Here is a 72089-nt window from a genome sequence, read left to right on the forward strand (position 1 = left end):
CAGACACAGCTAAGGACAATAATAAAAAGACTCTACGACCAACACTACATCACAGCAAAACAACGGGACTTTCTCTACGGTACAGACACCCCACGACCTAGACTATTCTACTTACTGCTAAAAGTACACAAGGAACCGGAGACATGGACAATTGCCTTTGAAGTTCCTCCTGGCAGACCGATTGTCTCAGACTGCAATAGTGAATACTATAACATTTCACAATACATAGATCACCATATCAACCCTCTCTCCACAAGGCACCCCAGCTTTCTCAGGGACACCTACCACTTCATGGAGAGGATTGGACCCATAGTTGCTCCCTCCCACACACACATATTCACAATAGACATTGATAGCCTATACACCAACATAAATACAGCAACAGGAATACAAGCAATTAGAAATATCTTTAAGAGATACCCAGACAACACTAGACCGGACAAAGAAATATTACAACTATTAGAAATCAGCCTGACTAGCAATGACTTTTTATTCAATGACCACTATTACCTGCAGGTGGAGGGAACAGCTATGGGCAAAAAATTTGCACCTGCTTACGCCAATATATACATGGCTGAATGGGAGAGAGAGGCACTGGCCAAGTGTCCATATCAACCCACTTTTTATTACCGCTTTTTAGACGACATAATAGGGGCCTGGCCCCACGACATCCAGTTATTCACAGATTTTATAAACATTCTCAACGGTCATCATCCATCCATTAAGGTTAAATACACAATTCATCCGCAAGAAGTCAACTTCTTAGACACAACAGTTTTTTTCAGTAATAACAATCAATCACAGAAAACACTACACACTAGAGTTTACTTCAACCCAACAGACACACATGCTTTACTTCATAAACACAGTTACCATCCTAAACATACATTTAAGGGAATAATAAAATCACAAATCATACGGTTCTACAGGATATCATCTTGCAAGCAAGACCTGGATTTTGCAATAAATACACTACTCAATGCACTTAGAAGAGGATATTCAAAACGATTTTTAAGAACCATTAAAAACAACACATTGGCCGCCCTCCCTCCCATTCATCCAACACTCACAGACCACAGCAAATCATCCACCTCTCTTAACCTTAACCTCAATCCTACTCCTAACCTTAACCCCTCCCCAAACCTCACGCCTAACCTTAACCTCTCCCTTAACCCCACACCTAACCTTAACCTTTCCCCAAACCCCACGCCTAATCCTAACCTCCCCAAACCTCACACCTAACCTTAACCTTTCCCCTAACCCCACACCTAACCCTAACCTTTCCCCTAACCCCACACCTAACCCTAACCTTTCCCCAAACCCCACACCTAACCCTAACCTTTCCCCAAACCCCACGCCTAATCTTAGCCTCTTCCCAAACCTCACGCCTAACCTTAACCTTTCCCTTAACCCCATGCCTAACCTTAACCTCAACCTTTCCCCAAACCCCACACCTAACCCTAATGTGTACCATTACCCTAACCAGGGTTCTCATCCTATCTCCCTCCCTTACCCTAATCCTGACTCCCCTATGGAAAGTGATCTGCACCAATCACTAAACCGAAACACTTCCTCTGTCTCTCCTCCCTTGTCATCAATACTCAATCAACAGACAATTATCATCCCCCTAGTAACCACATTTTCACATAGAATTAGACCCCTACATCAATCAATCAAACACAACTTCTCTACAGTTCAGCACACTTACATACCACTCAAACCATACAGAATCATTTCAGCATTTAGAAAAAACAAAAACTTAAAGGACCTCCTCACCAAAGCAAGATTCAGTAGTAAGCCACCACAAGACCTCAAACCTCATTTCCATTTTCGACAGATAAAGTTCATTACAAATATACACAGCCACACATCAGCACCAGTACAATAATCTTATTCATTGAACACACATAACACCATTTATATCATTACATGTACACTTTGCAATAAACAATACATTGGAGAAACCAAACACACCATAGAAACCAGACTCAAACAACACCTGTATAACATTAAAAGGGCACACCTACAAACGGAACTCATAACCCACTTCCAGGAGCACCCCATCACTCACCTTAAAATATCAGGGTTACAGTCACATATAGGCTGGACCTATGGGCAGCGAAGGAGGGTAGAACGGGAGTGGATCCAGCACCTACAGACAATAACGCCAAATGGCCTGAACGAGAGGTTTTAGAAAATGGGTTTTAACAGACAGGAAAATGGATGGAGAAGAACATGGTTTTATTCATATTTTATTTTTACTCTCTATATATTTATGGTTTGTTTGGTTTTAGTTTGGCACTTCCTCTTTTAGGTTTTTCCTTTCCTTTAACAAAACAATAAAACCATTTAAATGCACAATATGGCGTTTATGTTCATATTTTAACAACACTATGGTTGAATGAATCTCTCACCACATTGACTTCTGCACTGCCACCCAGAAAAAGAGGCAACTTGGAGCCTACCTCAGTTTAATTTATGATCCTAGGAGGACATCTACGGGCCTTTTTAAGTACTACACCTATTATATTAGATCATCAGAAATGGGAGGGATAAACAGGAGATAGGCCTGTGCACCGTAAAACTAACTAGTTGAAACGAAACACAATTACATTCAAAACCTAACCCTAACCCCCGTAACCCTAACCCCCCCCTAACCCTAACCCCCCCCCCCCCCCCCCCAACCCTAACCCCCCCCTAACCCTAACCCCTAACCCCCCCCCCTAACCCTAACCCCCCCCAACCCTAACCCCAACCTCAACCCTAAACCCTAACCCTAACCCTATACCTAAACCTAACCTCTCTAAAAAAAACTATTCCTTACCCTAACCTTAAACCTAACCTTAACCATTCTAAAAACCATACCTAAACCTACAGACAGACAGTCTTTTTAACCCAACCAATGGGTTAATCTACAAGTGGGCAACCATGGGGCCTACTACTTTGGCCGGCCGCGCCCGGACCCACCCGGACCGCGCGTATATGATGTGGAGTGCACACCCCTCCCTTCCCCCCCTTCTGCTTCCACGTGTCAGATGGAAGTGGATCAACCGACTCAAAACTAGACAAACTAACCCTAACACTAACCCTAACCCCTACCCCTAACCCTAACCCCTAACCCCCTAACCCTAACCCCTAACCCTAAGCCCTAACCCTTCCCTAACCCTTCCTAACCCCTAACCCTTCCTTTTAGTTTGGGAGGGAATGAGTCCCATCTGGTCCGTCAAGTCTACACCAATACAAAGGACTTATGTAAACATCAGGAGGGAAATCAACTTTTCATAAACCCTTAAAACATTGAAAAGAACTTCAAAAACAACTGTATTCTTTTGCGTGGGTTGTATTAGCAACATCAATGGATTACACACACATAATATAACACAATGAGTTCTGGTTCCTCCAGAAATGTCCTGTACCTCGGGCCTAAAAAGAGTCCAGCCCGGTAAAGGAGTTCAGTGAACTCAAGTGACTTTTGTCACGCAATGTTTGTCCGTTCATTCCGTGTAGCGTAAACCCAGTATTAAATCATACAATCAATATAACAATTTTACCACAGAACTTTAAAGCGTATCAGCTCTTACTAAGTCCTCAACTACATCTAACTACATAAATCATCACCGTATACATCATATCAAAACAAATGAAATACCGTATACAAAAAAAGGTGGTAGTCAGACAATCCGCCAATAGATCTCCAGCGGAGAAAGGCCACGAAGAATGGAGAGGTGTAGTCCACGGACGCAAAGAGTGGATCCGATCCTGGGTAAACTCTCTCAGGCTACAAAACACACGTTTAACAGCAACAAAACAACCGGAATAGAGAAGCTTCGGGAACACATCCTCAGTCACGTCTCCATCACAAAACCCCCTTTTGCGCAGCTGATGCTGGCTATTTAATTGGGAATTAAAGGGAAAGCACCCTATTGGAGGGAGAAGCACTGAGACGGTTCAGAATAATTCAGGGCCGTCACAACACCTCTGCACCATACACAAACAAACTAAAAACCCAGGTAAGACCCCCACCCATAGGAGACCCACCCACACTACAAGCCTCAACCAGGAATGCCTGTCAACTGTACATCACAGGTACATACATGGGACAACCAAAAAGGAACCACCTAAAAACCACCCATCTGGATCAAAAACCTCTCTCACACGAGTAAACATCAATATTCAACTCCGGACTCCCCCCCCCCCCCCCCCCAGGTAAAGTATCCCTCACAGGACAGGTTGCATCAACTCCGGAGGACACACATCACTGGAAACAGCATAAAATAGTTTTCTCGGATCCGTACATCCCATAATCCAAGTGGAACTGAACACGGCAAAACGGCCAAATCTATCGCATATCCGGGAACCCAAGTGGACAGGAACGCGATCAAAGCTACAAACTCCGCTAATAAGCGCCAACTAACAAAGATATAAACAGCACCATTCTCGACCCGAGGAAAAAGGAACACCCCCCTAGTAACCCTACCTGCAACTATCCCTCAATAAAGAAACAACGTTCAAGCCCTCTAACACCACAAAAAGACCAAAGAACCACGGCTACTACTCTTCCCTGCACATCGCACCTTATTACATATGAGTAAACGTGACTCCACAAAAATCGAGGAAAAAAATAACTCAACCACATTCAAAGACCTATAACCAGACCTATGGGTCACCTAGAACCCCAACGAAAAATTCTACAGGAACCCACAGATGTCCACTCTATCTTCTACCCACAGAACCTCACCTTCGGGTATTTCCAACCCCAAACCCCCTACCAGAGCAGACCGCTCCCAACGCTAACAAACAAGTCAATGGTGACACAAAGGTCAAACACACACTTTTTACAGGAGGATCTATCATACTTCTACAAATCACAGGAACTCCACGTATGGCTCCTCTTGACCCCTAGGCCTTCTAGTCTTACTTAAAATTCACCTGGTACCTCTCGGACACCCACAACCCAAACAGCACCCCAAAAGCAAAGTGTCTACTTATCCTATACAATTCCCCATTGGAATCAACGACGGAGGCCTTTCCATCACATAACAGACTACTAGACGCCTTTCCCCAAAATCCAAGCGATCTCATTGGACAAGCCACGGTCGTTTCTCTCACATGAACACCGCATGCACACCTCATGCACCAATCGGATTCTACACCTGGCAAAACCACACACCCCTCATTTCCTATAAAACAGGAGCATCCCTCAGCCTCAGTACCATTCTGTCTGAACATCTTTTGAAGACACTTCACCTGGAGAAGACACAAGCTGGACCTCTACAAAAGAACTGCACCCAAGATGACTACTCCAACTGAAAGACCAGACCCCAGCTCCATGCTACACCATGGATACACCTCACCTGGACCAAGCCGCCAGCTGGTACTCCACACTCCCCACGAATATCCCTCTACTCCTTTTGAACAAAAGGCCCCTAAAATAGCTTCATGCTACACCCCGAATCTGGACCACTCCGAGCCGTTTTTAAATCCTTGCGATTTCTCCCCTAAAATCTAGGTACCCCTACATTAAGGAACCCATCCTCCAGAGAATCAACGCCCTTTTGGCATTTTTACTTCAACAGACCTTCATAGACCTCCAGACCATCGAGCCTCAATTACATATACACCTACACACACACCCTATTTTCTCTGGTCCAAAATATGGCCTTTTCACCGTACTACGACCAAGTGCACCTATTTTTGCACCTTTCTTTTCTCCTCCCTGCCACCTGATGAAGCCGAGTAAGGCAGAAACGCGTCGTGGCTGGGCTGCCCCTAGATCCGTTGTGATGCTGTAAGGAAGGTAGATTCCACACGGACTTCGGGGGTATCTCCTTTTGGCTACCTATTTTCATTTGTACTTTTCTCTTACCCTTATTTTGAGTTTTACATAGGGACACACTACAACGGATGATCTACGAGACAACAAGGACCCCGGGCACTCTGATGGCAACTCAGACCCCCTACTCCACCTACAAACCGGGCCCAAAAATTTCGACGGGGCATAGATAATCACTTAGACCCTCTACACCTTTTAAGAAGAGACGCTCAGAGGGGCCAGCCGGAAAAAGTTTCGACTGGCAACCTAGTCTCATTGTAGGAACGTCGACTTCGCCTAACATAACGTCTTTTTTTCAAGCTTCAACGAATGGCACAACAGGCTCCCACCACTACAACCCCGACCACACAGGACAACCCGGCCTCACAAACCCAAGACCAACCGGAACCGAGAACAAAGAAACCCTTCTAAAAAAGCGGCCAAACCCCCACCATACCAGAGGACCCAGAGACCCGGTCATACCCTCATAAGGTTGACATAGGGAAGGGCTCCTTTTGGGCAACACAAACCCTCCTAATCTTCCCCCACATCATACCCTGACCAGTGTGATTGAGGGAACGTAACAGAGGCAGAGTGTTAAGGTGGCCTCTGATTTTTTATCTCCATCCCATACCCAGACCTGGGTGGTATGGAATGATAATCAGCAGGAACAGGTTATAACTCCACAACCATCTATCTCCACATCTTCCCAGTCAACACCATCATTCATGGGATTGCTGGACAGAACCATTGGATGACATCCCCAGCAGGCAACCAAACCCACAGCCAATCCAACATGATGGGAATCCAGGACCTTCTAGACACCTAGCCCCTCGAGAAGGACATGCCTCAAACCTACCAAACAGGTCACCTCTTCAAACAGAATACCACCACCGCTCACCACACCATAGGATGGAGAGATAGGACGTGGACACCCCAGAAGACGGTCCCCCACATAGGACCAGAGGGCACCAGTACCGGACCACCTTTATGAGCACTTAGACTCTGCAGGAAACTCAAAGAACACCAACTTCCTTCACCCCAACAGAAGTTATCCATTCTTGGACCCTGACTCCGTGCTTTGTCCCCATCCAGAAACTCCACGGACCGGATTAACCCACCCACTCCATCAAAACAGCAAACCCAGCCAAAAGGCGAAGCTCCCACCAATCCAGTGGAGAGATAGGACGTGGACACCCCAGAGGACGGTCCCCCACACAGGACCAGAGGGCCCCAAAACCAAACCACCTTTACAAACACTAAAGACGCTGCAGGAAATTCCAAAAACACCTTAAACTTCCTACAACCCAACAGAAGCTATCGATTTGTGGACCCTGACCCCATGCTCTGTCCCCCTCCAGAAACCCCACGGACTGGATCAACCCACCTGCTCCATCCAGCAGCAAAACCCAGCGAAAGGCGAAGCCCTCACCGATCCAGTACCGCAGGGTTAATACCCCCACAGGTGGTACAATACCACAGCAAAATATAAGAAACCGTTTGGAAAACCAGACCCCCACCACTACCACTCTGAAAAACACGGGACAACCTGGTCTCACCAACCCAAGATCCACAAAAACCAATGTTAAAAGAACTCTCCCAAGATAGAGGCCTAACCCCACCACACCCGATGGCCCACTTCCACCATACAACTCACCAAGCCACCGGATGGCGACCCACATCCAGAAGAGTCTACAGTCTAAACAACTACTCCCTCTTCACACACCGATCCTGGCCTCCCTAATGAATAAAAAACCTCAAGGATTCCTTGGTATACAACCACCTCTAAAGACCACAACAAAGGAACCAAAGAATCTCACCGGGACCCACGGACCAAGGATGGACCTCCCAAACCCCTCGAGGACCAACACCACTTCCCACGGGAACCAATGTCAAAAGAACTCTCCCTAGAAGCGGATCAACCCCACCATACCTGATGGCCTACCCCCACCATACAACTCACCCAGATTCCGAGTGGCTACTCGCATCCCCCCCAAAAATGATGTCTCAAATCCCAAAATCTACTCTCTCTTCAAAGGGAACACAAAAAAAAAAAAACTCAAGGATTCCTTGGTCAGCAGCCACCTCCAAAATAAAACCACAACGTAGACATCAAAGAATCCCACCGAGACTCATGGGCCAAGGACGGACCTCCCTAAAACCCCTCCAGGACCAACACCACTACCACGGGCTGGACCACCACTGAGGCTTCCAGTACAGCTGAGGAACATCTGGACATACACTGCACCCGCACCTTACACACCCCACCTCCCATATAAAAAAATAGGGGGTAATTTAGACCACAAAAATAGACCTCTAATAGCACTATAGAGTTACCGTGACCACGGACTCTCAAAAAAAATACTTACCTTTAGTTACTTTTACTTACACATTCTTAAAAAAAAAAAAAAATTATATCTATAAGATTTTTTCTTTTTTCTTTTTTTTGTTTCTGGAAGTAAGTTACCATGACCATGGACCCTTGACGGAAAGAAACAATAAAATAGAACACAAATAGACCAAATTTAAACAAAAAAAACCTTCACCAACCTACCATCATTCTAAAATATTTTTTGGAAACACCCACCAGCACCCCCAACGGACGAGAACCTTTTTTCTCCAACTACTCTGGGGACCCCGACCTTGGCGACTCCCCCGCAGCGATTGGACCCTAAGTAAAAAGGCCCTTCCAAACACCAAGCAAGAAGACAGGAGGATATGGATAGACCGGACTCCTTCGGGACCTCTCGGGGTTCTGTTGGCAGACCAATCGGCTCAACCCTCCCAGCCCCATTACACACGGAGACTCACGTAACGCGCTGAACGACTATCTACCCCAGTTTAGAATTGGATTGGCAGTATGTTCAGTAGCGCGTGTTTTATCCGAGCGGGTTGGGGCAGTTAAGTCCTCGAAAAGTGGGTCTTTGGGTCGGGCGCTGCGGCTGGAGGACTCGCGTCGGCCGTGTAACCCCTGGGGTGCCCAGATAATGTCTGGCGGAGAATTGGATCCCACGGAATAATTCCCCTGGGGGGATCCCTTACCCCGCCGTACTTAGCCTGGACAACCAAACCATTTTTTTTTACCTGGACTACGAACAAATTCACTGTCTAGGGATAATATACCTCTGGAAACGTTACGATCCTGGAAGGGAGTAACTCCACTGGTCACTATTACCCAAAACCACTGAATCACCTACGACTGAGATGGTGGGGGTGGACACATGACAATGAACTTCTACTACTGCCGGACGTTTTATACGTAAGCCAGAGAAGGTTTGTCTGTTCCTAAACCCTCCATACACCCACTGAAACACAGGACGGAACTCCAAGGGTGGATGCATGACGGCCATAGAGAGGGCTCGCCTTCTGGGTTTTTGTCTGCTCAAACCACTGGTAGTTTAAAACCTGTTAAGGATATGGCAGACATACGCCCCCTTTGGAGAGATTGGGTACCCCTAGTAAACTGAAAAAAAAATCTTTCAAAAATTGCAAATGGATAGAAAACACTCTAAAGATTCTAAAACCGTTGGAATTATGTCTGTAAGTATAGCAGAACTCACAGGGCAGGCATTCTTCCAAACTAGTTTTTGTGGCCATGAAAGTTGGAGCAACTTTGACGTCATGGCCCCCACCCTTCCCAACCAGTTATGATTCTGGGGACACTTTCTATCTCTTCCGCTAGATGTCCTCTTTCAGTAGAGCTTTGAATCATTCAAATCCCGCGAGAATTGACCCTATGGGAGTGAAATTAGTGCGTGCCACGAGAGAATAGGCTGTGCGTATGGGCGTGAATTGGTCCCAGCCATTCCTTTGTTCCAGCACTCAAGAGAAGGGCAGACGATGGCCGATTGAATTGAAGTTTGTTTTGCGTGTCTAAAACATCATAAAGCTTGCTTCTGCACTTAGTTTGACCTGTTTAGTCGACATATAATATGTAATTTTGAAGTTTTGATGCGCAACTTTTCCGGACCAGAGGACGTTTTGGGTGCATTTCAGCTGATGTTATTAGCAGTAGCTAATACAAAGACGCAAGACTTGAAACCAAACGATGTATTGGGTAAGTATGAAGCTTTCCAGAACATTCTGAACGAAGACCATCGAAGGTAAGGGAATATTTATGCTTAAATCTGTGTTTCTGTTGACTCCAACATTACGTAGAAATGTAGCTTGGAACTGAGCGCCGTCTCAGCATATAGAATAGTGTGCGATTTCTGTAACGTTAAAAATAAATCTAACAAAGCGGTTGCATAAAGAAGAAGTGTATCTTTCTAATTATATGTAGAACATGTATATTTAGTCAAAGTTTATGATGTCTATTTACGTTATCTTGCCGCGCTACATAGATTTCCTGCGGGCATTTTTGAGTAATTTCTGAACGTGAACTCACTGTAAATGGACATTTATGGATATAAATGGCATATTATTGAAAAAAAATATATGTACTGTGTAACATGTCATATTACTGTCATCTGATGAAGATTTTCAAAAGGTTAGTGAGCGATTTATTTTTTAATCCTGCGTTTGTTGATTGCATGTTTTGGCTACTCAAATGAGCTGTGTCTGGTGGTGGTTTTACATATATATGTGCTATGTTTTCGCCGTAAAACATTTTAGAAATCTGACTTGCTGGCTAGATGAACAAGGTGTTTATCTTTCATTTGAGCTATTGGACTTGTTAATGTGTGGAGGTTAAATATTTTTAAGAATATTTTTGCGTTCCATGCGCCACCGTTTCAGCTGAACGTGGGAGGGTTGATTCCCAATTGGGAACCAGTATCGTAGACAGGTTAAAGACTGACCACTTGACAGGGACACATGGCAACCGACTGAGGTCCGGACCTGAACAAGGTACGCAACTCGATGGTTTTGCCTGATCCTACGCCGAGTATACCCATACAGACCAGCTGGATTTGACTAGACATGGGTTAATTTGGAATTAGGATCCTGGAAGGGAATAACTCCTAATTACACACATGATTGAAAACATCCAGGACCAAAGACTGACGAACACGGTAGTAAATACATAGACAACGTGGAGCTAAAAAAGAAGGATCCGACAGAGAGTAAACTCCTAGGTTGCACTATGCTTTCCACTTCCGTTGACATAGCGGACCTAGACATCATGACCATACCACTCGACATGGACACATGGCAACCAACCGAGGACCGGACCTGCATAAGGTACGCATCTCAAGGGTTTTGCCTGATCCTAAGTTGAGTTGACAGACCTACCTAAACCTAACCTTAACCATTCTGAAAAACTATACCTAACCCTAAACCTAACCCTAACCTTAACCACTCTAAAAAACCCTTACCTAAACCTAACATTAACCTCTCTAAAAAAAAACTATTCCTTACCCTAACCTTAAACCTAACCTTAACCACTCTAAAAACTATACCTAAACCTAAAACCTACTGACAGACAGTCTTTTAACCCAACCAACGGGTTAATCTACAAGTGGGCAACCATGGGGCCTACTACTTTGGCCGGCCGCGCCTGGACCCCTCCGGACCACGCGTATATGATGTGGAGTGCACACCCCTCCTTCCCCCCCTTCGGCTTCCACGTGTCAGAGATGGAAGTGGATCAACCGACTCAAAACTAGACAAACTAACCCTAACCCCAACCCCAACCCTAACCCCTAACCCTAACCCCAACCCTAACCCTAACCCCTAACCCTAACCCCTAACCCCTAACCCTAACCCCTAACCCTAACCCTAACCCCTAACCCTAACCCCTAACCCTAAACCTTAACCCCTAACCCTAACCCCTAACCCTCACGCCTAACCTTAACCCCTCCCCAAACCTCACGCCTAACCTTAACCTTTCCCTTAACCCCACACCTAACCTTAACATTTCCCCAAACCCCATGCCTAATCTTAACCTTTCCCTTAACCCCACACCTAACCTTAACATTTCCCCAAACCCCATGCCTAATCTTAACCTTTCCCCAAACCCCACGCCTAATCTTAACCTTTTCTCAAACCTCACGCCTAACCCTAATGTGTACCATTACCCTAACCAGGGTTCTCATCCTATCCTGACTCCCCTATGGAAAGTGATCTGTACCAATCACTAAACCGAAACACTTCCTCTGTCTCTTCTCCCTTGCCATCAATGCTCAATCAACAGACAATTATCATCCCCCTAGTAACCACATTTTCACATAGAATTAGACCCCTACATCGATCAATCAAACACAACTTCTCTACAGTTCAGCACACTTACATACCACTCAAACCATACAGAATCATTTCAGCATTTAGAAAGAACAAAAATTTAAAGGACCTCCTCACCAAAGCAAGATTCAGTAGTAAGCCACCACAAGACCTCAAACCTCATAATTTCCATTTTCGACAGATAAAGTTCATTACAAATATACACAGCCACACATCAGCACCAGTACAATAATCCTATTCATTGAACACACATAACACCATTTATATGATTACATGTACACTTTGCAATAAACAATACATTGGAGAAACCAAACACACCATAGAAACCAGACTCAAACAACACCTGTATAACATTAAAAGGGCACACCTACAAACGGAACTCATAACCCACTTCCAGGAGCACCCCATCACTCACCTTACCATATCAGGGTTACAGTCACATATAGGCTGGACCTGTGGGCAGCGAAAGAGGGTAGAACGGGAGTGGATCCAGCACCTACAGACAATAACGCCAAATGGCCTGAACGAGAGGTTTTAGAAAATGGGTTTTAACAGACAGGAAAATGGATGGAGAAGAACATGGTTTTATTCATAATTTATTTTTTCTCTTTATATTTATGGTTTGTTTGGTTTTAGTTTGGCACTTCCTCTTTTAGGTTTTTCCTTTCCTTTAACAAAACAATAAAACCATTTAAATGCACAATATGGCGTTTATGTTCATATTTAACAACTCTATGGTTGAATGAATCTCTCACCACATCGACTTCTGCACTGCCACCCAGAAAAAGAGGTAACTTGGAGCTTACCTCAGTTTAATTTATGATCCTAGGAGGACATCTACGGGCCTTTTTAAGTACTACACCTAATATATCAGATCATCAGAAATGGGAGGGATAAACAGGAGATAGGCCTGTGCACCGTAAAACGAACTAGTTGAAACGAAACACAATTATATTCAAAACCTAACCCTAACCCCCGTAACCCTAACCCTAACCCTAACCCCCGTAACCCTAACCCTAACCCCCCCCTAACCCTAACCCTAACCCTAAACCTAACCCTAACCCTAACCCCCCCCCTAACCCTAACCCCCCCCCCAACCCTAACCCTAACCCCTAACCCCTAACCCTAACCCTAAACCCTAACCCTAACCCTATACCTAACCCTAAACCTAACCTTAACCACTCTAAAAAACCCTAACCTAACCCTAACCCTAACCCTTTTCCCTAACTGATTTGAAGAATACTGCAGAGCAAGTCTCATTATTCTCTACAAACTCACAATGTGCACGCCGCAGGAAAGCACGGCCCTTCGCTCATGTACCTCAATAAGCTGAGCCTTGAGGATGGTAGCACACAATGTCCATTGAAGTAGCGAGGTTGCCAGCCTCGTACTCGAGATCGAGAAAATGTTGAAGCTGCAGAGATACCGTGATGAGATCCTGAGTCCCACTTTCCTGCCATTCATCCGCCGCCATACATCCGCCGCCATCACCTCATGTTTCAGCATGATAATGCACTGCCCTGTATCGCGAGGAGCTGTACACAATTCCTGGAAGCTGAACGTGTCCCAGTTCTTCCATTGCCTACGTACTCACCATACATGTCACACATTGAGCATGTTTGGGTTGCTCTGAATCGATGTGCGTGACAGCAGGTTCTAGTTCCCGCCAATACTCAGAAACTTTGCACATCCATTGCAGAGGAGTGGGACAACATTCCACAGGCCACAATCAACAGCCGGATTAACTCTATGCGAAGATGATGTGTCACTGCATGAGGCAAATGGTGGCCACACCAGATACGGGCTGGTTTTCTGATCCACGTCCCTACTCTTTATTTAAGGTATCTGTGACCAGCAGATGCATATCTATATTCTTAGTCATGTGAAATCCATAGATTAGGGCCTAATGAATTGTATTTCAATTGACTGATTTCCTTATGTGAACTGTAACTCAATAAAATGTTTGAAATTGTTGCATGTTGTGTTTATTTTTGTTCAGTATATTTTAATGTGCAAAGATCTTGCATGATATACGATCTGCGTTTTTGTATTTGAGGGACATGTTTCTCTAAACTCCAAACTTATTCTGGGGGGGATTGATATTCTGATAACTGCCAGATTGTCGTTAAGCAGTTGAGTAAACTGTTACTATAAAACCTTCATTGCACATTTTTGACGTATTTTGGCAGGGTCTTGGGAGGATTTGACAACAACACTTGATCCAATACATCTTATGGGTGCATCGGTTCATCCAGATCTTTTTTATCCAGGTCACATATCTTGCTTTTGCTCAATTACGCAGGCAAATGTTAGCAATGTGAAGACATCCTGGTTGACTAATAATGTCAAAATCGGTATCAGAAGAACCTGGGTTTCGGAAATACGCGGCGGTGCCAAATGCTAAAATAGAACTGGGTTCCATTTGAGATGATTGACACGCAGCAAGTCCCATCTCTTCCATCTCCTCATTGGGTTTTCATTAGCCTATAAACCCATGTGGATGCTTGAAAGATGAATGAGGAGAGATTAATCAAGGATGCATGTCAAGTAAAATAACAACCCAATGTCATTCTCCCAGGACAAACTGGCTAGAAACAGCTAGCTAGCTATGGGGTTGTTTTTGGTACCTGGTTTTTATTTTGGGTACCTGTTTGGTGTTGTTGGGGGTTGTTTGGGGTGATTAGTAGGACCCTTCTGACTGAAAGTTAATGCTCTGGCATTGACATGAGCAAAGGGCAGCTCCACTGACATTTCTCCAGCCTCATCCCTCAGCTGTTAACCCAAAAACATGGCTGCTGTAACGAGAGTGGATTCGGGAGATAACCACTTCCGTGGTGCCCCAGGTTATTAATGGTTGAATTGAGGCATGGTTTAATTCAATCACGTGATCAATTAAATGTTAGGTAATCAATTTGATAAAATAGCATGTCATATCATTTAATAATAGTAAGACACGACAACAGTCCAAAAAAAGTATATGTTGGCCAACATGTTTTTAATCAATGCTCACAATTTCACCATGAAAATCATATTTTATGCAACACAGTAAAATGTTAAGAGACTTTGATCTTGTTTATTCAGAAGCTTCTTTGCCCTGTAAGAAGGAAGAAAGAAAATAATGGATCAGTATGAAATAATGAACATGCAAAATTAATGAACATCAAAATAATATAATCAATCAAGCATTTAAGGCTCAGTAATAAGCTTGGATTTTTTATTTTGAATTTCAAAGTTACATTTTAGTTTGAATTATACTGAAGCATAGGTGGAGTTGATGTGGCCATATGTGAACATGAGTCGGGTGTAGGTTTAGCAGCAGCTCTTTACCTTTCCACCGTCACGGGTCTTGGCTCTGAGCTTGTTGACTTGAGTCTCAGCAATGTCAGCACGCTCCTCAGCCTCTTCCAGCTCATGCTGCACCTTCCTGAACTTAGACATGTGCTGGTTGGCTGCTTCCTCCTGAGAGGGAGAGCATAACATTAGTATATTGTTTGAAGATTCAGGAAGCAAATTCATATTTTTTAAAAATACGTTTTTTAAATGTGTTTTTTATCTTCAGATAGCAATGTGCTGTAAATAGGGAGCTAGATGATACAGCAGAGAAAGTGTGAACGGGGATCAAACCACTGCCTGCAGGGTGAACGGGGATCAAACCACTGCCTGTAGGGTGAACGGGGATCAAACCACTGCCTGAAGGGTGAACGGGGATCAAACCACTGCCTGCAGGGTGAACAGGGATCAAACCACTGCTTGCAGGGTGAACGGGGATCAAACCACTGCCTGCAGGGTGAACGGGGATCAAACCACTGCCTGCAGGGTGAACGGGGATCAAACCACTGCCTGCAGGGTGAACGGGGATCAAACCACTGCCTGCAGGGTGAACGGGGATCAAACCACTGCCTGCAGGGTGAACGGGGATCAAACCACTGCCTGCAAGGACATATCTGATCCAGGGGCACTGGCACTACCAGTAGACCAGCCACCAGGACAGCAAATGAATACTAACCCTATACTATGCACTGAGAAATGTGCATAATATCTTCAGCAATTACTTGCCATATCAATTGAGTCAATATTGACTAATGTGCAGAAGCACTTTAAGGTTGGAGTCCGTTAATACCACAACAACAAAGATGTTATTACAACAAAGATGTTGTTACAACAACAAAGATGTTTCTCAAAACAACAAACACTTTTGTTTTCTTTCACATCATTGACTTAAATGATCTATAATTTTCTTCTTGTTTATTTTTCGTGTTAGGGTTATATATTTCTTTACCTTTTATTAGTTATACTATTATTGACTACTGCACTGTTGGGTAGGGGTGTCAAGTTTCACTAACTTGCACACAGAATAGATTTTATTTTACCACAACACTTTTTTTGATAAACAAAACAAAAACAATAACAAATGCGCCTGGGGCGACCAGTGTTTCAACTTTTGTTAATCTCAGCTGTAACTAAACTGTATTTACATGAAGGTAACGAGGGAAAAATATGTTTTCGAAAGCATGCTTTCAGAGTATTTGACTAAGTACAGCAGGTGACTTACTGCTTCCTCAGCCTGCCTCTTGTAGGCCTTCACTTTCATCTGCAGCTTATCTACCAGGTCCTGAAGCCTTCCAACGTTCTTCTTATCCTCGTCAGTCTGTGGGACAAAATCAAAGATTCACTGCCTCAGTTTTATACTCAAACCTGTTTGTGTTAGTGTAGATTTTGTGAAAAAGGCACTTCCTGTTACCTGGTAGGTGAGCTCCTTGACTCGGCGCTCATACTTGCGGACTCCCTTGACCGCCTCTACACCTCTTTTCTGCTCTGATTCCAACTCAGTCTCTAGCTCACGCACCTTTGTAGAAGAAATTAACATAGGCATTTGTTTGAGGTGGTGAAATCATACATAACAAATCTTTGTAAAACAGAGGTTTAGTCTTCTACTCAGTCAAGGACGTACAGTAGCTGTCTGTTCATATACTTTTACAATTTTAATTGAAGGGATCTGTAATGTTAACAGCAGCTTTTCATTATCTAGGTGGGTTATTGAGAGAAAAAGTCATTACACAATGCCCAAGAAACAATGTCCAGAAATCTGATTTTCAATCCACTCTAATCCACCCTGTTGTTAACTCACCCTGGACTCCAGTTTCTGGAGCTGCTTCTTGCCTCCCTTCATTGCCAGGTTCTCAGCCTCATCCAGGCGGTGCTGCAGGTCCTTGACTGTGACCTCCAGGTTCTTCTTCATCCTCTCCAGGTGAGAGCTGGTGTCCTGCTCCTTCTTCAGCTCCTCAGCCATCATGGCGGCCTGGAATGGTAGTTTGTTTAATGTATGTCTCTCTAGACCAGGGTTCTCCAACCCTTCTGTAGGTTTTTGCTCCAACCTCAGTTATAATTAACTGTATGCAGAATATCAACCAGCTCATTATTAGAATTTTCAACATTTTAGTACCACTATCGTTTTCACTATATATCCTAACTCTTGGTGATGTCATTTGAAACCACAATTTCAACTCTCATGTGGACGACATGCAGCTGTACATTTTGACAAAACATGGGGAAGCTCCAAAATGGTCTACCCTGGAAGCCTGTGTTTCAGACATAAGGAAGTGGACAGCGGCAAACATTTTACTTTGAATCTCAGACAAAACAGAGATGCTAGTTCTAGGCCCCAAGAAACAAAGAGATATGCTGTTTGATCTGACAAACAATATTGATGGTTGTACAGTCACCTCAAATAAAACTGAAGGACCTTGGCATTACTCTGGACCCTGATCTCTCACTTGATGAACATATCAAGAATATTTCAAGGGCAGCTTTTTTTTTAATAACATTGCAAAAATCTAAAACTTATGCAAAAATTATGATGAAAATCTCATCCATATTTTTGTCACTTCTAGATTAAACTACTGCAATGCTCTACTCTCCGGCTACCCGGATAAAACATAAAATAAACTTCAGTTAGTTCCGGAGTTCTGGCGACGGAGAAGAAATTCACGGAGAAGAAGGCAGACGTTTTATGCGCCCCCAACCGATTGTGCTTTTTTTGTTAGTTTATTTGCAACGTATGTTTTTACTTATTTTGTACATATTGTTGCCACAACAGTCTCTCATGACGGAAAATAACTTCTGGACATCAGGACTGCGATTACTCACCACGGACTGGCAGAATCCTTTTTTCCTTTGACGAGTCTGATGAGGCCGACGCGAAAAAATACTTCTTTCTCAGGAACAGGCCCAGATCCCAGTGATTTACGTGAAGAGGAGGCGGAGAAAAAGGGTCCGGAAGGCGGGCTGCCTTCTGAGAATTCGTAAGCGATCGAAAAAAAAACACTTCCATCCATTCTGCAAGCAAACTTGAAATCCTTGGACAATAAAATAGATGACCTACGTGGAAGATTAAACTACTAACGGGACATTCAAAACTGTAATATCTTATGCTTCACAGAGTCGTGGCTGAATGACGACACTATCAACATACAGCTGGCTGGTTATATGCTGCACCGGCAGGATAGAACAGCGGCGTCTGGTAAGACAAGGGGCGGAGGGGCTATTTATTTACCTTTATTTAACCAGGTAGGCAAGTTGAGAACAAGTTCTCATTTACAATTGCGACCTGGCCAAGATAAAGCAAGGCAGTTCGACAGATACAACGACACAGAGTTACACATGGAGTAAAACAAACATACAGTCAATAATACAGTATAAACAAGTCTATATACAATGTGAGCAAATGAGGTGAGAAGGGAGGTAAAGGCAAAAAAGGCCATGGTGGCAAGGTAAATACAATATAGCAAGTAAAACACTGGAATGGTAGTTTTGCAATGGAAGAATGTGCAAAGTAGAAATAAAAATAATGGGGTGCAAAGGAGCAAAATAAATAAATAAATTGGGAAAGAGGTAGTTGTTTGGGCTAAATTATAGGTGGGCTATGTACAGGTGCAGTAATCTGTGAGCTGCTCTGACAGTTGGTGCTTAAAGCTAGTGAGGGAGATAAGTGTTTCCAGTTTCAGAGATTTTTGTAGTTCGTTCCAGTCATTGGCAGCAGAGAACTGGAAAGAGAGGCGGCCAAAGAAAGAATTGGTTTTGGGGGTGACTAGAGAGATATACCTGCTGGAGCGTGTGCTACAGGTGGGAGATGCTATGGTGACCAGCGAGCTGAGATAAGGGGGGACTTTACCTAGCAGGGTCTTGTAGATGACATGGAGCCAGTGGGTTTGGCGACGAGTATGAAGCGAGGGCCAGCCAACGAGAGCGTACAGGTCGCAATGGTGGGTAGTATATGGGGCTTTGGTGACAAAACGGATTGCACTGTGATAGACTGCATCCAATTTGTTGAGTAGGGTATTGGAGGCTATTTTGTAAATGACATCGCCAAAGTCGAGGATTGGTAGGATGGTCAGTTTTACAAGGGTATGTTTGGCAGCATGAGTGAAGGATGCTTTGTTGCGAAATAGGAAGCCAATTCTAGATTTAACTTTGGATTGGAGATGTTTGATATGGGTCTGGAAGGAGAGTTTACAGTCTAACCAGACACCTAAGTATTTGTAGTTGTCCACGTATTCTAAGTCAGAGCCGTCCAGAGTAGTGATGTTGGACAGGCGGGTAGGTGCAGGTAGCGATCGGTTGAAGAGCATGCATTTAGTTTTACTTGTATTTAAGAACAATTGGAGGCCACGGAAGGAGAGTTGTATGGCATTGAAGCTTGCCTGGAGGGTTGTTAACACAGTGTCCAAAGAAGGGCCGGAAGTATACAGAATGGTGTCGTCTGCTTAGAGGTGGATCAGAGACTCACCAGCAGCAAGAGCGACCTCATTGATGTATACAGAGAAGAGAGTCGGTCCAAGAATTGAACCCTGTGGCACCCCCATAGAGACTGCCAGAGGTCCGGACAACAGACCCTCCGATTTGACACACTGAACTCTATCAGAGAAGTAGTTGGTGAACCAGGCGAGGCAATCATTTGAGAAACCAAGGCTGTTGAGTCTGCCGATGAGGATGTGGTGATTGACAGAGTCGAAAGCCTTGGCCAGATCAATGAATACGGCTGCACAGTAATGTTTCTTCTTGAGCGTGGCTGAGGTGCACCCATGACCAGCTCTGAAACCAGATTGCATAGCAGAGAAGGTATGGTGAGATTCGAAATGGTCGGTAATCTGTTTGTTGACTTGGCTTTCGAAGACCTTAGAAAGGCATGGTAGGATAGATATAGGTCTGTAGCAGTTTGGGTCAAGAGTGTCCCCCCCTTTGAAGAGGGGGATGACCGCAGCTGCTTTCCAATCTTTGGGAATCTCAGACGACACGAAAGAGTTTGTATGTATGTATTTTTGTAAATAACAGCTGGCGCACAATATCTAAGGAAGTCTCAAGCTATTGCTCGCCTGAGGTAGAGTATCTCATCATAAACTGTAGACCACACTACCTACGTAGAGAGTTTTCATCTGTATGAAAAATGAGAAAACGCTCACCTAGAGGCGGCGCTTCTAGTAGCCAGGGACTTTAATGCAAGGAAACTTAAATCAGTTTTACCTCATTTCTACCAGCATGTTAAATGTGCAACCAGAGGGAAAACAACTCTAGACCACCTTTACTCCACACACAGAGACGCATACAAAGTTCTCCTTCGCCCTGCATTTGGCAAATCTGACCATAATTATATCCTCCTGATTCCTGCTTACAAGCAAACATTTAATCAGGAAGCACCAGTGACTAGATCAATAAAAAAAGTGGTCAGATGAAGCAGATGCTAAGCTACAGGACTGTTTTGCTCGCACAGACTGGAATATGTTCCGGGATTCCTCCGATGGCATTGAGGAGTACATTACATCAGTCATTGGCTTCATCAATAAGTGCATACCCCAACCAGAAGCCATGGATTACAGGCAACATCCGCACTGAGATAAAGGCTAGAGCAGCCACTTTCAAGGAGAGGGACTCTAACCCGGAAGCTTATTAGAAATCCCGCTATGCCCTCTAACCCTAACCCTAACCCTAACCATCAAACAGGCAAAGTGTCTATACAGGACTAAGATGGAATTGTATTACACCAACTCTGATGCTCATCGGATGTGGCAGGGCTTGCAAACCATTACCGACTGCAGAGGGAAGCACAGCCAAGAACTGCCCAGTGACACAAGCCTACTAGACGAGCTAAACTACTTCTATGCTCGCTTCGAGGCAAATAACACTGAAACATACAGCTGTTCTGGAAGACTGTGTGATCACGCTCTCCGCAGCCGATGTGAGTAAGACCTTTAAACAGGTCAACATTCACAAGGCCACAGGGCCAGACAGATTACCAGGATGTGTACTGCGAGCATGCGCTGCCCTTTCCCACCTGGACAAATGTGAGAATGATATTCATTGACGACAGCTCAGCGTTCAACACCACAGTGCCCTCAAAGCTCATCAATAAGCTAAGGAGCCTGGGACAAAACACCTCCCTCTGCAACTGGATCCTGGACTTCATGACGGGCCGCCCCCAGGTGTTAAGGGTAGACCACCAACAAACTATCATGGTCCAAGCACACCAAGACAGTCGTGAAGTGGGCACAACAAAACCTATTCCCCCTGAGTAGACTGAAAAGATTTGGCATGGGTTCTCAGATCCTCAAAGGGTTCTACAGCTGCACCATTGAGAGCATGGCTGCATCACTGCCTGGTATGGCAACTGCAAGGCACTACAGAGGGTAGTGCGAACGGCTCAGTTCATCACTGGAGCCAAACTTCCTGCCATCCAGGACCTCTATTACCAGGCAGTGTAAGAGGAAGGCCCTAAAAATTGTCAAAGACTCTAGCTACCCTGGTCATAGACCGTTCTCTCTGCTACCGCACGGCAAGCGGTACTGGAGCGCGAAGTCTTGGAGGCTTCTAAACAACTTCTACCCCCAAGCCATAAGACTCCTGAACACCTAATCAAATGGCTACCTAGACTATTTGATCGCTGCTACTCTGTTTTTGTCATTTGTATATAGTCTTGATGTTGATATTTTACTGCTGCTCTTTATTTACTTGTTACTTTTATTTCTTATTCTTATCCGTATTTTTTGTAACTGCAATGTTGGTTAGGGGCTCGTAAGTAAGCATTTCACTGTAAGGTCTACTACACTTGTTGTATTCGGCGCATGTGACTAATACAATTTGATTTGATTTGAAATACGGCTGCTAAAATCTTCATCATATTACTCCAGTGCTAGCCTCTTCCTGTTAAGGCTATCGCTGATTTTCAAGGTTTTACTGCTAACCTACAAAGCATTTCATGGACTTGTTCCTACCTATCTTTCCGATTTGGTCCTGCCGTACCTACCCACAAGTACGCTCGATCACAAGACGCAGGCCTCCTTATTGTCCCTAGAATTTCTAAGCAAACAGCTGAAGGCAGGGCTTTCTCCTATAGAGCTCCATTTTTATGGAATGGTCTGCCTGTCCATGTGAGAGACGCAGACTCGGTCTCAACATTTAAGTCTTTACTGAAGACTAATCTCTTCAGTAGGTCCTATGATTGAGTGTAGTCTGGCCCAGGGGTGCGAAGGTGAATGGCAAGGCACTGGAGTGACTAACCGCCCTTGCTGTGTCTGCCTGGCTGGCTCAGCTCTCTCCACTGAGATTCTCTGCCTCTAACCCTATTACTGGGGCTGTGTCACTGGCTTACTAGTGCTCTTCCATGCCGTCCCTAGGAGGGGTGCGTCACTTGAGTGTTTTGCGGCCCCCTCGGGCTCGTGCATTGGAGGAGATCTTCGTGGGCTATACTCAGCCTTGTCTCAGGGTAGTAAGTTGGTGATCTGTTGATATCCCTTTAGTAGTGAGGGGACTGTGCTTTGGCAAAGTGGGTGTGGTTATGTCCTAACTGGTTGGCCCTGTCCAGAATTATCGTCAGACGGGGCCACAGTGTCCCCGATCCCTCCCCCCTTCTCATCCTCCATTATCTAGGCTGTACTATATGTACCGGGGAGCTAGGGTCAGTCTGTGCTATCTGGTGTAATTCCCCTGTCTTATCTGGTGTCTGGTGTGAACTTAAGTATGCTCCCTCTAATTCTCCCACTGTGATTATTATTTGACCCTGCTGGTCATCTATGGAACATTTGAACACCTTAAAGAACGATCTGACCTTAATGGCCATGTACTCTTATAATCTCTGCCCAGCACGTTCAGAAGAGGACTGGCCACCTCTCAGAGCCTGGTTCCTCTCTAGATTTCTTCCTAGGTTCCTGCCTTTCTAAGAGGTTTTTCCTAGCCACCATGCTTCTACATCTGCATTGCTTGCTGTTTGAGGTTTTAGGCTGGGTTTCTGTGTAAGCACTTTGTGACATCTGTTGATGTAAAAATGGCTTTCTAAATACATTGGTTGGATAGATTTAGAGCAAAAACCTACAGGAAGGTAGCTCTAGACGGACAGGCTGCCTCCCATGATGTACCAATGTTCCAACATACATATCTACTAAACCAACGTCAGTTTGGCAGAGAGGAATCGAGACGTTGGGAGCCATAAGCGCCCTGCAGTAAAAATGCTAACTTGATAGATCACTCCCAAAGGTGCTCCTACAAAGTATTGACTCAGGGGTGTGATACTTATGGAAATTACATCTGTATTTCATTTAACACATTTTAAAAATGTCCTAAAAACATGTTTTCACTTTGTCATTATGGGGTATTGTGTGTAGATTGTTGAGACAAAAATCTAATTAATCCATTTTGAATTCAAGCAGTAACACAACAAAATGTGGAATTAGTCAAGGGGTATGAATACTTTCTGAAGGCACTGTAGATTAAATGTATTTATTAGGCTGTTAGAATCGATGTTGCCTCAAACTGGGATGCCTCGAGGCTCAGCCAATACTAGTGTTAACCAGCCCTGTTATCATTGGGGCCAAATGTAATTCAATAGATCATAAGAACTCACATCAGTGATGGCCTTCTTGGCCTTCTCCTCTGCATTCCTGCTTTCCTGGACGATGTCCTCCACCTCTCCCTGCACCTGCACCAGGTCAGTCTCCAGCTTCTTCTTGGTGTTCAGAAGGCTGGTGTTCTGGAGGAAACAAGACAAATTGTTTGACTCTCAAGATAATTTACATGTCATAAGGCAGAAGTTACGACATATAAAAGCAAGCACTGTGTAAATGGTATGTTTGGTTGAGTTTCATAAGAAATTGATTTTGACCTGTACCTGGGAGTGCAGCAGTCCAACACGCTCGCTGGCGTCTACCAGCTCAGTCTCAGCCACTTTGCGGCCTCTCTCTGTCACCTCCAGGGCAACTCTCAGCTCCTCGATTTCAGCCACCATCAGACCGTTCCTGCGCTCCACCATGGCTGCCTGCTCCTTCATGTCCTCTGAGGCACGGACGGCGTCATCAAGGTGCAGTTGGGCATCCTGGGGTTCATAATGACAGGTTCATTAGGACTTGTGGAAGTAGAGGTGATAGGATCGGTGATAAAAAAATTATTGGTAAGAATTTCCTCAATATCCCTACATTTCTACAGTATATTAGTCCAATAGATTCAATATTTTAAATTGCATGGTTAAAGCCTGTTTTAAAGATTCACAAACAAATCCCTCCCCATTTTTAGATGTTTGAGCCTGATGTCCCATTCCCTTTACCTTTAGCTGTCCCTGGACGTTCCTCAGATGTTTCTGGGCCTCGGCCGCTTGGCGGTTGGCGTGGCTCAGCTGGATCTCCATCTCATTCAGGTCTCCCTCCATCTTCTTCTTCACCCTCAGGGCGTCATTCCTGCTCCTGACCTCAGAGTCCAGGGTGCTCTGCATGGAGTCAGTCAACCTCTGGCTGTTCCTCTTGATCTGCTCCATCTCCTCATCCTTCTCAGCAATCTTCCTGTCTACCTCACCCTTGACCTGGTTCAGCTCCAGTTGCACACGCAGAATCTTGGATTCCTCGTGCTCCAGTGTGCCCTGGACAGGGAGAAGCAGTCAGGTAATTTGTGTTCAATACATTTGGATGTGAATAACACCAGCAATTAAATATATATGACTACAATAAACACCATTACAGGCATCATTGGACTGTAGCTAGCATTGGCTCGGGTAACACTGCTTTTCCCATCAAACAGCTGTAGTTTGTACCTCAGCCTCCTCTAGAGCCGTCTGGATCTCAGACTTCTCTGTCTCCACAGTCTTCTTGGCCTTCTCTAGCTCATGGATGCTCTTGCCAGTCTCTCCGATCTGCTCAGTCAGGTCAGAGATCTCCTCTGCACACACAAACACAGGAGCAGTTTAGACTTGAGAGATAATTTTTTGTGGATATTACCAATGCACTGAAGTGCACATTGAATCATAATAACAGATAAATAATTAACAGCACTTCATATGGTCTTGCAAATATAATTGCCCTTCACTTCCTTGGGTTGTTCATAGGAACGCTGATTACGAGTACAAAAAATATAATTTTATGCTCAGAGATGGTGTAATGGTAATTTAATGTAAGTTTGATGGTTAAAGCTCTCTCCATCTTTACAACACATGAGCAAAAGAGAACTGCTGTCAGATGCTCACGTTGCAGGTTCTTGTTCTCTCTCTTCAGAGTCTCCAGATGATCCAGAGCCTCCTCGTAGGAGTTCTTCATCTTGAAGAGTTCAGTGCTCATAGATCGAGCCTCCTTCTGAGCTCCTTCCAGCTCAGCCTGGCTTTCCTCATACTTCTGCTTCCACTCCGACAGAACCTAAGGAAATCCATAAGATTTTCATTATAACTCATTGATGGAGTTTTGAATCAGGAATATGGTACAATTATACTACAACTGATCAAATAGCAGACAGAAAATATTACCCTAGAGTGAGGTTTATTCATTTTCACCTTGTCAAAGTTTCTCTGCTTCTTGTCAAGGTTGGAGGCCATTGTGTTAGCTCTCTCAATGTCAATCATGATGTCCTCCACCTCTCCCTGCAGCCTCTGCTTGGTCTTCTCCAGGGAGGCGCACTTGGCGTTAACTGCCTCAATGGTCTCTTCAGCCTCCTGCAGACGCTGGGCCAGCTTCTTCCTGTTGGACGACAGAGGGTGGTTTTATTGTGAACAATTTTTTCCAAAACAAATTTGACAATACTTGACATTTTCTCAGAGCCCCCTACCACTAGTCTCTCTAGACATCTTGGTTGCCTCCCACAATGTTCTAATGTTCTGGCCTAACCCCTCTGTACATAGTAGAATGGCAGTTTGGTACTATGTCACGGCCAATATACTGTAACTACCCACTGGGCACAAACTGGTTCAATCAACATTGTTTCAACATTTGTCAATGTATTGTTACATAAAATACATTGGATTTAAAAAAAAGGTATTAACAAACTGTGGTGAAAGGTGAAAATTAAACTACAGGATTACATCAACATGGTAACATTTTCAACACTGACAAATATTGCATAAAATTTGTTGAATTTGTACCTTTGAAACTACATCAGATCTTCAACGTAATAATTTATATCAGAAGAAAATAGTCTGGACAGCACCTCCTACTGGAGAGTTGATCTATCTACAACTACCCTTTGGTCCTCCATCCAGGGTATTAACTGGGCTTCCATATTTGTCACAGGCTGTTTGTTACCTGCTGTTATCTGCTGTCGTGAGAATGGTTGTTGTGAAATCTCCACTTAATAGGTTCAGTGTTGCGTTGCTATCAAAGTCATTCCAAAAGGTAGGTTTAACAGAGCAAATTAAATGGAACCATACTTTATCAATTATATTATCAATGATGCTGTTGATGGGAAGTCATCAACAGCTATTGTTTAAATTTAACCCAGGATTAAACTAAAAACAGACAATACATATAGGCCTAGCATTTTAAGCTTTGGTAGCTTTCAAATGGAATCTACAAGTTAGTAAATTAAAATGTTGGATTGATGTCTCCATCTCAAGTCTCTGAACCTAAAATCTAAGTTGAAAAATGACTAAATCAAACCATCCTTTAAAGTTTGATTTAGACCTATTAATTCACTTTGATTTTTGGTTGAAATGGAGATGTGAATGCAACATCAATTATTAATTTGTAGACAAACTGGAATTTAAGCAAGACTCACAATTTGATATTACTTTTGTAAGACAGCCTAACATTAAGTTCATTAGATTTCCACAGAGTAATGAGTAACACATACATGGCCACATTTTGAGGTTACTGTAACAATAAATGTCTTATGTAATCATAGAAAGCATTCAGGGTTGTCAGTCTGTGGAAATCTTACCATTGCTGTAATAATCTGCACAGAATCTCGAATGGCATTGATCACTTGCACTATATACTTTAATGTCATCTCAACTAGGTGAAATCCAGGTAATTTGGTTGTGTCATTTGATCGAGCACATTGATAACATTAAGGGTTCTATTCAATCAGATCCTCTTTAAATCGACATCCACATTGCGGTTGTTTTGGTTGTGTCAAAGGTAGAACTGCGTTAGAGCTGTCAAATCCACAAGTGGCACCTGGCATACACCTAAAACTGGCACTGTCATTGGCTGCACGGAGTCACATTAAGAGAAATCCCATGCAGCCTTGCTTACAAATTTGAACACTGGAATGTGAGATGTAATCTACTCCTCCAATAGGGTGATAGATGTAATCTACAGTCGTGGCCAAAGTTTTTGAGAATGACACAAATATTAAGTCTGCTGCCTCAGTTTGTATGATGGCAATTTGCATATACTCAAGAATGTTATGAAGAGTGATCAGATGAATTGCAATTCTTGAAAAAGAAGAGTCAACAGTGCAAATATTGAGTCTTTGCATCAACTTCATGGAATTTTCAGTAAAAGCCTTTGACACTTATGAAATGCTTGTAATTATACGTCAGTATTCCATAGTAACATCTGACAAAAATATCTAAAGACACTGAGGCAGCAGACTTTTTTGTGTAATTCTCACATCTCACACACTCACATTCTCACACACTTTTGGCCACGACTGTACACCTCCATTAGGATGATAGATGTAATCTACTCCTCCATTAGGATGACAGATGTAATCTACACCTACACAGTACATTAGGATGATAGAAATCCTCATTGTTTCGTTTAATGATTTTCAATTTGAGCGTCATAATTTCTATACAGCTACAGTTTCTTTGTCTGAATTTGTTACGCAAGTGGGATAGGTGTGGCTTGATGACAATGATCAAGAGTGGCTTCTAACCGATTTGACAGTTCCAATGAAGTTACACCTTCGACATCGCCAAAATATCAGCTATGTGGGTGACGGCTATCGCCGGTTAACACATGATCTGATTGATTTTTTAAATTGTTTAATTATGGGTGAAAATGTGCTGGAATCTCATTGATCAATGTATGCCATCAGCATACCACCCTGCATACCACTGCTGGCTTGCTTCTGAAGCTAAGCAGGTCCTGGTCAGTCCCTGGATGGGAGACCAGATGCTGCTGGAAGTGGTGTTGGAGGGCCAGTAGGAGGCACTCTTTCCTCTCGTCTAAAAAAATGTCCCAATGCCCCAGGGCAGCGATTGGGGACACTGCCCTGTGTAGGGTGCCGTCTTTTGGATGGGACGTTAAACGGGTGTCCTGACTCTCTGAGGTCATTAAAGATCCCATGACACTTATTGTAAGAGTAGGGTTGTTAACCCCGGTGTCCTGGCTAAATTGCCAATCTGGCCCTCAAACCATTACGGTCACCTAATAATCCCCAGTTTACAATTGGCTCATTCATCCCCCTCCTCTCCCCTGTAACTATTCCCTAGGTTGTTGCTGCAAATGAGATTGTGTTCTCAGTCAACTTACCCCGGTTAAAATAACGGATAAATAAAACAATGGATATATCTATCAAATATGACACAAATTCTCCACGTTGAAATGACATGGTGGGTACCTTATCTGTTTGAATAAAATACAGATAGCAGCTAGCAAGATGGCAGCTACTAAGATGGGGATCACAGGTTATTTTTAAGAGGACCCACCCCACATTCTTTTTCTTATTAAAGTTGCCAAGAAAGTGTCAACCAGACCACACTGCTGTTGCCTAGGGTGTGGGTTTATGAGACTACTGTACCACCACAACGTCACCAACCACACCCTATATGTGAGTTTCTGCTGTTGCGTGCGACTCACTTGGCCTCCTCCAGCTCCTCTGTGCGCTGAATGGCATCAGTTTCATACTTAGTCCTCCATTGAGCCACCTCGCTGTTGGCCTTGGACATGCCGCGTTGCAGCTCTGCCTTTGCCTCCTGCTCCTCCTCAAACTGCTCCCTCAGTAGGTCACAGTCATGGCGGGCAGACTGGACACCATGGGCCAGTGCATTTTTTGCCTGTGAGAGAGAAAGGGGAAGATAAAGAGAAATTAGAGAGATAGTAAAACAAATTACAGTAGATGGCGCTACAGTGGATAGTGGACATTTTACTCTGCTATAAAAAATGTAAATAATGTATGCTGATCTTAACTTTTTGGTATGCAATGTCTCCACTATCATTTCCTTTGACCCAAAAACATCTTCTGGACACCAGAAGAGCGATCACTTGCCTCAATTTGGATGAAGATTTCTATCTCAACGAATCGGCAGCTCTGGGCATTCTGCTTACTCCGGACCAGGCCCTAATCCCTGGTACTCGAAAGAGGAAGTGGCGGCCAAAAAGAGGCAGGTGAGGCAGCCTCCTAATGAGATTACGTCAGCAAACAAATAAACCACCTTTTCCCTTTGTTCTATTGGCTAGCGTACAATCACTGGAGAACAAACTGGACGAACTCCTATCAACGGGACCTGAAGAACTGTAATATTCTGTTTCTCTGAATCTTGGCTGAACAAGGAGACACCCTGGACCCACTCCAACTCGCATACCTTCCCAACAGATCCAAGGATGACGCAATCTCTATTGCACTCCGCCAATGCCCTCTCCCACCTGGACAAGAGGAACACCTATGTGAGAATGCTGTTCATTGACTACAGCTAAGTATTTGGTATTTTATTAGGAACCCCATTGGCTGTTGCAAAAGCAACAACACATCTGCCACACTGACCCTCAAAACAGGGGCCCCTCGGGTGCATGCTTAGTCCGCACCTGTACTCCTTGTTCGCCCCCACATCAGCAAGACAAAGGAGCTGATCGTGGATTACAGGAAACGGAGAGTCGAACATGCCCACATCCACTTCGACACAGCTGTAGTGGAGCGAGTCGAGAGCTTCAAGGTCCTCTGTGACCACAAGTAATTAACATGGTCTTCACACACACCAACACAGTCATGAAGAAGGCACGACAATGCCTCTTCCTCAGGAAGCTGAAAAGATTTGGCATGGGCCCTCAGATCCTCAAAAAGTTCTACAGCTGCACCATCGAGAGCATCTTAACCGGCTGCATCCTGCATCATCGCTTGGCAACTTCTTGGCATCTAACCACAAGGTGCTACAGAGGGTAGTGCGTACGGAGCAGTACATCACTGGGGCCGAGCTCTCTGCCACCCAGAACTTCTGTTCTAGGCGATGTCAGAGAAAGGCCTTAAAAATTGTCAAAGACTCCAGCCACCCAAGTCATAGACTGTTCACTCTGCTTCCGCATGGCAAACTGTACCGACTGTAAAAAACAGGACCCTGAACAGCTTCTACCCCCAAGCCATAAGAATGCTAAATAGTTAACCAAATAGCTACCCAGACTATCTGCATTGACCATCCTTTTTGCACCAACTCTTTTGACTCATCCCATTTGCTGCTGCTACTTCTTATTATCTATCCTGTTGCCTAGTTACTTTACCCCTACCTTTATGTACATATCTACCTCAATTACCTCGTTCCCCTGCACATCGACTCAGTACTGGTACCCCATGTATATAGCTAAGTTATCATTACTCAGTACTGGTACCCTGTGTATATAGCCTAGTTATCATTACTCAGTACTGGTACCCTGTGTATATAGCTAAGTTATCATTACTCAGTACTGGTACCCTGTGTATATAGCCAAGTTATCATTACTCATTGTGTATTTATTCCTCCTGTTATTATTTTTCTATTATTTCTCTATGTTTCTCTCTGCATTGTTGGGAAGGGCCCATAAGTAAGCATTTCACTGTTAATCCACACCTGTTGTTTACCAAGCACGTGACAATTTGATTTGAAGTCTCTGAGGGTGGCGTAGTCACATGTAGATATTTCTCTACACTCTGTGGTTGGTGGAGTCCAGATTGGGTCCCTTACCTTGACCTCCTCCTCAATCTGCCTCTTCAGCTCCTCCACCTGCTGGGTGAAGGCCTGTTTGCCTCTGGTCAGCTGAGACACCAGTGCTTCCTTCTCTTCCAGCTGGCGGCCAAACTCACCTGCAGAGATAGAGGGACATCTTGTTAATGGGGTCTCTGTTCTCTATGATTGAAAATGTGTTGTAGGGCAATGTTAGATGGTGAATAGTAATTTCTCCAAATATTTGAATGTGGACTGGACTTCAAGCCCTCAACACATTTTATTGTGTACCACTTAAGGAAAGCATTGGTTTGTTGTTCATTGTTGATGGTACCATTTTCTGTCAGAAGTCTGGCCCTCTGTCCACTGATGTCAGTGACCTGGCGAAGATTCTCATCATTCTTCGTCTTGATCTCACTTAGCTGGTCCTCTAGAGTACGGCACATCTTCTCCAGATTGCCCTGTTAGTGAAACATGTACCATTATTACTTCAGTTCACATAAATGGAAATGTAGTTGACCCTCCTCAACACCGCTTGACCAAAACATCACTAATCACCTTAGCCTTGGCAATGGAGTCCATGTTGCTGGAGAGGTCATCAATCTCCATCTTGTACTCACTCTTCTCCTTCTCCAGCTTCTGTTTGACACGCTGCAGGTTGTCGATCTGCTCCCCGAGCTCAGCCACACTGTCGGCCTGCTTCTTGCGCAGAGCGGCGGCTGTGGCTTCATGCTGAAGGGTGGACTCTTCAAGATCACGACGCAGCTTCTGGAACTCAGCCTCACGCTTCTTGTTCATCTCAATCTGAGCAGCAGTGGCACCTCCGGCCTCCTCCAGCCTCTCGCTGATCTCTTCAAGTTCCCTGGAGAGATCAGCCCTCTGCTTCTCAACTTTGGCCCTGGCAGCACGCTCAGCCTCAATTTCTTCTTCCAGCTCCTCAATACGGGCCTAAAGTAGGGGGCAGGAGCAGCGGGGAATAACAATAAAGTTGAAACATTGGAACCTCACAAAATAATAAAAGGATGTATATTTTACATTCTGAAGAATTTTATCATCCCAAGGGTCCCATAGATAACATGAAGAGTCGTTTTGTTAGATAAAATCCTTTTTCATATCCTAAAAAAGGTCCATATAGCATGCACGATCGATTTAGAATTTCCACTCGTTCAATTTACAAAGAAAGGATTCTGTGAAAATTTAACCCTAAACGTTGTTTCAACCAGTCAAATTACATTTGTATTTATTCCTCAGAGATTCTAGAACATAACAAAACTTCACTATATCATTAGAGCTGTAGTACATCCTGTAGGACACCAAATTTGGTCAGAGAGCGAAGCTTTCATGGCATGCCAATGACACGGGTGGCCTTCACTTGATTGACTAACTTTGTTAAATAAGCACCAATCGGGGGCAAACAAAACTAGCTAGATAACCAATGAGCTGGGCTTTACGGGAGTATCTGTCACACAATTTTTCTGCTAACATTGTGCGACAACAAGCCTTTTCCTTTTGGACAAAAATGGCAAGAACATGGAGAGTTATGAAGTTATGAAAACTGGGTGTTTCACAAATGTTGAACTTACAATATGGCTACTAATACTGGAAAAGCTAAATCAAAGTCAAAGTATACAGATTTGATGATATTCTTGCAGAGAAATGTAATGTAAATGTGTCCTTCACAATTTGTCCAAATGTACCTGGGTGACTTCACACTAAATGTCTTGTGGCTTGCCCATACTTCAAGTTATCAGTCTGAAACTTTGACATGCACTGCTGCCCTCTTGTAGACACTATCGGAATTACAACCAGAGTCATGGCTAGACTTGGGACCTTTCTGTTGCATTTCAAAGATGGTGGTAGAAAAAAACTTTACATTTTGTTCTACCAGATCTATTGTGTTATTCTCCTACATTCAATTCACTTTTCCACAAACTTTAAAGTGTTTCCTTTCAAATGGTACCAAGAATATTCATATGTTGAAACAAAGCCAGTTACACTAATATATTCAATAGACAGTGTCCCATGCAGGAACCAAACCCAAATCAGTAAAATCCACCCATAAAGTTAGATAGAGGTCTCTAGATGGATTAAACCATTTTAGCATGGACATTGCCATTGAGAGCTTCCACCATTTTAAAGTAGTTAACTGGGCCAATGATTATAGCATTGTCTTCTTCAAATTGTGTTGCCTATGGTTAGAAAATGGCTTTAAGCAATAACACCGGCATCTAGTCATGGCAATAAATAAATGACACGATTTTGATATGGCTCACCAATATATTAGATTTACATTTGTTTCCAGCACAAAATAAGAAGACAATTGACTGTATTAAAATGGAGCTGTCCATGCTATCACACAGGCCATAATGTCACCGATAAAGTATTTGTCCTCTATCTAACTCTATGAAAGCACCATCTTAACAACATCAGCAACATCAGCAAGAAACAATATGTTCCAACCTACTGAGCCATCAGAAGCCACCAGTAAAAATGTGTGCTACCAGAAGAAATATGTCACAGTTTTTGTCAGGAAATTATTCAGGTGTTTGCTTTCCTGTACAGGAGCTTAGATCCTGTACTGTACCTGGAGTTCCTTGATCTTCTTCTGCAGCTGAGCTCCCAGAGACTGCTCATCCTCAACCTTGCTGAGGAGCTGGGTGGCCTCAAAGTCCTTCCTAACAAACACAAACACAATGATTGCATAGTTGGTTTTGGTTCGATAGTTTAAAGACAGAGAATTATACCATTCACATAGTTTTTAAAAATCACATGCAAATGCTAATTCATAATTACAATAATTAGTCAAGAACAACCATTGTGTTGATCAACATAGTAGGTCATATTGTAGCCATTTGATTGTGTTTACTTCTTGATTTTCTCATCAGACTGCTGCTTGTCATTCTCCAGGTCCATTATGGATTCCTGGGCCAGTTTCAGATCTCCCTCCAGCTTTCTCTTGGATCTCTCAAGGTCCATACGAAGCTTTTTCTCTTGTTCCAGAGAACCCTCAAGCTACAACATAAAAATACACATACTGTTGAACTCTAAACAACTGAAGATAATGTCATCTTGCATACTATCATGGCCAAAATGACAAACTCCACTCACGTCGTCCACTTGCTGTTCCAGCTTGGTCTTGGCCTTGGTCAGAGTGTTGACTTTGTCCTCCTCTGCCTGCAGGTCGTCCAGTGTCTGCTGGTGGGCCTCTTGGAGGGCTTTCTTCTCCTTGGTCAGCTTGGCAACACTCTCATCCATAGACGACATCTCCTCTGTCAGATTTTTAACCTGAAAATGGTCACAACAAAATTTGTCTTTGGTCACTACAAAGATTTAGTTTGACATGTATTGCATTAATTTCATTCAGATTTGAAATGTATCAACAAGTAATGTCTTATTGATTTAACACTAGATTTTTTACAATTTTACACCATTTTTACGCCAGTGTACAGAATGGAAGTCATAAACAAAGGGGGAGCTGAACATTCAATGAATGTGAGGAGTACCCCGCAACTTAAATTCCACAATTTTTCCTGCACCCAGAATACGGCTTGAATTCCATTTCAGCTATGTTTTGAGTTGATTATTGTTTGGATTATTGTTTGGTTAGACTGTCTATGGTAAGGCATGATACCTTGTTTTCAGTGGCGTGCTTCTCCTTCTCCACTTTGGCCAGGGTGAGTTCCAGGTCATCAATGTCCTTCTTCAGCTCAGAGCACTCGTCCTCCAGCTTCCTCTTCTTGGCAGTCAACTCAGAATTCATCTCCTCTTCATCCTCCAGCCTCTCAGTCGTCTCTTTGAGTTTGGCCTCCAGCTGGATCTTGCTCTTGATGAGCCCCTCACACCTTTCCTCAGCATCGTTCAGATTTTCTGATTCCTGTTTTCAGAACAGGATAAAAAATCTGTGTCCTCACTTTCTGTATGAAAATATAGACTAACATTTGTCAAAGATGTCAAAATAAATCAACATAACTTCAATATATACCATAATAATAATAATAACAATACCAGTAGTACCACCACAATAACATACCAGTAGAAAGTTTGGACACACCTACTCATTCCAGGGTTTTTCTTTATTTTGACTATTTTCTACATTGTAGAATAATAGTGAAGACATCAAAACTATGAAATCACACATATGGAATCATGTAGTAACAAAAGTGTTAAGCAAATCAAAATATATTTTATATTTATGATTCTTCAAAGTAGTGTAGATGTGCATGCCTGATTAATCAATATTTATAAGGAGTCGTATGTCGGAGTTCGGAGTGTGGAACTAAACGAGCATTTCCGCACTAGGATAGGAATTACATCGAAGTCGTGGCGGAAACTTCCTCTGGGGGGGGTCCTTTATTTTGGCAGTTACTACTACTTCACAGTGTATGCGTGTGTTCATCGAATCAAATGTTATTTGTCATAAACGCCGAATGCAACAGGTGTAGACTTTACAGTGAAATGCTAACTTACGAGCCCTTTCCCAACAATGCACAGTTTTAAAAAATTGCTAAGAAAAATAGGAAATAGTAACACAATAAATAACAATAACAAGGCTATATACAGGGAGTACCAGTAACGAGTCAATGTGCAGGGGTACCAGGTAGTTGAGGTAATACATCATGCAACGTACATGTAGGTAGGGGTAAAAGTGACAAGGCAAACAGGAAAGATAATAAACAGCGTAGCAGCAGTGTATGTGGAGAGTATGAAAATGTGTGTATGTGTGTGAATGTGTGTGTGCCTGTCTGTCTGTCTGTCTGCATGTGTGTGTGTTTATGTATTCATGTGTGTGTGTGTAATCATGTGTGTGTATTAATGTGTGTAAATGTACCCTTACGAGGGTAGTGGCTCACTCACAGATGCGTTTTGGAGTGCCAGGTCATTCTTCTCCTGCAGCAGGGTCACCATCTTCTCCTCCAACTCTTTCTTCTTCGCCAGAGCCTTGGCCAAGTCTGCTGTCATCTTCTCATAGTTCTCCTTCATGTTGGCCATCTCCTTCTCAGTCTCAGCGCTCTTCAGCAGGGGCTTGATCTTGAAGTACACCTTCATCCATGGCCAGGTTTTCACATTCATGAATGAACGGATGTTGTACTGGATGGAGTAGACGGCATCTCTGGTCAACAGAAAGGATAGAGTGGTATGGTGACTGACAAGCTACATTCTGAGAGAGGAAGAACTACCAAATAGAGCCCCCCCCCCCCCCCCCCACAGCTGAGGAAGGAGGCAAGGGGAAGGTAACCCCTCTTTAATTAATTGACAGCGCTCTAAGCTCATGAGGCATTTTATATTCTTCCAGAATCAATAGGTAAATACAACACATTAAAAGTACAATTGAACAGCTTTCCAAATCCTAAACTGCAGCTTTAAAAGAACATTATAAGGCGTACTTTCTCATTCTGAACAACTCGCAGCGTATACAGTATGGAATCATACTTCCTTACATTAAGGTGGTTCATAGGAAGTGCGAAGATGTCTACTATTCCTCACCTCCTCTCCATCATCTTGGTGAACTCTCTCCTCATGAGGAATCCACGGCTGAGAGCCTGGACCATGCCGACCAGAGAGGCCAGCTTCTCATCTCTCATCTCCTCCAGTACCCCCAGCAGACCGGCTTTGAAGAACACCTGGGCCACAGGTAAACATGGTCAATGGAACCACAGTCAGATGGTAACAGATCGAAAGGGTTGGATCAACAGAGGGGAAATCACCACAGACCATGGGATAGTGTGTTCAGAAGTTGAAAGGTTTTGTACAGTTGTAGATGAATAATGTAAAGTGATACAGATAACTGCAGCCATACCACTGTAACACAATGCACAGGTTAATAAATGGAGTTTATCTTCTTTACCTGGGATGTATGACTGAAAATAACAGTAGAATGTTTCTCCACCTTTTTTATATTAGCTTAATGAAGAAGAAAGTATAACAGGGTGGTTGATCAACTGGAGAGATTTTGAATGGTAAGGGTTTAAAATTTCATTTAAGTTGTGTTTTGTCAGCTTTTGTTGGGGGTATTTGACTGACCTTGGTGTGTCCAAACTTGTAGTCCTCGTGATTCACATCAATGGACCCCAGCAGCTTCTCAGAAGCCTTCTTGTTGTCCATGAACTGGCCTTCAGGGATGACACTGGCATTCAGTACTTTATACCTGAATGAGGAGACATGCTTAACATATGTCAAGTTGCAATAGGTTGGTTATATTACGTAAAAGGTAACATATACTGACCCTTAGAGTTGATCTTTTCCATTGTTTTGTGTGTGCATGTGGGGGGACCAGTACGAAAAAGTATACATTTTTCACCAGGTAAGTTGACTGAGAACACATTCTCATCAACAACCTGGAGAACAGATGGAGCCAATTGGAAGATGGGGATGATTTGGTGGCCATGACAGTATGAGTGCCAGATCAGACATTTAGCCAGGAGACCAGTTAATAACACCCTTACATTATACTCCATGGGATTTTTAATGACCTCAAAGAGTCAGGACATCTGTTTAACTGCCCTGGCACATTGGGATCACCTTAAATCAGAGGAAAGAGTGCCACCTACTGGCCCTCCAACACCACTTCCAGCAGCATCTGATCTCCCATCCAGGGACCAACCAGGACCAACCCTGCTTAGCTTCAGAGACAAGCCAGCAGTGGGATGCAGGGTGGTATGCTGCTGGATAACACCACCTGCTAAATGACTCAAATGTACATGTAATGTGTATGTATGTATGTGTGCATTTGTGTTTGTGTGCGTGAACCTCTGCTTGAAGTCTGCATAGATGATTCTGCTGGGGAATCCCTTTCTGCAGATCCTGATACCCTCCAGAACACCGTTACACCTGAGCTGGTGGATAACCAGGAAGTTCTCCATCAGACCTGGAAACACAAACCAAGTCTCTTTTAATACTCATAAACAGGTTAAAGATTGGGTTCGTTGATATTACTGATACTTTACTGATTACATAAAAATATATCACTCAATAGTTCTTGTACCTGGAGTCTTTGACTCATTGGGGATCAGGCAGCGCACAAAGTGAGGATGAGTGCTCCTCAAGTTGGTCATCAGTTTGCCCAAGTTTTCCTGTAAGAGGATTACAAACCAATTTTTAAATAAATAATTTGGGATAATCAATGCACCTTTTGAAGGACTGAATAAACACATTTCAAAAGATCACCCTGAACTGCGAGGACACAGTCTGCATGGAACCACCCTTCTTCTTGCCTCCTTTCTTGCTTGTATCTGTTAAAATGGGCAAAAGTAAGAGATCCTTATAAACAAGACCATCTCGGGTTAACTTCACATTTATCTTAATGCAAATGTTGTTTGAGTAAATTAACCCAGGGAACAACCCTGGGAAATGTGATACATTCAAAGACTTTAAATAAAAAATGTAGGTCGGAGGTCTAACTACCCACTGGGCACAAACAGTTTCAATCAATGTTGTTTCAAAGTCATTTGTCAATGTACTGTGACTTGGAATCTATGTGGAAAATACACTGGATTTGAAAAAAGTAATCAACAGTTGTTTTGAAGGTGAAATTTCAATTTCACAGCATTATGTCATCATTATAACCAATTTCAACATAGAAAAACATTGTATAAAATATGTTGAATTAATATATTTGAAACAACGTGATATCCTCTATCAGAAAAAAACAGTAGGCTGGGCAACATGTCCTACTGGAGAGTTGATCTATCTACAGCTAACCTTTGGTCCCTGATCCAGGGTTTTAACCAAGCCCAGCCCTGCTTGGCTTTCATATTTGTCACTGACTGTTACCAATGTGCTATCAGGAGAATGAGGATTGAGCTATCTCTCAAAAACTGTTGCTATCAAAAATCATTCGAAATGGTAGGTTTAACAGAGCAAATGAAATGTAACAATACTTTGTGAGTCGTGTATCATCAATGATGCTACTTAGGCCTACATAGCATTAGGGAAGTCATCTACCCAGGCTTCAAATTCTACCCAGGGTTCTGCCCCGGGTTCAACTAAAAATAGACAATAAATAAAGGCCAAGGGTTTCAAGTTTTGGTGGATTTCAAATTTTATCTTCAAGTTAATTATTAAGATGTTGGATTCACGTCTCCATCTCAACCAAACATTGAAGTTAAATATTGTGACTAAACCAAATCAAACTTGATTTAAAGTGCATTTAGAGGTTAATTAGATTAGATTTAGACCTATTCTTTAACATAGATTTTTTATTGAGCTGGAGACGTGAAATCAACATATCAATTATTAATTTGTAGACAAACTGCATATTGAATTGTGCTTGGTTGTCAGCGCAACCAAATGTCAAAATTTGAAGGAGATGTTCTGCTTAGTTCCATCTGTGATTTCTTCTCCTTTGACTCCAGTTCGTCTTCCAATTAAAAATTGATATGGTGGATTGACGTCTCCATCCAAACCAAAAATCGAATCAAGCTTTAAATGCACTTTAAATAAAGTTAGATTTGATTTAGTCCTATTCTTTAACTTTGATTCTTGGTTGCGATTGAGATGTCAATCCAACATATTACATTTGCTTTGTTTTTTAATTACATTTTATTTCACCTTTTATTTAACCAGGTAGGTCAGTTGAGAACAAGTTCTCATTTAGAACTGCAACCTGGCCAAGATAAAGCAAAGCAGTGTGACATAAACAATACAGAGTTACACATGGAATAAACAAACTGGAATTAAAGCCAGACTAAGTCAGTGGCACAAAACATAAATCTCCTTCAAATGTTGATATTTGGTTGCGTTGACAACCAAACAATTCAATATGCAGTTTGTCTACAGAACAAGTTCTCATTTACAACTGTGACCTGGCTAAGATTCAATGCAGTAAATAGCCTATTCACTTGTTGAAAAGTTAAACTAATGATATGTTTGATTCATGTCTCCAACTAAACCAAAAACAAAAGTTAAAGAATACGATTAAGCCAGTGGTTCAGATGAAACTATCTGCATAAGATATCCTTTATATGTTGATATTTGGTTGAGTTGTCAAACAAACAATTCAATAAGACTTTTGCAATACAGTAAATTGCCTAAAGTTAAGGCTATCTTACAAACTAATGTAACAGTATTTATTCAACCTTAAAATGAGTAACACATCCATGGCCACATGTTCTGGTTAGCCTATTGTAACTATCAATGTCTTCTTATGTAATCATAGAAAGCTCACATGTTCAAAATAGCAAAGGTCGGAGGTCTGTGAAGATCTTCACGTTTGCTTTAATGAGCAGAATCTTGAACAGTATTGATCAATGTACTTTTAATGTAATCTCAACTGCAGTCCAGATAATTTGGTTCTGCTATTAGATAGTGATAACACATTAAGTTGTTTAATTAATACAAAATATCTGACATTGTATTCCCATTGGAACTTTGTTTTTGAACTTTGCTTTTAAGTGGTTGAAAGCGCAGTGAAAGCACATTTAGATGAGAACTAACCCAAAAATCTGACATTTGTTTTTCCATTGGAATTTGGTTGTGCTTTAATATGGTTGAAAGCATATTGATAACACATTAGGATATCAATACAATTCTGGCTGTCTTTTTGAGTTGGTGAATAAAGGTTGGAATTTGGTTGATCAATGCGTCACGATGAAATGACGTGGTGTGCTCAGTGGGTATTGCTCAGTTAAATCTTTTGATGTGATGCTAGTCTTACCCTCAGGTGGGGCAGCAACATACAGGGTAGCCAACAGTTTCACTGAGGACTTCCCGTACAGCTGAAGAACAGAGTCGTTCAGGGGGTCCTTGTTTTTGTCCAGCCAGCCAGTAATGTTGTAGTCCACAGTGCCGGCATAGTGCACCAGGGAGAAGTGGGCCTCTGCCTTGCCTTTGGCAGGCTTAGGCTTCTCAAACGCCTGGTTTTTGCCAAGATGCTGGTCATAAAGCTTGTTCTTGAAGGTAGTGTCTGAAGACTTGGGGAACATGCACTCCTCTTCAAGGATGGAGAAGATGCCCATTGGCTTCACGAAAAGAGATGTATATTAAATTATTGAAATGTACAATTAGGACCACATTTATTCCTTTACAAAACATGCTATTTTAGGATTATATTAATTTATGGGCATATCATAGGAAACATACTGAGTTCTCAAAAGTCAGATTCCTCGTACCACTGTGATAATCTCACACAGCGCTCCCAATGAGCTATGTTATTGCGGTCCATTTTAATTCTCACAGACAGCTTACCTTCTCAATCAGCTCAATGCAGGCAGCCAAGTCCATGCCGAAGTCGATGAAGGCCCAGACGATTCCCTCTTTCTTGTACTCCTCTTGTTCCAGGACGAACATGGTGTGGTTGAAAAACTGTTGCAGTTTCTCATTGGTGAAGTTGATGCACAGCTGCTCCATGCTGTTGTACTGTTGAAGGGATTTCAGAATCATTTCATCATACAAGGCTGTAATCCCTCTCAATCAAAACTAATTGTCTTGCTCTGGTCTCACACTCACATCAAAAATCTCAAACCCGGCAATGTCGAGCACACCAATATAGTACTTCCTTGGATTCTTGGTGTCCAACATCTGGTTAATACGGATAACCATCCACAAGAACATCCTCTCGTAGATGGACTTGGCCAGGGCCGAGACTGAGTTATTGACCTGCAATAATAACAGCTCAAATGAATACATGAGATGTTGACCATGTCTAGTAATAAGGTAATAAAAGCTTGGGGGAAAACACATTACTATTCGCTTCTGGGGAGTTGCAGCGATGAGACAAGATAGTAATTGAAATTGGGAGAAAAGGGGGTAATGCACTCATCCCCAAAATAATTCCTGTGCTCCTAAGATGCTGTGATTTACAACCTTACCTGAGGCACAGTCTGTCCCTTGGTCACATACTCATTGCCGACCTTCACTCTGGGGTAGCAGAGAGCCTTTAACATCTCAGCTGAGTTCAGGCCCAGTAGGTAGCCGATTTTATCAGCCACTGGAGAGATAACCAACAACAACAGACTCAGACTTGTTTCCCATTGTTTCCCAATGTTCTGTACTCTCAGTGGACAGTCAGATGTTTTCCTGTAGGTTAGGTTTTGATTTTCTACCACATCTACCATTTCAAATCATTTCTGGGGGTAGGAATTTGGTCTCCTGCCTGACTTTCATCTGGCACTGTCTGTCTTAAGTGTTTTATTTCTATGTTTGGAAATTGGACTAATCTTTTCCATATTGTATATCAATGAATGGGTCTAATGCTTTCCATATTGTATATCAATGAATGGGACTAATGCTTTCCATATTGTATATCAATGAATGGGACTAATGCTTTACATATTGTATATCAATGAATGGGACTAATGCTTTCCATATTTTATATCAATGAATGGGTCTAATGCTTTCCATATTGTATATCAATGAATGGGTCTAATGCTTTCCATATTTTATATCAATGAATGGGACTAATGCTTTCCATATTGTATATCAATGAATGGGACTAATGCTTTACATATTGTATATCAATGAATGGGACTAATGCTTTCCATATTGTATATCAATGAATGGGACTAATGCTTTCCATATTGTATATCAATGAATGGGTCTAATGCTTTCCATATTGTATATCAATGAATGGGTCTAATGCTTTCCATATTTTATATCAATGAATGGGACTAATGCTTTCCATATTGTATATCAATGAATGGGTCTAATGCTTTCCATATTTTATATCAATGAATGGGACTAATGCTTTACATATTGTAAATCAATGAGTGGGACTCACCTTCTGTGCCATCTGGCTCAGCCTGCTCCTCGCGTTGCTTCTGCTTGAAGTGCAAGTTTCCATGGTGCAGTACAGCTCCTGTCAGCTTGTAGATGCCCATTTTCTCCTCATTAGTGAAGCCTAGGATTCCAATGGCATCCTGGCATTGGAGAGGACGTATAACAGGGATTAACTGATGGTCATTTGTTCAGTTACAGCACGATACAGTGCTCAGTCCAGAACAAATTGTATGAATGGAATTGACTGGCTTCTCTGTTCCACATGATTACTTATTACGCTAGTAGATGGGAGTTTTAACACAGTTCCACAGGGCACTTAGCGGCACTCTCTTGTGGATGTTTTAAAAGCATGTGCCCCAAGGTGAAGTGTGAAGTCACATGCCTAACTAACACAAGGCATTTAGAATCAAACTAAAAACATATGACAATTCCCAGCTGCTACCAAGTTGAAATTGCTCAGTGCATTCAGTGTGTATGGTGGTTCTACCCATTCCCTATCTATAGTTTGATTAACCCTTTGTATGACTCACATCTGTGGCATCCAGCTCTTCCTTGTCATTGATGCTGGCCACAGTAATCTGACCCTGGCTGCACATGGGGAAGTCGTAGGGGTTGGTGGTGATGAGCGACATTTCTGTGAACAGCAGAGGATGGCTTGTCAGTTAAATCTTAGAATTCTGCTGTCCTACCTTTACAGTATCTCTCCCTCCTTTACTCAATAGATGGACTCAAGAATACATGTAGTATATAATAATGTTATGACTTTCCCTCCTGGGTGAGGATCAAAGGGAGCCCCCCCCCCCCCCTCTCTCTCTCCCACCAGAGGAAGGGGGAGAAGTGGGGCCGGTCCTAGGACTTTAACGACCGGTTGTAAACCTCCGCTCTCTCTGCACTGCAATATGGAGAAGTCAAAAATACTTTGTGTGTAGATAGAGACTCCGCCCAAAACTTTAACATCAAAAGGTTGGACATTGAAACAATATTTCTAACGTAAATAATGAGGGAAGTGGTCGTGACTTAAAGAACAATCATACTATGAAATATAAGAGTTTATTTTGATTTTAGAGTACCTGAGGATTAAATAGAAATGTCGTTTGACTTGTTTTAACTAAGTTTAGCGGTAGCTTTTTGGACTCCTTTGTCTGCATGTTGAACGAGTGGATTACTCAAATCAATGGCGCTAACTAAACAGACTTTTGGGGAATTAAAGAATAATTTGATCTAACAAAACAACCATTTATGTTGTAGCTGGGACCCTTGGGATTGCAAACAGAGGAAGATCTTCAAAAGTTGAAAAATATGTTCATGTGGGGCGTCGTCCTCAAACAATCGCATGGTATGCTTTCTCCGTAAAGCATATTGTAAATCGGACAATGCAGTTATATTAACAAGAATTTAAGCTTTTAAATAATATAATATACTTGTATGTTCATGAATGTTTAATATTACAATTATTTATTTGAATTGCACGCCCTCCAATTTCACCGGATGTTGTCGGCTGGTGTCCCGCTAGCGAGACACCCGCTAACAATCAGTGTATAATTTATCCTGTGTGTGTGTGTTTATGTAATTCTGTGTGATTATTTAGTTAGTTAGTGAATAAATAATTCAGCCAATTTGTGTATTGCTGACTCATCATGGAGACTAGGGTTCGTGCAGATTTATAGGATATTAATATGTTCAGAATGAGACTGAAATAGGAGCAAATGATTGATGCATGACGGATAGTATATCGAGATATTCTGATATTCTTGAGTTAAGTCGGGAAACAGTAACTCATTAAATTATCTTTTCCTGTGGTGCCGCAGATTACTACTTAATGAATTGTTATATGATTCATTTAATTGCGTAATAATTGAAAGTGGTATGTAATTATTCAATGAATAGCTGTCATCGCATTAATGGTAGTCACGTCACAACAATAAATAGCATCAAAAGAGGGGACTGAGACACATGGACTAGTGCTTCACAGTTCATTCCTTGGTACCTTGAATGTACCCATTTTAATAGTATTAATAGTGTGGACCATTAACTATTTTTTATAAGTTCCACAGATAGGGGTGGGAATAATGTTCTCTGAACCTCTACATTTCCATACCAACTATCTCAGGTTTGTGGCCTGTCATCATTTGGAAGAAGATATGGTAGCCTCTCTCATCAGGCAGCTGGAATGACACTCTGGACTTCTCCAGCAGGTCTAAGAGAGAGAGAGATACAGAGAGAGAGAGATACAGAGAGAGAGAGAGAGATACAGAGAGAAAGAGAGATACAGAGAGGGAGAGAGATACAGAGAGAAAGAGAGATACAGAGAGAAAGAGATACAGAGAGAGAGATACAGAGAGAAAGAGAGAGAGAGAAAGAGAGAGAGAGAAAGAGAGAGAGAGAGAGAGAGAGATACATAGAGAGAGATACAGAGAGAAAGAGAGATACAGAGAGAGAGAGAGAGAGAGATACAGAGAGAGAGAGAGAGATAAAGAGAGAGAGAGAGAGATACAGAGAGAGATAAAGAGAGAGAGAGAGATACAGAGAGAGAGAGAGAGAGATACAGAGAGAGAGAGAGAGAGAGATACAGAGAGAGAGAGATACAGCGAGAGAGAGAGATACAGAGAGAGAGAGAGATACAGAGAGAGAGAGATACAGAGAGAGAGAGATACAGAGAGAGAGAGATACATATATATATGTATATATATATATAGAGAGAGAGAGAGAGAGAGATTACAAAAAATATCTAAAAAAAAGTGTCTGTGTAAATTTAGGAAAGCATTGAGAAACAGTCAAAACCAACTCACAGGTCTCAATGTCAGCTTTAGCCAGTTTGCCTCCTTGGAAATGAATCCTAATGAATTTACCCTGTAGTGGAGCATGGGGGTTAGAAATAGGTCAACTATTTGATAGACCCCTTTAAATGTTACAGTTTGTAGGACATATATTGATAAAACAATAGGGAACTACTAAAATAAATGTTTCCAATGCAAGGTAACTTCCACAGTATTCCCTTCATACTTACAAAGCGAGACGAGTTGTCGTTCCTCACTGTCTTGGCATTACCGTAAGCCTCCAGCAGAGGGTTAGCTGCAATGATTTGATCCTCAAGAGACCCCTGATTGAGACAAACACAAGTAGCTCGGAAACTGATAAAGAGGTCAACGCTTTTCTTGAAACAGGATTCACCGCTGGAAAAAATAGTTTACACAGCCCATCAGACTGAAATGTGTGAAAAAGGCAAACACAAACACAACCTACCTGCATTTTGCCGGGCTCGTCCTTTTTCTTTTCACCACCAGACACTGCAATCGTGGCGAAGTACTGGATGACACGCTTGGTGTTGACAGTTTTTCCTGCACCGGATTCTCCGCTGGTTTATATGACAGGGAAATAGGGGTTTCAGTCACATGTTTGAGTATCAGATTGGGATTCACTAAAATAGCATTGAGAATACAACAAATATTCACAGTAATCGACTTACACGTAGCCTAATCCAATCATAATGTTGTGTATTTTCATCACACCCAAGTTATAATAGAAAAACTTTGAAAAGTTTGTATAGAACTTACGTAATCAGGACGGACTGGTTCTCATTATCTGGAACCAAAAACACATTGCTTATCATTTCGGGGCGACAGGTAGTCTACAGTAGTGGTTAGAGCATTGGGCAAATAACCAAAAGGTTGCTGGATCAAATCCCCGAGCTGACAAGTTAAAAATCTGTTGTTCTACCCCTGAACAAAGAATTTAACCCACTTTTCCCTGGTAGACTATCATCGTAAATAAGAATTTGTTCTTAACTCATATGCCTAGTTAAATGAAGGTTAAATAAAAAATCATACTCAAACAACATTATGGAATTCATAGCAACATGTAATTACCGATGATTGACTTAGAGAAATGTATGATAAAGAGATTGTGGGGGCTGTTTTGTTAGACTTCAGTGCAGCTTGCGTTGGACTAGTAACCGGAAGGTTGCGAGTTCAAACCCCCGAGCTGACAAGGTACAAATCTGTCGTTCTGCCCCTGAACAGGCAGTTAACCCACTGTTCCTAGGCCGTCATTGAAAATAAGAATTTGTTCTTAACTGACTTGCCTGGTTAAAAAAATTATCTGCTGCTGGAAACGCACTTGTTACGTCCTCTGCTATATTGTGGATTGAGTCATGGCTTTACGTCCTCTGCTATATTGTGGATTGAGTCATGGCTTTACGTCCTCTGCTATATTGTGGGTTGAGTCATGGCTTCACGTCCTCTGCTATATTGTGGATTGAGTCATGGCTTTACGTCCTCTGCTATATTGTGGGTTGAGAGTTACTGGTCTAACAGAACACAGCGGGTGTTCTTTAATGGATTATGGATTATGTTCTTCAACATAATCCAGGTTGTCAGGCAGCTGTTTGGGTCACTTACTTTTTTCATTCTTTACTAATGACCTGTAACTGTGAAAATGAAACTTTATTTGTAACATGCGCCGAATACAACAAGACCTTACCATGCAATGCTTACTTACAAGCCCTTAACCAACAGTGTAGACCTTACCATGCAATGCTTACTTACAAGCCCTTAACCAACAGTGCAGTTCAAGAAAAGTCAAGAAAATATTGACCAAATAAACTAAAGTAAAAACGTATAAAAAGTAACACAATAAAATAACAATAATGGGGTTATATACAGGAGGCACCGGTACCAAGTCAGTGTGCAGGGGTACAGGTTAGTTGAGGTAATTTGTACATGTAGGTAGGGGTGAAGGGACTATGCATAGATAATAAACAGTGAGTAGTAGCAGTGTACAAAACAAATGGAAGGGGGGGTCAATCTAATAGTCCGGTGGCCATCTGATTAATTGTTCAGCAGTCTTATGGCTTGGGGGTAGAAGCTGTTAAGGAGCCTTTTGGTCATAGACATTGTGCTCTGGTACCGCTTGTCGTGCGGTAGCAGAGAGAACAGTCTATGACTTGGGTGACTGGAGTGTGACACTGCCTGTGTGTCTATGTATGCTGATGACTCAACACTACATGTCAGCTACAACAGCAAGTGAAATCACTGCAATACTTAAAGAGCTGCAGTCAGTTTCCGAATGGGTGGCAAGAAATACATTAGTCCTAAATATTTCAAAAACTAAAAGCCTTGTATTTGGGACAAGTCATTTACTAAACCTTAAACCTCAACTCAATTTTGCAATAAATCATGTGGAAATTGAGCAATTTGAGGTTACTAAACTGCTTGGAGTAACCCTGGATTATAAACTGTTATGGTAAAACATATTGATGCAATAGTAGCTATGAAATGTGCTATGTTTTTAATTGTATGTAACTGCCTTAATGTTGCTGGACCCCAGGAAGAGTAGCTGCTGCCTTGGCATTTCCATTCAAGGCTAGTGAAATCAGATATTCCCAGCAGACTGTTCAAACCTAGACTAGAAAGCAGTAGATACCTCTCTAAAGTATATTTTAACTTCCTTCCATCCATTCAACCATCCATCCGTGAGAGTTCATACCGATCTGCATGAACTGAAAGGCGTTGTCAGAGACAGAGAAGATATGGGGTGGAGCCTCCATCCTCTTCTTCCCTCTGTAGGCGTTAACAACCTCCATGTCGTACACAGGAAGCCACTTGTAGGGGTTCACCGTGGCACAGAACAGCCCAGAGTAGGTCTGGAGGAAAGGGATTAAATTAAATTAGGGGATTAGCTAAATCTGACTGAAATTGACCTGGATTTCTGTGAGGATGTGGGTCTCTGGTATACTGATGTAGACCTGCTGTTTTGGTATGTGTTAATTTCTACCATTTATTGATGTGTAGTATTGTGTGTGTGTGTTTGTTATGTTCATGTATGTGTATGTGTGTCTGTGTTTATGCAGGCTTCTTACATAGATCATCCATGCTGCATAACGCTCTTTGAGGTTATACAACACAGAGGCTTCATTCAGGTAGGTCATCATGGCCATGTCCTCAATCTTATCGTACTTAGGGGGGTTCATCTGGAAGATGTCTGCGTCTTTGAACTCTTTTCCTTCCTGAAACAGTCAGAAATCTAGATTACATGCAGATCAAACTGGACATGACAAAACGTTTTGCTCATTAAATACAATGTTGTATTTGTATGTGCAGCCCTGTTGAATCCAACTACATTGTTATCACCCACTGACACATACATGGGGAATTTTGACTAGTCAATACAAAAAATTATGCCATTTTTAAATAGAGCTATAAAAATCATGTGTTTAAAGGTAATATTCTGTTTACAGAAAACAAAGAAATCCTTCTTGTCTTTTGTTAAAACAAAAATTAAATCCTTTTTATACATGTTTTTCTTTAAGGTTGCTTTAAGGGGGAGATCAAGCTGATCCTAACTGTTATAGGCCTATTTCTATTTTGCCCTGTTTATCAAAAGTGTTAGAAAAACTTGTCAAAAATCAACTGACTGGCTTTCTTGTCGTCTATAGTATTCTCTCGGGGATGCAATCTGGTTTCTGCTCAGGTTATGGATGTGTCACTGCAACCTTAAAGGTTCTAAAATGTCACCATTGCCCTTGATTCTAAGCAATGTTATACTGCTATTTTTATTGACTTGGCCAAGGCTTTTGATACAGTAGACCATTCCATTCTTGTGGGCCGGGCTAAGGAGTATTGGTGTCTGAGGGGTCTTTGGCCTGGTTTGCTAACTACCTCTCTCAAAGAGTCCAGTGAATAAAGTCAGAACATCTGCTCTCTCAACCACTGCCAGTCACCAAGGGAGTACCCAAAGGCTCGATCCTAGGCCCCACACTCTTCTCAATTTACATCAACAACATAGCTCAGGCAGTAAGAAGCTCTCTCATCCATTTATACTCAGATTATACAGTACTCAGCTGGCGCCTCCCCGGACTTTGTGTTAAAAGCTCTACAACAAAGCTTTCTTAGTGTCCAACAAGCTTTCTCTGCTATTGACCTTGTTCTGAACACCTCCAAAACAAAGGTCATGTGCTTTGGTAAGAAGAATGCCCCTCTCCCCACAGGTGTGATTACTTCCTCTGAGGGTTTAGAGCTTGAGGTAGTTACCTCATACAAGTACTTGGGTGTATGGCTAGACGGTACACTGTCCTCTCAGCACATATCAAAGCTGGAGGCTAAAGTTAAATCTAGACTTGGTTTCCTCTATCATAATCGCTCCTCTTTCACCCCAGCTGCCAAACTAACCCTGATTCAGATGACCATCCTACTCGTGCTAGATTACGGAGACATAATTTATAGATCGGCAGGTAAGGGTGCTCTCGAGCGGCTAGATGTTCTTTACCATTTGGCCATCAGATTTGCCACCAATGCTTCTTATAGGACACTGCACTCTATACTCCTCTGTAAACTGGTCATCTCTGTATACCCATCGCAAGACCCACTGGTTGATGCCTATTTATAAAACCCTCTTAGGCCTCACTCCCCCCTAACTGAGATACCTACTGCAGCCCTCATCCTCCACATACAACACCCGGTCCCCAAAGCCCACACATCCCTGGGTCACTACACTTTTCAGTTCGCTGCAGCTAGCGACTGGAACGAGCTGCAACAAACACTCAAACTGGACAAATTTATCTCAATTTCTTGACTCAATCATGGACACTCTTAATGACAGTTGTGGCTGCTTTGCGTGATGTATTGTTGTCTCTACCTTCTTGCCCTTTGTGCTGTTTTCTGTGCCCAATAATATTTGTACCATGTTGTGCTGCAGCAATGTTGTGTTGCTTCCATGTTGTTGTCATGTTGTGTTGCTACCATGATGTCTTGTCATTTGTTGCTGCCATGCTGTGTTGTTGTCTTAGGTCTCTCTTTATTGTTGTGTTGTCTCTCTTGTCGTGATGTGTGTTTTGTCCTATATTATTTTTACATTAAAAAAAATAGATATATTTCCCAGCCCTCGTCCCCACAGGAGGTATTGTGCCTTTTGGTAGGCCGTCATTGTAAATGAGTTCTTAACTGACTTGCCTAGTTAAGGTTGAAAAAAATAGAGTAATTCCACAAACTTCAACAAATCAGGCTTACCTCCTTAGTGCCGTCAGGATTTGTGACTGTCACAGTACACTTTCCTTCGGCCCTGCCAGTAATTAAACCCTTAAGGTAAAGCTCCTTGGCATCTGACACATAGCAGGAATTCTTTGAATCAAAGGGTGCTGTTTGTGCCTCAATCCTCTCCCTCTCAGGCTTACGGAGGTATATGGCAGCCTTGCCGTAGATGGCCATCTCCGCATCCGTGCTCATGGTGACGGATCACTAGGAAAGAGATTAAATAAGAAAAAGTAACAGGATTGACTGTGGCGCTTCCTCACTAGTCAACAGAGTTAGATGAGCGATCTCTCTATAATATTTTTGTCACTTTTAATGTGAAGACTAAAACCATGTCTCACCTTCTTTCCCTCCTCCTACAGATTACTTTGTACTTCTTGGAGGACGCTGTTAAACAGTAAGGTGTCATGAATATTCACAAGTCCAAAGCCTTATCATTTAGCCCTCGAAGGGATAGAACAGTTTTTGAATGGCATCATTCAACTCAGTCATTACAGCAATTTCCAATTCAACTACAGGTGCAACTGGTGACTTTCATTTTCCTGGCAACTCACTTTACTACACATTATGTAAAGAATTCAAATATACACCCCTGGAAACTTTACTACACATTATGTAAAGAATTCAAATATACACCCCTGAAAACTCAGTTACATTCTAGACCACCCACTGAAATTCCAAACAAGTGCAGGAGCATCACTTTAGACAGTAAATGAAAGTTACAGATTTGAAGTAAAACACATTTAAAGTAATACACATTCCTTAAAGCAACATTTTAAATCAAAGTCACTTGATTGCATATTGTAACATCTTTCAATAGACACATCAAAAAAAATGCAGAACTCAATTTAAACAGTGCAGTTAGTTACTGTCGCTGACTACAAATATGAGACAAAGGTAAACATGTGAGGAGATGGAGACAGCCTTACCACAGAGGAAGAAGGTATCTGACTTGTGGATGCTGGTGCCTCAGCCTCCTTATATCTGGTTGAAAGTGCCCACCAAGCACAAGTTAATTATGGACCACTCTGGTTAAGGAAATGGATTGGAGGAGAGGCCTCTGTATTTCACTGTCTTACCAGCGTCACCACTTCCAGGAGCACCACATGTCTTTGGAATTTAATATTAGTCTCAATTTATTTTCACTGAATTTATATAAATGATAGTTGCCATTACCAAAAAATATGACATTATCAAATACCACTGGGACTCAAATACGGAGTGGATCCACTCTATTAAATACATTTTAAACACTTTAACAAATGTTTATATATTTAAGTAGACAGAAGATATTTTTTGGCCGGTTTGTAGGTGGAGAGAACATTAGCACCCTGCAGACAAAGAGTTTACGACAAGTTATTTTAAAGATATTGCATGATATGTGACCTTTGTTTTTGTATTTGAGGGACATGTTTCTCTAAACTCCAAACTTGGTCTGGGCAGGGAGGGGGTAGAGGGGGACACTGATATACTGTTAACAAAGTTTAGGAGGGGTTGTGGGGAGGTGGAGGGGGACACTGATATCATGTTAACGAAGTTACGCCCGGGATAGTTGGATTATTCACTAGAGTTGGGTTGAAGCATTAGGTTGCAAAGAGAAGGACAAACTGAATTGCTTTCAAGGAGGACTGGCTTGAATAGTGAGTATGACCACACAATGTACTTTCATCATGAGCTAAAGATATTGGTTTTCTTCTCAAAGTTGCAAAGAAAATGTTGTGATCCATTTAATAAACACAAGAGACCACTAAATTAGATAAAAGGGTGTGGTGGCAGTAGTAGGACCAGCGGCAATTTATGATAAAGAATGCTTGTCAGACATAGAGAACTGATACTGTATACTGGTTGTTGGAGTGGGATTGGGGTGGGGTGTGAGCTTATTTTCTCAGAGATCAAATTATATTTCAACAAAATAATGTTTCAGGAGTGCTAATCATATCTGTTCATAACTACATAAATTATTTCAGCACAATCTGAGGCAATGGGTGTCAAGCCTCTTTCTTGTGCTTTTTGAGGATGGAAAGAACCATCAAACTTTATTGAAGTAGAACATGGGGAAGCCCTTGCTGAATACTGCAGTGATCCCCTGTTTCCTAAAACAATAACACATGTTGGCTATAAATAGGCTAGCCAACAAACTGTCAGGGGAAGCCCTCAATACATGTTGACTCACAGACAGTCAGGTGGAGATGTAAAGTGTGGTTATTTGACTAGGTTAACTATGGTTATTTATTATAGAGTGGCTGTGGTTATTTAACTAGGTTAACTGTGGTTATTTAACTAGGTTAACTATGGTTATTTATTATAGAGTGGCTGTGGTTATTTAATTAGGTTAACTATGGTTATTTAACTAGGTTAACTATGGTTATTTATTATAGAGTGGCTGTGGTTATTTAACTAGGTTAACTGTGGTTATTTAACTAGGTTAACTATGGTTATTTGACTAGGTTAACTATGGTTATTTATTATAGAGTGGCTGTGGTTATTTAACTAGGTTAACTATGGTTATTTATTATAGAGTGGCTGTGGTTATTTAATTAGGTTAACTATGGTTATTTGACTAAGTTAACTATGGTTATTTATTATAGAGTGGCTGTGGTTATTTAACTAGGTTAACTATGGTTATTTATTATAGAGTGGCTGTGGTTATTTAACTAGGTTAACTATGGTTATTTATTATAGAGTGGCTGTGGTTATTTAACTAGGTTAACTATGGTTATTTATTATAGAGTGGCTGTGGTTATTTAACTAGGTTAACTGTGTGTCACGTTCTGACCTCCTTTGTTTTGTCTTTTGTTTTAGTATGGTCAGGGCATGAGTTGGGTGGGTTGTCTATGTTAGTTTTTCTATTTCTGTGTTTAGCCTGGTATGGTTCTCAATCAGAGGCAGCTGTCAATCGTTGTCCCTGATTGAGAACCATATTTAGGTAGCCTGTTTTTGATTGTGTTTTGTGGGCGGTTGTTTTCAGTCTTTGTTTGTCTACACCAGACAGAACTGTTCCGGTTGTTTCGTTATTCAGTTTACTTCATTAAAAAGATGAACATGTACCACGCTGCGCATTGGTCCTCACCTTCTTCCCACAACAGCCGTTACATTGTGGTTATTTATTATGGAGTGGCTGTGGTTATTTGACTAGGTTAACTGTGGTTATTTATTATAGAGTGGCTGTGGTTATTTGACTAGGTTAACTATGGTTATTTATTATAGAGTGGCTGTGGTTATTTGACTAGGTTAACTATGGTTATTTATTATAGAGTGGCTGTGGTTATTTGACTAGGTTAACTATGGTTATTTATTATAGAGTGGCTGTGGTTATTTAACTAGGTTAACTGTGTTATTTATTATAGAGTGGCTGTGGTTATTTGACTAGGTTAACTATGGTTATTTATTATAGAGTGGCTGTGGTTATTTGACTAGGTTAACTATGGTTATTTATTATAGAGTGGCTGTGGTTATTTGACTAGGTTAACTATGGTTATATATTATGGAGTGGCTGCGGTTATTTGACTAGGTTAACTATGGTTATTTGACTAGGTTAACTATGGTTATTTATTATAGAGTGGCTGCGGTTATTTAATTAGGTTAACTATGGTTATTTGACTAGGTTAACTATGGTTATTTATTATAGAGTGGCTGTGGTTATTTGACTAGGTTAACTATGGTTATTTATTATAGAGTGGCTGTGGTTATTTATTATAGAGTGGCTGTGGTTATTTGACTAGGTTAACTATGGTTATTTATTATAGAGTGGCTGCGGTTATTTGACTAGGTTAACTATGGTTATTTATTATAGAGTGGCTGTGGTTATTTGACTAGGTTAACTATGGTTATTTATTATAGAGTGGCTGTGGTTATTTAACTAGGTTAACTATGGTTATTTATTATAGAGTGGCTGTGGTTATTTATTATAGAGTGGCTGTGGTTATTTGACTAGGTTAACTATGGTTATTTATTATAGAGTGGCTGTGGTTATTTAACTAGGTTAACTATGGTTATTTAACTAGGTTAACTATGGTTATTTAACTAGGTTAACTATGGTTATTTATTATAGAGTGGCTGCGGTTATTTATTATAGAGTGGCTGTGGTTATTTAACTAGGTTAACTATGGTTATTTAACTAGGTTAACTATGGTTATTTAACTAGGTTAACTATGGTTATTTATTATAGAGTGGCTGTGGTTATTTGACTAGGTTAACTATGGTTATTTGACTAGGTTAACTATGGTTATTTATTATAGAGTGGCTGCGGTTATTTATTATAGAGTGGCTGTGGTTATTTAACTAGGTTAACTATGGTTATTTAACTAGGTTAACTATGGTTATTTAACTAGGTTAACTATGGTTATTTATTATAGAGTGGCTGTGGTTATTTGACTAGGTTAACTATGGTTATTTATTATAGAGTGGCTGCGGTTAGTTATTATAGAGTGGCTGTGGTTATTTAACTAGGTTAACTATGGTTATTTGACTAGGTTAACTATGGTTATTTATTATAGAGTGGCTGTGGTTATTTGACTAGGTTAACTATGGTTATTTATTATAGAGTGGCTGCGGTTATTTAATTAGGTTAACTATGGTTATTTGACTAGGTTAACTATGGTTATTTATTATAGAGTGGCTGTGGTTATTTGACTAGGTTAACTATGGTTATTTATTATAGAGTGGCTGTGGTTATTTATTATAGAGTGGCTGTGGTTATTTGACTAGGTTAACTATGGTTATTTATTATAGAGTGGCTGCGGTTATTTGACTAGGTTAACTATGGTTATTTATTATAGAGTGGCTGTGGTTATTTGACTAGGTTAACTATGGTTATTTATTATAGAGTGGCTGTGGTTATTTAACTAGGTTAACTATGGTTATTTATTATAGAGTGGCTGTGGTTATTTATTATAGAGTGGCTGTGGTTATTTGACTAGGTTAACTATGGTTATTTATTATAGAGTGGCTGTGGTTATTTAACTAGGTTAACTATGGTTATTTAACTAGGTTAACTATGGTTATTTAACTAGGTTAACTATGGTTATTTATTATAGAGTGGCTGCGGTTATTTATTATAGAGTGGCTGTGGTTATTTAACTAGGTTAACTATGGTTATTTAACTAGGTTAACTATGGTTATTTAACTAGGTTAACTATGGTTATTTATTATAGAGTGGCTGTGGTTATTTGACTAGGTTAACTATGGTTATTTGACTAGGTTAACTATGGTTATTTATTATAGAGTGGCTGCGGTTATTTATTATAGAGTGGCTGTGGTTATTTAACTAGGTTAACTATGGTTATTTAACTAGGTTAACTATGGTTATTTAACTAGGTTAACTATGGTTATTTATTATAGAGTGGCTGTGGTTATTTGACTAGGTTAACTATGGTTATTTATTATAGAGTGGCTGCGGTTAGTTATTATAGAGTGGCTGTGGTTATTTAACTAGGTTAACTATGGTTATTTGACTAGGTTAACTATGGTTATTTATTATAGAGTGGCTGTGGTTATTTGACTAGGTTAACTATGGTTATTTATTATAGAGTGGCTGCGGTTATTTAATTAGGTTAACTATGGTTATTTATTATAGAGTGGCTGTGGTTATTTAACTAGGTTAACTATGGTTATTTGACTAGGTTAACTATGGTTATTTATTATAGAGTGGCTGTGGTTATTTAACTAGGTTAACTATGGTTATTTATTATAGAGTGGCTGTGGTTATTTAACTAGGTTAACTATGGTTATTTATTATAGAGTGGCTGTGGTTATTTAACTAGGTTAACTATGGTTATTTGACTAGGTTAACTATGGTTATTTATTATAGAGTGGCTGTGGTTATTTAACTAGGTTAACTATGGTTATTTAACTAGGTTAACTATGGTTATTTATTATAGAGTGGCTGTGGTTATTTAACTAGGTTAACTATGGTTATTTGACTAGGTTAACTATGGTTATTTATTATAGAGTGGCTGTGGTTATTTGACTAGGTTAACTATGGTTATTTATTATAGAGTGGCTGCGGTTATTTGACTAGGTTAACTATGGTTATTTATTATAGAGTGGCTGCGGTTATTTAATTAGGTTAACTATGGTTATTTATTATAGAGTGGCTGTGGTTATTTAACTAGGTTAACTATGGTTATTTGACTAGGTTAACTATGGTTATTTATTATAGAGTGGCTGTGGTTATTTAACTAGGTTAACTATGGTTATTTGACTAGGTTAACTATGGTTATTTATTATAGAGTGGCTGTGGTTATTTAACTAGGTTAATATATATGTATTTATTATGGAGTGGCTGTGGTTATTTAACTAGGTTAATATATATATATATTTATTGTGGAGTGGCTGCGGTTATCTAACTAGATTAACTGTGGTTATTGTGGTTCATTTGACTAAAATACTTCAATAGTCATATGGAAAAGTCCACAGACCCTCTCCAAAAGGCTTTCGAAGCCATCATTGGCTGAATCGGTTTTGTCCAACTCGTCTCCGAACCTACGCATTTGCCACAGTCACACCCTGGATCTAGTTTAGTTTTCTAGTAATCCTGTTCTATCGGTCCACCATCTTATTACGTTTGCAATCACAGAAAATAATCTGCTCAGACCTCAACCATTATCAAAAGCCACACTATAAATTCTCAGACAACCCAAAGATTCCTAGATGCCCTTCCAGGTCCCGGGACCTGCTGTTTTCTACTCTCCCTCTCTGTCTCCCTCTACTGCACCTGCTGTCTCAACCTCTGAATGTTCAGGCTATGAAAAGCCAACTGACATTTACTCCTGAGGTGCTGGCCTGTTGCACCCTCTACAACCACTGTGATTATTATTAGACCCTGCTGGTCATCTATGAACAGTTGAACATATTAAAGAACAATCTGGCCTTAATGGCCATGTGCTCTTATAATTTCCACCCGGCACAGTCAGAAGAGGACTGGCCACCCCTCAGAGCATGATTCCTCTCTAGGTTTATTCCTAGATTCCTGCCTTCATAGGAATTTTTTCCTTGCCACCGTGCTTCTACGTCTGCATTGCTCGCTGTTTGCGGTTTTAGGCTGGGTTTCTGTATGAACACTTTGTGACATCTGCTGATGTAAAAAAAGGCTTTATAAATACATTTGATTTGAAACCCTTGTTGAACATCTCATTCCAAAATCATGGGCATTAATATGGAGTTGGTCCCCCATTTGCTCCTATAACAGCCTCCACTCTTCTGGGAAGGCTATCCAATAGATGTTGGAACATTGCTGCAGGGGCTTGCGTCAACTCAGCCACAAGAGCATTAGTGAGGTCGGGCACTGATGTTGGGAGATTAGGCCTGTCTCGCAGTCGGCGTTCCAATTCATTCAAAAGGTGTTCCATGGCGTTGAGGTCAGGGCTCTGTGCAGGCCAGTCAAGTTCTTCCACACCGATCTCGACAAACCATTTCTGTATGGACCTCGCTTTGTGTATTGGGGAACTGTCATGCTGAAACAGGAAAGGTCCTCCCCCAAACTGTTGCCACAAAGTGTGAAGCAAAGAATCATGTAGAATGTCATTGTATGCTGTAGCATTAAGATTTCCCTTCACTTGAACTAAGAGGACCAAACCATGAAAAAGCCCCAGACCATCCTCCACTAAACTTTACATTTGGCACTATGCAATGGGGCAGGTAGCATTCTCCTGGCATCCGCCAAACCCATATTCATCCATCTGACTGCCAGATGGTGAAGCATGATTTATCACTCCAGAAAACACATTCCCACTGCTCCAGAGTCCAATGGCGGCGAGCTTTACACCACTCCAGCCGACGCTTGGCATAAAACATGGTGATCTTAGGCTTGAGTTTCCATGGCTGCTCGGCCATGGAAACTCATTTCATGAAGATCCTGGCAAACAGTTCTGATGTTGCTTCCAGAGGCTGTTTCGAACTCGGTAGTAAGTGTTGCAACTGAGGACAGACATTTTTTTATGCGCTACGTGATTCAGCCCTCAGCGACCCCATTCTGTGAGCTTGTGTGGCCTACCACTTCGCGGCTGAGCTGTTGTTGCTCCTAGACGTTTACACTTCACAATAACAGCACTTATAGTTGACCAGAGCTGCTCTACCAGGACAGAAATGTGACGAACTGAAGGAAAGGTGGCATCCTATGACGGTGCTACATTGAAATTCACTGAGCTCTTCAGTAAGGCCATTCTACTGCCAATGTTTGTCTACGGAGATTGCACGGCTGTGTGCTCAATTTTATACACCTGTCAGCGCTAATTTGAAGGGGTATCTACATACGTTTGTATATATAGTGTACTACTTATATATAGTGTACTTGAACTGTGTGTCTGAGAATGCTGGGAATCCACCTGCCTTCTGGAAGGTAGTGAAATCTCTGAAATGAAAATCCACCCCCTCAATACCCCAGCAGATTAGGACAACCTCTAACAGATAAGATAGTCATTTATGTTGTGTCTAGAACCACTTTGCCTCAGATGGCACCTTATTGGACAGAATAGTTGCAGAGAACGATACATTTCCAGATACACATTCCTCATTTCTCATTTCAACCATTTGATGTCTATGTACTAAGTGCCTTATTGAAGATCGATGTAAAACAATCCACTGGGGCTACAGATTGCGAGTTGAAGATAAATAATTTGACTAAGAGTAGGGTGGCAGGGTAGCCTAGTGGTTAGAGCGTTGGACTAGTAACCGAAAGGTTGCAAGTTCGAATCCCCGAGCTGACAAGGTACAAATCTGTCGTTCTGCCCCTGAACAGGTAGTTAACCCACTGTTCCTAGGCCGTCATTGAAAATAAGAATTTGTTCTTAACCGACTTGCCTAGTTAAATAAAGGTAAAATAAAAAAAATATTTAAAAAAAATGAGTAATTAGTAATTGACTGACCCCGTCACTCCAGATCTCCTAAAAGTACTATTTCTAGGGTCAATTTTAGATCAATGCCATGCATTTTCTGCCATTCCTGAACCTAAGAGCAGAAACAGGCTACCTGAGGGCAATACTTAAATAAATGGTCTATTGATTCTGTATCCTCACAACAAAATCTGCAGTGCTTCGATGATTTCATGCCCCAAATATTCAACATTTTGTTGGTGGCAAGAATTCTATATAATAATTTTAGCTGAAAAGCACAGTCTTGAGTCTTTTGTTATTTTATATATCAACTTACACCCTGTTCCATGGAATCGGTACATCAAAAATCTCTTCCCAACTATTTTGCAATCTGTATGGCACAGTTGTCAACATCCTGGTCCTCAAATGAAACTGGTATACTTTCCTATTTATGCTATTTTTATTATTTTTGATCCTTTATATTGGGCAGACAGACCAGTTCCCTACCTCCTCCCGCTGCCACCACCAGTTTTGATCCTTTATATTGGGCAGACAGACCAGTTCCCTACCTCCTCCCGCTGCCACCACCAGTTTTGATCCTTTATATTGTGCAGACAGACCAGTTCCCTACCTCCCCCCGCTGCCACCACCAGTTTTGATCCTTTATATTGGGCAGACAGATTAGTTCCCTACCTCCTCCCGCTGCAACCACCAGTTTTGATCCTTTATATTGGGCAGACAGACCAGTTCCCTACCTCCTCCCGCTGCCACCACCAGTTTTGATCCTTTATATTTGGCAGACAGACCAGTTCCCTACCTCCTCCCGCTGCCACCCTCCTCCTCCATTTTTGAGGCAATGCTGTAATCAATTGGTTGTACTCTTGGATTGAGCAGACCATTCCGTACAATTCTGATAACTCCATGAAGGACATAACTCTACCATTCCAATTTACAATATAATTTAAGAACAAAATACATTTTTCAAAAATCTTTCCCATAAGTACAGGTATTTTATCAACCAGCCCAGTTGAGTTCAGCCATAATATTTGTTGTAATATTTGTTCTATCTTTTCAGGGGGAGGAAATTGAAATTGAAGCCAGCTCTGCTATGCTTGTTTGAAAAAGGAGAGATACTTTGAAGAAAGTATAATTTTCAATTAATCGAAAATGAGACGTGGCAATCTGCACAAAGGCAAAAAGGCCATTTTTAAAGAATGGATGATGAATTTTCTTAGTAATCTACTTGAGAACCATTTAGGGTTCAAATAAAACTTTTGAATGAGTGAAGCTTTTAGAGAGAGGTTTAGTGCTTTAATATTTATTAATCTCAACCCACCCAATTCATATTCATTACATAGATAGGCACGTTTAATTTTGTCTGGTTTATTTTTGGCTCATAGGATTTGAAAAAATAATCATCAGGAGTAGGCAGCGCCATAAGTACGTGAGAAAACTAAGATATGACTAAAGAGTTAATCAGAGCCTTTTTTCCCATAAATACATTATGTTTACCCATTTTCTAAGAGAATTACTGAATTTAAAAAAATCCAGGTATTTATAAATCAAATCCAGTCTTACTTTATCAAATGCCTTTTTAAAATTTGCTATAAAAACCTTTCCTGGCTGCTTATATGTTTCATGATGTTCTATTATTTCTAGTAGTTGTCGTATATTATCTCCAACGTATCGTCCATGTAAAAAACCTGTCTGATCAGGATGAACAATTAGTTATTTAGTTGTCTTTTTGTCTGGTGAAGGAACTGAGGAATTGAGAGACAACTAAACCACCCTGTCTCACTGCTCTTGATCATTTCAAACTGTCTGACTTGCGTCCATTGTTTATGATTTTGTTGCAGAGACCTGGTATAATACAATACCTTTCACAATTTTATGAGGGACCCGCCAAAGTTAAAGTACTGTATTTTAGACATTCATATAAGATGTCCCAGCTGATCTTATTAAATTATCTTTTATAGTGGCATGGACATTATATCTGATTTCCATAAAGAATAAGAACCCCTATTTTGTACAACCTCCCCAATCACTAACCCTTTCTTTCATTTTGAAAAAAATCTGCGTACCCAATCACTAACCCTAGACCTTTCCTCCATATTGGTAAAATACAACCTCGCCAATCACTAACCCTAGACCTTTCCTCCATATTGGTAAAATACAACCTCCCCAATCACTAACCCTAGACCTTTCCTCCATATTGGTAAAATACAACCTCGCCAATCACTAACCCTAGACCTTTCCTCCATATTGGTAAAATACAACCTCCCCAATCACTAACCCTAGACCTTTCCTCCATATTGGTAAAATACAAACTCGCCAATCACTAACCCTAGACCTTTCCTCCATGTTGGTAAAATACAACCTCGCCAATCACTAACCCTAGACCTTTCCTCCATGTTGGTAAAATACAACCTCCCCAATCACTAACCCTAGACCTTTCCTCCATATTGGTAAAATACAACCTCGCCAATCACTAACCCTAGACCTTTCCTCCATGTTGGTAAAATACAACCTCGCCAATCACTAACCCTTTCTTCATGTTGCTTCATTCTTAGCTGTAGAGTATGTCTCTAGTCAGCAAATTATATGATGCTTTTTTGTAATTTAGCAAGTTGAATACCTCTTTTCATTTAGAGTAATTTGCTAGGTCATTACTGTAGTAACTAGCAATGCCTAATCCTGACATACTCATCTAATATTCATAAAATTATATGACACAAAGACACTTAATAACAAATCAGAAAACAGCAAGTTGTCAGAGACTGTAGATCAAAAAGGTTTTGTTCAGAGTGAGGGCTGGTATAACTACTGATAATTGCCAGATGTCATTAAGCAGTTGAGTAAACTGTCACTATAAAACTGTCATGGCATATATTTGAAGTATTTTGGCAGGGACTTGGGTGGAGGATCGGATAGTAACACTTGATCCAATACATTTAAGAGTGCTTTAAATGACTCCGTCTGTGCTAGCCAAATAGTTTTATCACCACAGACAGGAGTTTATCTGACATCCAATGCCTTGGCTCATGTCAGGATTTGTTACACGATACCAATACAGCTAACAGCCAGTTAAAATCTAAAACTAAATATGAAAATGATAATTAATGTCACATGCTCTGGCATGGATCCACTCAACAGCCGAGCTCTGCTTATTTTCCAGGTCACATATCTGGCTGCAGATCTATTATAGGGGCCAATGTCAGCAATGTCAGGACATCCTGGTCGACTAATAAGGTCAAAATAATGTGCTGGCCTGCATAAGATCTCTCTGTGGTCCACAGTATAGATTTTGAGGTCCTCACTTTTCAGCGTGCAGTGTGAAGTCAATGGAGGCTAAATGTAATATTAATGTCATACATTTACAAGGATAGACACTTGCATCCAATGGGCAGCTGGTGCGTTTTTCAGCAAGCTTTGCAAATCTTTTTTTGAGAACCTTGTGGTCAACTAATAAGGTCAAGAGAATATGCTGTCCAATACCGGATCTGTGGCTTTACAGATTTCAGCAAGCTTTGCTTTGTTGGCAGGTCTGCTGCCATCTGAGCCATACACCAGAGGATATGACTAGGGCTGCAGCGGTCATGACATTTTGTCAGACAGTTATTCTCACGCAAAAGGCTGCCTGTCTCACAGTAATTAACCATTAATTAGCATAAACATGTTTAGCATCGCCAGGACTCCACACATACAAGCCTTTGGAACATCTACATTATAAAAAGTCTAATAAATCAATAAAATATACACCATCACAATAAATCCATGATGTATTTTAGGTCTAAAGAAACATTATGAAGAAAATGTATTTCAGATGAACAGAATATGAATTGGCCTACTGTATGTTATCTGGCTATGCTCCATGCCTTAGGCTGTAACTAGTTCATTTAGCAACAAGTCCTGTGCCATTATTATATATCATCTGATTTTATAGTGAGAAGAATATAATTGAACTAAAATAGTAAAATATAAAAAATATTTTCCCATTCCGGAGAGAGTGCGTATATGAAGTGGCTATGTTGAGCGTAAAAGTGATCATTTGAAATGGGTTCTATACGCTAGATTTAGAGTTATTGGGCAACTTCAGTTGTGAATGATACAAACCTTAGAATGTCTTGGAAATCAAAACATATACTGAACATGACTGGGAATACAGATATGCATCTGTTGGTCACAGATACCTTAAAAGAAAAAGTAGTGGTGTGGATCAGAAAACCAATCAGTATCGGGTGTCAGCAACATTTGCCTCATGCAGCGCGACACATCTCCTTCACATAGAGTTGATCCAGCTGTTGTTTGTGGACTGTAGAATGTTGTCCCAACTCCTCTTCAATGGATGTGCGAAGTTGCTGAATATTGTCGGGAACTGGAACACGCTGTCCTACACGTCGATGCAGAGCATTCCAAACATTCTCAATGGGTGACATGTCTGGTGAGTATGCAGGCCATGGAAAAACTGGCACATTTTCAGCTTCCAGGAATTGTGTACAGATCCTTGCGACACGAGGCCGTGCATTATCATGCTGAAACATGAGGTGATGGCGGAGGATGAATGGCATGACAATGGGCCTTAGGATCTCGTCATTGTATCGCTGTGCATTCAAACTTCCATCGATAAAATGCAATTGGGTTCGTTGTCCGTAGCTTATGCCTGCCCATACCATAACCTCACCACCATGGGGCACTCTGTTCACAACGTTGACATTAGTAAACTGCTCACCGACAACGCCATACGGTTGGGGTTGTTAGGCCGATTGGATGTACTGTCAAATTCTCTAAAACGATGTGGATTTAGAATAGAGAAAATAACATTACATTCAAATGACTATATATGAAACCTGATATGACCATGAAACAGATCAGTCAAATACCTGTGTTAAATGTGGAAGACACATTTCAGTAGAAGGCATTCAGTTGTACGACTGACTAGGTATACCCCTTTCCCTTTACAACTGACTAGGTATCCCCCTTCCCCTTTACAACTGACTAGGTATCCCCCTTCCCCTTTACAACTGACTAGGTATCCCCCTTCCCCTTTCCCTTTACAACTGACTAGTTAGCCCCCTTTCCCTTTACAACTGACTAGGTATCCCCCTTCCCCTTTACAACTGACTAGGTATCCCCCTTCACTTTCCCTTTACAACTGACTAGTTAGCCCCCTTTCCCTTTACAACTGATTAGGTATCCCCCTTTCCCTTCCCCTTTCCAACTGACTAGGTATCCCCCTTTCCAACTGACTAGGTATCCCCCTTTCCAACTAACTAGATATCCCCCATTCCCTTTACAACTGACTAGGTATCTCCCCTCCCCCTTTACAACTGACTAGGTATTCTCCTTTCCAACTGACTAGATATCCCCCTTTCCAACTGACTAGGTATCCCCCTATCCCTTTCCAACTGACTAGATATCCACCAGTCCCTTTACAACTGACTAAGTATCCCCCTTCCCCTTTACAACTGACTAGGTACCCCCCTTCCCCTTTCCAACTGACTAGGTACCCCCTTCCCCTTTACAACTGACTAGGTATCCCCTTTCCCCTTTCCCTTTACAACTGACTATGTATCCCCCTTCCCCTTTCCCTTTACAACTGACTATTTATCCCCCTTTCCCTTTCCAACTGACTAGGTATCCCCCTTCCCCTTTACAACTGACTAGGTACCCCCTTCCCCTTTACAACTGACTAGGTATCCCCCTTCCCCTTTCCCTTTACAACTGACTAAGTACCCCCCTTCCCCTTTCCAACTGACTAGGTATCCCCCTTCCCCTTTCCCTTTACAACTGACTAGGTATCCCCTTTCCCTTTACCTTTACAACTGACTAGGTATCCCCCTTCCCCTTTACCTTTACACCTGACTATGTATCCCCCTTTCCCTTTCCATTTACAACTGACTAGGTATTCCCCTTCCCCTTTACAACTGACTATGTATCCCCCTTTCCCTTTCCCTTTACAACAAACTAGGTACCCCCCCGTCCCCTTTACAACTGACTAGGTATCCCCCTTTCCCTTTCCAACTGACTAGGTATCCCCCTTTCCCTTTCCAACTGACTAGGTATCCCACTTTCCAACTGACTAGATATCCCCCTTTCCCTTTACAACTGACTATGAATCCCCCTTCCCCTTTACAACTGACTAGGTATCCCCCTTCCCCTTCACAACTGACTAGGTATCCCCCTTTCCCTTTCCCTTTCCAACTGACTAGATATCCCCCATTCCCTTTACAACTGACTAGGTATCCCCCTTTCCAACTGACTAGGTATCCCCCTTTACAACTGACTAGGTATACCCCTTTCCAACTGACTAGGTATCCCCCTTTCCAACTAACTAGATATCCCCCATTCCCTTTACAACTGACTAGGTATCTCCCCTCCCCCTTTACAACTGACTAGGTATTCCCCTTTCCAACTGACTAGATATCCCCCTTTCCAACTGACTAGGTTTCCCCCTATCCCTTTCCAACTGACTAGATATCCACCATTCCCTTTACAACTGACTAAGTATCCCCCTTCCCCTTTACAACTGACTAGGTACCCCCCTTCCCCTTTCCAACTGACTAGGTATCCTCCTTCCCCTTTCCCTTTATAACTGACTAGGTATCCCCTTTCCCCTTTCCCTTTACAACTGACTAGATATCCCCCTTTCCCTTTACAACTGACTAGATATCCCCCTTTACCTTTACAACTGACTAGATATCCCCCTTTCCCTTTACAACTGACTAGGTATCCCCCTTTACCTTTCCCTTTACAACTGACTATGTATCCCCCTTTCCCTTTCCCTTTACAACTGACTAGGTATCCCCCTTTACCTTTACCTTTTACAACTGACTAGGTATCCCCCTTTACCTTTCCCTTTACAACTGACTAGGTATCCCCCTTTACCTTTCCCTTTACAACTGACTAGATATCCCCCTTAACAACTGACTAGATATCCTCATTTCCAATTGACTAGGTATCCCCCTTTACCTTTCCCTTTACAACTGACTAGGTATTCCCCTTTCCCTTTCCCTTTACAACTGACTAGGTATCCCCCTTTACCTTTCCCTTTACAACTGACTAGGTATCCCCCTTTACCTTTCCCTTTACAACTGACTAGGTATCCCCCTTTACCTTTCCCTTTACAACTGACTAGGTACCCCCCTTCCCCTTTACAACTGACTAGGTATCCCCCTTCCCCTTTCCCTTTACAACTGACTAGGTATCCCCCTTTCCCTTTCCAACTGACTAGGTATCCCACTTTCCAACTGACTAGATATCCCCCTTTCCAACTGACTAGATATCCCCCTTTCCAACTGACTAGATATCCCCCTTTCCATTTACAACTGACTAGGTATTCCCCTTCCCCTTTCCAACTGACTAGGTATCCTCCTTCCCCTTTACCTTTACAACTGACTAGGTATCCCCTTTCCCCTTTCCCTTTACAACTGACTAGATATCCCCCTTTCCCTTTACAACTGACTAGATATCCCCCTTTACCTTTACAACTGACTAGATATCCCCCTTTCCCTTTACAACTGACTAGGTATCCCCCTTTACCTTTCCCTTTACAACTGACTATGTATCCCCCTTTCCCTTTCCCTTTACAACTGACTAGGTATCCCCCTTTACCTTTACCTTTACAACTGACTAGGTATCCCCCTTTACCTTTCCCTTTACAACTGACTAGGTATCCCCCTTTACCTTTCCCTTTACAACTGACTAGATATCCCCCTTAACAACTGACTAGATATCCCCATTTCCAATTGACTAGGTATCCCCCTTTACCTTTCCCTTTACAACTGACTAGGTATTCCCCTTTCCCTTTCCCTTTACAACTGACTAGGTATCCCCCTTTACCTTTCCCTTTACAACTGACTAGGTATCCCCCTTTACCTTTCCCTTTACAACTGACTAGGTACCCCCCTTCCCCTTTACAACTGACTAGGTATCCCCCTTCCCCTTTCCCTTTACAACTGACTAGGTACCCCCCTTCCCCTTTACAACTGACTAGGTATCCCCCTTTCCCTTTCCCTTTACAACTGACTAGGTATCCCACTTTCCAACTGACTAGATATCCCCCTTTCCAACTGACTAGATATCCCCCTTTCCAACTGACTCGATATCCCCCTTTCCATTTACAACTGACTAGGTATTCCCCTTCCCCTTTACAACTGACTATGTATCCCCCTTTCCCTTTCCCTTTACAACAAACTAGGTACCCCCCGTCCCCTTTACAACTGACTAGGTATCCCCCTTTCCCTTTCCAACTGACTAGGTATCCCCCTTTCCCTTTCCAACTGACTAGATATCCCCCATTCCCTTTACAACTGACTAGGTATACCCCTTTCCAACTGACTAGGTATCCCCCTTTACAACTGACTAGGTATCCCCCTTTCCAACTGACTAGGTATCCCCCTTTCCAACTAACTAGATATCCCCCATTCCCTTTACAACTGACTAGGTATCTCCCCTCCCCCTTTACAACTGACTAGGTATTCCCCTTTCCAACTGACTAGATATCCCCCTTTCCAACTGACTAGGTATCCCCATATCCCTTTCCAACTGACTAGATATCCACCATTCCCTTTACAACTGACTAAGTATCCCCCTTCCCCTTTACAACTGACTAGGTACCCCCCTTCCCCTTTCCAACTGACTAGGTATCCTCCTTCCCCTTTCCCTTTACAACTGACTAGGTATCCCCTTTCCCCTTTCCCTTTACAACTGACTAGATATCCCCCTTTCAACTGACTAGATATCCCCCTTTACCTTTACAACTGACTAGATATCCCCCTTTCCCTTTACAACTGACTAGGTATCCCCCTTTACCTTTCCCTTTACAACTGACTATGTATCCCCCTTTCCCTTTCCCTTTACAACTGACTAGGTATCCCCCTTTACCTTTACCTTTACAACTGACTAGGTATCCCCCTTTACCTTTCCCTTTACAACTGACTAGGTATCCCCCTTTACCTTTCCCTTTACAACTGACTAGATATCCCCCTTAACAACTGACTAGATATCCCCATTTCCAATTGACTAGGTATCCCCCTTTACCTTTCCCTTTACAACTGACTAGGTATTCCCCTTTCCCTTTCCCTTTACAACTGACTAGGTATCCCCCTTTACCTTTCCCTTTACAACTGACTAGGTATCCCCCTTTACCTTTCCCTTTACAACTGACTAGGTATCCCCCTTTACCTTTCCCTTTACAACTGACTAGGTACCCCCCTTCCCCTTTACAACTGACTAGGTATCCCCCTTCCCCTTTCCCTTTACAACTGACTAGGTACCCCCCTTCCCCTTTACAACTGACTAGGTATCCCCCTTTCCCTTTCCCTTTACAACTGACTAGGTATCCCACTTTCCAACTGACTAGATATCCCCCTTTCCAACTGACTAGATATCCCCCTTTCCAACTGACTAGATATCCCCCTTTCCATTTACAACTGACTAGGTATTCCCCTTCCCCTTTACAACTGACTATGTATCCCCCTTTCCCTTTCCCTTTACAACAAACTAGGTACCCCCCGTCCCCTTTACAACTGACTAGGTATCCCCCTTTCCCTTTCCAACTGACTAGGTATCCCCCTTTCCCTTTCCAACTGACTAGGTATCCCACTTTCCAACTGACTAGATATCCCCCTTTCCCTTTACAACTGACTAGGAATCCCCCTTCCCCTTTACAACTGACTAGGTATCCCCCTTCCCCTTCACAACTGACTAGGTATCCCCCTTTCCAACTGACTAGATATCCCCCATTCCCTTTACAACTGACTAGGTATCCCCCTTTCCAACTGACTAGGTATCCCCCTTTACAACTGACTAGGTATCCCCCTTTCCAACTGACTAGGTATCCCCCTTTCCAACTAACTAGATATCCCCCATTCCCTTTACAACTGACTAGGTATCTCCCCTCCCCCTTTACAACTGACTAGGTATTCCCCTTTCCAACTGACTAGATATCCCCCTTTCCAACTGACTAGGTATCCCCCTATCCCTTTCCAACTGACTAGATATCCACCATTCCCTTTACAACTGACTAAGTATCCCCCTTCCCCTTTACAACTGACTAGGTACCCCCCTTCCCCTTTCCAACTGACTAGGTATCCTCCTTCCCCTTTCCCTTTACAACTGACTAGGTATCCCCTTTCCCCTTTCCCTTTACAACTGACTAGATATCCCCCTTTCCCTTTACAACTGACTAGATATCCCCCTTTACCTTTACAACTGACTAGATATCCCCCTTTCCCTTTACAACTGACTATGTATCCCCCTTTCCCTTTCCCTTTACAACTGACTAGGTATCCCCCTTTACCTTTACCTTTACAACTGACTAGGTATCCCCCTTTACCTTTCCCTTTACAACTGACTAGGTATCCCCCTTTACCTTTACCTTTACAACTGACTAGATATCCCCCTTTCCCTTTACAACTGACTAGGTATCCCCCTTTACCTTTCCCTTTACAACTGACTATGTATCCCCCTTTCCCTTTCCCTTTACAACTGACTAGGTATCCCCCTTTACCTTTACTTTTACAACTGACTAGGTATCCCCCTTTACCTTTCCCTTTACAACTGACTAGGTATCCCCCTTTACCTTTCCCTTTACAACTGACTAGATATCCCCCTTAACAACTGACTAGATATCCCCATTTCCAATTGACTAGGTATCCCCCTTTACCTTTCCCTTTACAACTGACTAGGTATTCCCCTTTCCCTTTACAACTGACTAGGTATCCCCCTTTACCTTTCCCTTTACAACTGACTAGGTATCCCCCTTTACCTTTCCCTTTACAACTGACTAGGTACCCCCCTTCCCCTTTACAACTGACTAGGTATCCCCCTTCCCCTTTCCCTTTACAACTGACTAGGTACCCCCCTTCCCCTTTACAACTGACTAGGTATCCCCCTTTCCCTTTCCCTTTACAACTGACTAGGTATCCCACTTTCCAACTGACTAGATATCCCCCTTTCCAACTGACTAGATATCCCCCTTTCCAACTGACTAGATATCCCCCTTTCCATTTACAACTGACTAGGTATTCCCCTTCCCCTTTACAACTGACTATGTATCCCCCTTTCCCTTTCCCTTTACAACAAACTAGGTACCCCCCGTCCCCTTTACAACTGACTAGGTATCCCCCTTTCCCTTTCCAACTGACTAGGTATCCCCCTTTCCCTTTCCAACTGACTAGATATCCCCCATTCCCTTTACAACTGACTAGGTATCCCCCTTTCCAACTGACTAGGTATCCCCCTTTACAACTGACTAGGTATCCCCCTTTCCAACTGACTAGGTATCCCCCTTTCCAACTAACTAGATATCCCCCATTCCCTTTACAACTGACTAGGTATCTCCCCTCCCCCTTTACAACTGACTAGGTATTCCCCTTTCCAACTGACTAGATATCCCCCTTTCCAACTGACTAGGTATCCCCCTATCCCTTTCCAACTGACTAGATATCCACCATTCCCTTTACAACTGACTAAGTATCCCCCTTCCCCTTTACAACTGACTAGGTACCCCCCTTCCCCTTTCCAACTGACTAGGTATCCTCCTTCCCCTTTCCCTTTACAACTGACTAGGTATCCCCTTTCCCCTTTCCCTTTACAACTGACTATATATCCCCCTTTCAACTGACTAGATATCCCCCTTTACCTTTACAACTGACTAGATATCCCCCTTTCCCTTTACAACTGACTAGGTATCCCCCTTTACCTTTCCCTTTACAACTGACTATGTATCCCCCTTTCCCTTTCCCTTTACAACTGACTAGGTATCCCCCTTTACCTTTACCTTTACAACTGACTAGGTATCCCCCTTTACCTTTCCCTTTACAACTGACTAGGTATCCCCCTTTACCTTTCCCTTTACAACTGACTAGATATCCCCCTTAACAACTGACTAGATATCCCCATTTCCAATTGACTAGGTATCCCCCTTTACCTTTCCCTTTACAACTGACTAGGTATTCCCCTTTCCCTTTCCCTTTACAACTGACTAGGTATCCCCCTTTACCTTTCCCTTTACAACTGACTAGGTATCCCCCTTTACCTTTCCCTTTACAACTGACTAGGTATCCCCCTTTACCTTTCCCTTTACAACTGACTAGGTATTCCCCTTTCCCTTTCCCTTTACAACTGACTAGGTATCCCCCTTTACCTTTCCCTTTACAACTGACTAGGTATCCCCTTTCCCCTTTCCCTTTACAACTGACTAGATATCCCCCTTTCCCTTTACAACTGACTAGATATCCCCCTTTACCTTTACAACTGACTAGATATCCCCCTTTCCCTTTACAACTGACTAGGTATCCCCCTTTACCTTTCCCTTTACAACTGACTATGTATCCCCCTTTCCCTTTCCCTTTACAACTGAATAGGTATCCCCCTTTACCTTTACAACTGACTAGGTATCCCCCTTTACCTTTCCCTTTACAACTGACTAGGTATCCCCCTCTACCTTTCCC

The 72089-nt window shown here is 42.0% G+C and overlaps 1 protein-coding gene across 1 annotated transcript; it reads right to left on the reverse strand.

Moving 5' to 3' along the window:
- Nucleotides 1-14968: 14968 nt before the first annotated feature.
- Nucleotides 14969-51858, reverse strand: LOC110491198 (myosin heavy chain, fast skeletal muscle). The gene is made up of 41 exons (XM_036945883.2): nt 51754-51858; nt 51166-51211; nt 50804-51031; nt 48658-48804; nt 48285-48441; nt 46355-46382; nt 46044-46155; nt 45808-45900; nt 45590-45650; nt 44899-44997; nt 43331-43434; nt 42802-42940; nt 41894-42012; nt 41532-41681; nt 41271-41441; nt 40741-41044; nt 38253-38317; nt 38071-38158; nt 37836-37953; nt 37110-37233; nt 36573-36709; nt 35943-36198; nt 34720-34962; nt 34197-34373; nt 33955-34100; nt 33673-33763; nt 31647-32036; nt 31423-31549; nt 31110-31228; nt 29038-29234; nt 25788-25971; nt 25488-25653; nt 25059-25183; nt 24579-24887; nt 24147-24350; nt 23883-24008; nt 17121-17291; nt 16734-16838; nt 16545-16640; nt 15320-15451; nt 14969-15086 (listed from the first exon to the last, which is right to left on the reverse strand). The coding sequence occupies exons 3-41, from the start codon at nt 51017-51019 to the stop codon at nt 15066-15068; spliced, it is 5817 nt and encodes a 1938-aa protein (XP_036801778.1). The 5' UTR covers nt 51020-51031; nt 51166-51211; nt 51754-51858; the 3' UTR covers nt 14969-15065.
- Nucleotides 51859-72089: the final 20231 nt, after the last annotated feature.

The sequence above is a fragment of the Oncorhynchus mykiss genome, chromosome 16, assembly GCF_057628025.1.
Source record: "Oncorhynchus mykiss isolate SJ-2025 chromosome 16, ASM5762802v1, whole genome shotgun sequence".
Classification (NCBI taxonomy): domain Eukaryota; kingdom Metazoa; phylum Chordata; class Actinopteri; order Salmoniformes; family Salmonidae; genus Oncorhynchus; species Oncorhynchus mykiss.

Coding starts and splice junctions, on each gene's coding strand:
- LOC110491198 (XM_036945883.2), bottom strand. CDS start 51,019: ATGAGCACGGATGCGGAGATGGCCATCTACGGCAAGGCTGCCATATAC. Junction 41,442..41,531: donor CCGGGTTTGAGATTTTTGAT/GTGAGTGTGAGA, acceptor TCCCTTCAACAG/TACAACAGCATGGAGCAGCT. Junction 16,839..17,120: donor TCCAGAAACTGGAGTCCAGG/GTGAGTTAACAA, acceptor TCTTCTACAAAG/GTGCGTGAGCTAGAGACTGA.